General features: G+C 37.8%; 1 protein-coding gene across 1 annotated transcript; it reads left to right on the top strand.

The window, feature by feature from the left end:
- Window positions 1-29,414: 29,414 nt before the first annotated feature.
- LOC145983626 (uncharacterized) lies at window positions 29,415-59,177 on the top strand. Its single transcript, XM_083116689.1, has 5 exons — window positions 29,415-29,830; window positions 38,504-38,605; window positions 47,570-47,765; window positions 55,581-55,811; window positions 59,061-59,177. The coding sequence occupies exons 1-5, from the start codon at window positions 29,415-29,417 to the stop codon at window positions 59,175-59,177; spliced, it is 1,062 nt and encodes a 353-aa protein (XP_082972815.1).
- Window positions 59,178-72,089: the final 12,912 nt, after the last annotated feature.

Below are 72,089 nucleotides of genomic sequence, written 5' to 3'. Positions count from 1 at the left end.
ATTCAACTTTTACATTGAATACATGTCAGTAATATTTTCCTGTTTGATGTCTCGTTTTAATGCTACAAATCTCCAAGGAGAACCCAGTTTATGTGCAACAGAGCTCCAGTTGCCGCTAATTTATTTATCCACTTGCGAAAAGCAAATTATACGTGGTTATCATAATAAGAGTAAGTTCTATCTGTTAGTCTCAACGCAAATAATTCCTTGTACAACAGCGCTATGATAGTGAGCATGGCTCAGTGTTCATGGATCCTAACGCGGTATTCGAACCTAGGATTCCGTATCCTAGAACAATTTTCATGTGAACGGAACCCCGTTCTAGCAATTTATATCGCTCTCTTTCTATCTATCAATATCTATCTCTATATCTATACTATCTTTATATCAATATCTATATCTATTTCTCTCTCCCCCCTTCCTCTACGTGAATTTTGGGTTGAAGAGGAAAGGGAAAGTTGGGTTAAAAATGTTTATTTTAAAAGTTTAAATATAATACTGTATAAAATTAAGTACATCTATGCTTTTTTGAAACGGACAATAACTTCTTTAAAAAGACCTCAATATTTGGTCCCCAGCATGTTGATTGATATACGGAAATATAATGGAAATGAGAGGATACGAAAGAGGACGGCGTTCTCCTAGTTCCTGAGATTTATCGAAGTACGAAAGGCAACTAAATTGAATATCCATAGAGAAGGTTATATTTCATAATGCAGAATCAAACAAACTGGAGGAAATGCAACTAACCTAAGGAACTTGTCGTCTTTATGCGTATACTACACACAGAGTGAACTAATGTGAGGGGTCCCCGGGGTTCAGATAATAGCCTGAGATCATTTGGTAAAGTAAATATAATAAAAAAAAATACTTACACGGAACTTTCAATGTCCGTATCTTTCAAGTTGCTTTCTGTAGAACAGGAACCATTTTCCGACAATATCGTCTGTTCCGCTTTAGCTGACTCCCGAAGCTTGAGAATTCTAGAAATACGTATAAGGAAATCATCAAACATTAAAATAATAATAGTACAAAACAACTATTGCAAGTATGTAAGTATGTTCGGGTTCATTTTCAAGACCTCAAATTATTACCAGCTTTCCTGTCAGGGAGCAGGATGAGTTTGCGACCAACCAATTCTATGCATTACAACAAAATAACATTCCCGACAAATTTCATCCTTCCTGATATGTATATAAAATCATGCCTTTTATATTACAGTAATTAAATTCTACGTAGAGAAACAAAATTTAAACACTCCTTTGACAAACCTTTTCAATGTTTTTTTAGAGACATTCAGAAAATTATCAATTTATATGTCCATTTAATGTAAATAATTTACAGATCATTTAATGTTCCTGATGAACGTGTATGTTGGTATCTGAATGAATGTGAGCATTAAAATTATACCATGGAAGGAGAGATAAATTGTGAAATAAAAGACCACAAGTTTCTGCAACTTACTTTGTGAACAGCCATAAAGAAAGGAAACTAACACACGAAAAGTACCACGATGATTTATGCAACGACCGTTGCAGATGCTTCTTTGGATTGATTCCTTGTATGCAAGTTTCTTTTTCTTCAATCAATTTTTAATCAAGGTGAATATGTCATGATAAGTAAAATAATTGTTTTTTTATGTAAATTACCGAGAAGCTGAACACATAGTTTTCTCATACTTGCTATCTATTCTTCTTGATTTATAAAGCGCATTTTTTTGCACAGATAGGCTAATCGGAACTGGACCTATAGTTTAAAGTGGGTGGGATTAGAACCGCTATATGCCTTCACCCGAGAAACCTTGATTGCAAGACGATGACGTTGTCACTACGCCATTGGGAAGGCCAGATTTCGATTAAAAGTAACTCACGAACACAATATTTTTAACAAATAAATTTAACCTTCGTGCTTCGTTCAATTTTTTAATGTTTCTTCCTTTATTGGCTCTGCGTTTGGTTGAAAGATTCAAATCATTCTTCTTCTTCCCTTTCCTATATTCACATTTACTTCTGCCCATTTTTTAAATATCCTTCTGGTGTACAACATATACGCACTCACGCCACGATGAAACAGAAAAGGAAAGCCTGCTTTCACGTCTTCTGCCCAGGGGTCCGTTGACTTGACATGTGCTTGCCGCATGCTTCGGAAAGTCTGTTCCTAACACCCCTTTTTGTCAAACCGAGGTGGTTGTAAAACTGTGACGTCATTGAGAAAGTTCAGCATCCGCCAGTTTTAGCAATGGAAACTCGTTTCCAGTGCCGGATCTACAAATCTTGCCCCCTACCCCCGCAAAATGTTACCAAAGGCTCCCCTCTACCAACCTAAAACACACAAACATAAACACAAACATACCCTCTACGCTCTATATATAATATGTGTGTGTGTGTGTGTGTGTCTGTATGTATATTATAATGCATGTGTGTGTGTGAAGTTCTTGATCTCATGTTGACAAAGTCACATCTAAGAGCCTAGAGGGTGATTCAAAAGTCCCTCAACAACTCATATATAAACACATTGGTGTGTTCCAAGTGGACGTCATGGCACGGTGCTATATGCACAGGGAACTTTAACTTTACCTTTACCCAGTGGCGGCGATTGGGTTCCAAAACCGAGGGGGGGGGGGACAGTATATTTCCCATTGTAGATACTGTACGGTTTAACATAGTGCGGGGACAAAAGTGGCGAAAAGCAGGGGTCGACTGTCCCCCTCGCCACCACTGCCTTTACCTGTATATCTTGTATTCGTTTCTGAACCCCTGAGTAATTAAGTTTAGTTTTTAAATACGCATATACGAACCCTATACTATGTCAATCACTGAGGGCTTTCTAGAGACTTACTTGTCTCTGCCCCCACCCCCGCACTGCGGGGTCTTGCGGCTTGTAGATCCGGCAGTGTTCGTTTCTGTGTTCTTTCACTGTTCTTGTATTCGTGTATTTAAATTATTTTTGTATGAGATCCATATCTCAGTGCCAGTGATGATGATGTATTATTGTCCTGTAAACACCTTTCCAAATTCTCTCATGAAAACTGAAAATTCTGATTTTTTTACCATGCATTTCCATCCGAAGTTAAAAAAAAAAAAGGAGCAAATGCTGTCGAAAAGACAACTTTGAGGTTACTAACTCGAGAATTTGTTCTGCACATTTTTCTACCAGAATGTTATGAAGTCTGAATTACTAGGAATTATCACACCGATAATTCCACTTACACATCAGCAGGTCAGTGTTCACGCAAGACGTGTGAAGTAGGGATGACCAAATCCAGATTTTTTTTTTTACTATTCGGGAATCCGATGGGAAAATGAGAGAATCCGGATTTCGGAGGTAATCTCCCCATTTCGGAGACAATCCGGATTTCGCTACAACCATAACTTATGTAGAATTTTCAGTGAAAAATGCAGGCTCAACGAGGACTCGAACCCGGGGATGAAAGGATGGAGAGAACATCGCTGACAATTATACGATTTCCAGCAGGCAGGGTTTCGGAGCTCGGTCGCGGTGGTACTAAAGGAGCCCTCCGGAGCGGAGTGATTCAGTTCTTTTTCACATGCATGCTCGGATCAGGAGAGATAGTTCGCAACTATGAATAAGAGGAGTGTACAGTTAATAGAATCAAGCATATCTGGAAACTAGTAAGCTGCGTGAAAACTGACATACGTGTATTTCAGGATAACTATGATAGATATGAACAAGAAACTGTATTAGCCTTATCTGCGAATGTTTGAAAAGTCCTGTAGTAAATTCACAAATTCGTCGTTCCGGTTCAATATGAGTAATATGCATTGGCTGTAAATAGTTTTAATTGTATCAAAAATGCTAAAAGTACACATTTTACTAACTACATGACTTTCCCAATGATTCCAAATGGCTAACTTGGATTGATATTCATGTGCATTAGCACTGGCCTCCATGATGATGTGGTTAGCACATCCGGGAGTTCGAATCCCGGCATGGATGCTCTTTGTGAGTGTCCGTTCATCAGTTTCATCATACAATTCATCCTCAGGCGGAGCACAAAGCACGACGCCTTAGGTTGTAAGACACGTTTTTATTACGTTAAGAAAAGAAAGAACATCAAAATCATCTCACCTAGGATAATCCACCAACTGCAGAAAAGACAAAAGAATGTCTTCCGCCTGTTCTGCACATGTGTCGCAACAGGGTGAATAGCTATGCACTACTACAAAACATCGTCATTATTTCCCTAGTTTACAGCACCATACAGGAGAGATATCCTGCTACTCGATGTTATAAACTATTCCATATATGTTGGTCAGAGGCATGTGCACGGGCGGGGGGATTGCCCCCTAATCACGGACGTTTGCAGATTTTTCCACAAAGGGACAAGAAAGGTATTTTTTTCATGGGGCATATTACCCTGATACTAGTGCTGTCCCCTCAAAAAACCACCACTTGAATTTGAAATTATCGCATTCCTGCGTCCCCATTACATAATAATTAATGTAAATTACTATGACTGAAATCTAATTATACTTGTGAAATATATACTTTTAGGTTTTCGTTTTCGAGGTGTGGTCATCCTTGCCCCCCTTCCAGACGTTCCATGCCCCTATATTATTATACTTTCACCTAGAAATTTAGTGGAGAGCAATATTGTCGCTGTTATTAAACAATATTATACTCTAGAAGGAAATGGCGCAACCACAATGGGACAGGGGGGCATTGCTTATGCCTTTTTCCAACCTTGGACGGAAATCATTGAATTAAAAGAAAGCAAGACTAGCAGAATCTACTAGTAGCAGGACAAAAGGATACTCAAGACGGAATTAGTTTTCACGTCCATCTTGCATTATTTCTTCCAGACGGTCAGGATCACTTGCAGGGGGTTACAGAGGGACAACTGTCCCCTCAACTTTAAATTTTATACAAATAAAAAAACATTTCGTAAAATTTGCTTTCTCGCTTCGCTCGCGGTACCTGCTTTTCTTGCAGTCTTGTCAACTTCCGAGCCGTAGCTAGGAAGTAGTGGGAGTTGGCCCTGGGCGCCGAACAATCTGATTGAGAAAAATTGTAAAAGAGAATACCATGCCGTCCCATGAAATTTTTTGCACCCTATTAAATCAATACTGTTTTCAACTTTCAAAAATTTGGATCGAAAAATTTTCTTGCTCGCTTCGCTCGCAGTTTCTTTTCTCCAATACATTGTAAATTACCAGAAAGAAAGTAAGAACGAATAAGTAATTCAGACAGTTGCTGCTATAACAGTTTGGTTTGGAGGAAAACGAGCACTCACATTTCAGAGACAATCTATATAATGTTTGCTGTTGGTTTGTTAAGGGGTGGATGAATAGATTACGTAATGTATTTAAATAATATGTTAATACCTAGGTATATATATATATATATATATATATATATATATATATATATATAATATACACACTCGCGCACGCGAACACACACACATATATATATCACATCAATGCAAAAAACTAAAACAGTGAGATAAAATGAGGTTTTTCTTTGCCGATCTGACGTAATTTTCAAGGTTTTTGCCCCCCCCCCCTTATCAGAGGGTCTGCGGACGCCTATGATGTTGGTACCTTCTTCTAATAATAAAAACAAGTTAAAATAACAGTAATATTAAATTAATAATATTAAAATATTAATTAATATTGTTATCACATGAATGGGAAAAGATGGCATAAGAATAGGAATATAACAGCATGTATTCATTATCTAGCTCATGAATAGTCAAGATCGCCCTGACCTGGCAAGGTGATTGTGAAACAGATAAGGAATTGAATATTTATTGAATAACGAAAAAGGATGTTAGATCCATTTGACGAAAAGTAAAGCTCTTAATTTAATATTTAAGCATATTACTTAGGTAGTGGTGTGTATAAATCTTCTTTGATACAGTCATCCAAAGTTGTATGACCAAAATGTAATCTTTCCCTACAATAAGTTTGACGGAAATACACCTCTCTCGATTATACGACAGATGCTAAACAAAACAAGCATATTTACGTAATTTAATTTTAGTACTTCGTAAGTCTCTCATGGAAGATTCGGACTCCCTGCACACCCCGCCTCCCCTAAATAGTCCTTCGCTCTATTACATGTAAGTTGTATTGCGATGTTCGTCAATGTGTGTTTTTCTTCTTTCAGACACTCGAAAAAATTGTTGTCCTGTCACAGAAACCTTCCAGGTGGGGGGGGGGGGGGTGAGTAGCAGACAGGGAACCTTGTCTTCTGTTTCTTTCGACAGAGCAACTCTCCCACCAGTAAAGTCTCAATAGGTCTCCCATGCAATGGATTTGCGTTCGAAGGGGGAAATGGAATCAATATTGGTAAGACTAGGAAGAAAATTTGACATCTGTCCGGTGTTTTTTTCGAGTGACGCTGATACGGGCTCTTAATTCTTTAATAATACACTTTTGGTTATGTGACTTTAACCTCAGTATGTGTATGGATAAAGTACACACATGGATACACTTTTCAATGACACAGCTGTGGCCAGGATTGGGCAAAGGGGTTGCCTGATCTGCAAAGTCTGAAGACTGAGTTTGAACAATGGACAGTCCTGATTGGTAGAGTCAGTACACCAAGACAGCACTAATGAAAACCCTGATCCACACTATGAAGCTAGGATTTGGTAAAGTATATCCTGACCCACAGCCTGGAGCCTGGGATGGGAAGATGGACATTCCTGACCTGCACAGCCCATAGACAAGGATTGGGTTTGGTAAGTTAAAGGTTCTAATTTTTATATATCTTCATCACTGTGAGTTCTGCATCTCTAGGGATCATCTTTCCTAGGAGAATCTTTCAGGTTGGTGACCTGGTGAAAACTTAAGCTCTGATCTGATCACACTTATCATATACTCTTTGCCTGATAGGTAAGGTAAAGTTTGTGCACACAGCACTATGCCATGGAGACATATTTAGGGGATGTGGAAGTAGGGCCCCACACATTCTCGATCCCAGCCATTTTGGAGGTCATGTGATCAGCACCATGCTCCAGCCATCTAACCCCTCCCCCCCCCCCCGGGTTGCCCCTGGTTGCCCATTTATAAGAGGATGGGTGAGCCCCAGAAACACTTTATGCGGGGACAAGGCCAGAAGAATTCTGACCACAGATCACTGTTCAGTGAGTTATGCAATTGGAGCCAAGGTGGCTGCCATAAGACTTACAGGACTAAAGTGACTAATATAAAGCGAGTTAGGAGCAGTGTGAGAATTAAAGGGGGGAAAGCTGAGGATTTCCCACCCACAAAATCTTTTATCACTGGCAGAATATCATTTTTCTTTTTTTTTACCTTTTTACCTGCCAGGGATGTTTTTATCCCCTCCAAAGAAACAGAATTGAAAGTATATAGTATAACATTTCTTAACTATGGAACAAACACCACTGAAAAATCATGTTGAAAAACAGTTTATTAATATTTTAAACAATTGCATCCTACTGCATGTCTGAAGTTCAATTATTAAATAGTTTATTGTCATCGGGTGCAGAGATATCAGAAAAAGCTCTCAGACTAACGCCTTTGTTCTGTCCATTGTCAAATGAATTAGAAAAGCCTGCCGCATAGCAAGAAGAATGAAGTTCATAATTTCCATTCTTTGGAGTTAGTAGATCACATTTCTCACAGCACGTGGTCAGTGCGTTGAATGGACAACAAATATTTGGTCACGTTTTCTCAGTGTTACTAATTCAATAGATCTTTATGGGTTTAGGTTTTCCTAGAATGTAAATATACTGTTTCTATTCTACGGGGTGGTCCAAAAGTGTGGTGACACTTGAATAAAAGTTGAATGACATATTGTTCCGCAAAATTAACATTGTAGGTTTAAAATAGGGATGGGGGAAAAATGTTATAGAACATATAACAATGATGGCCACCATCTTGGAACCACATCTTTAATTCAAATTCAAAATTGTAAATGGGAATGGGGTGATATGATTCAAAAGAGTTCCTGGATATTGCCTGATATGTATTTCATTCTCGTAGCAAGAATTGTGCACTTACTGATGATACTTAACTTTCATCTTATTGAACCCTCACGTCCTGGCGTTACCTACGTGGGGGCCCGATGAAATTGAAATTTTGTAATGAAAAAATAAGATTATTAACTTTCATCTTCTTCTATTTGGTTAGTGCAAATTGGATTATTTCAACAATAGGTGTGTAGCTGAGACTGTACTGAAAGAAACAAGCTATAATTTGTAACTGCAGTGTTTGTAGTTACAGAGATATAAATCTTCATTTAAAACCTTGTGCAATTTTAAACGTCCCACTGAAAATGCACTTGTTGTTTAAGGGTTTACCTTTACTGTGCACTAGTACCTTGCAATAACAAGTTGAAATTTTGACACACATTAGAGGAAGGTCTAGTTATGTACTGTATGCAACTTGGCTTGGATATCTCTTGTCCCTTTTGTGCTACACCATTTCCAAAATCCACCATTTCCCGGTGATTTTTCAATTTCTTGCATATTCAACCACATATAATATGGATTGGGTGATATATAAGGAGACAACATATAGTGTGCATACTGAGCTCACATCAGGGTTACTAGAAAAATTAATGCCACCTTCCTGGTTGGATTACAGTTGTAACAGCAGGCACACAAAAAATGCATTTTTTGACGAGTAATGCTTTTTGAGGCATATCTTGGGGTATTTTATTTGCTAACGAAAACAGGCTGAGGGTATTTTGATGCAATACACATGTTCCTTGGAGAGGTTTGTTTTGTGTTTAAATATCACTAGGCTGTGATAAATAGTTCCAAAGTTATTGAGTCATGAAGTTAGCTCTGAGACTCATTTCCCAGATTTCGGTCACATTTTCTGTTGCACGCCAGCTTCTTCCATAGGTTATAATAACTCTAGAAATATTTCCCAGAGGAACCTAATATTTGGAATACAAGCCTTCCAGATATGATTGAACCATCATGCAAAATTTCATCCAAATCAAAGAACCGTGACCTTGAAACTTTCCTGAAATTGGTCAATTTGATATGGAATGACCCGAATGTCTGTTGGACTGAGCTGAGTATGTCTAATTTTGCATGGTGCACACAAAAGAAAATGAGCTTACTTACTGAACGTCTCATTTAGTACAAACCCTTTCCTCTTGAGTGGAGGACCATTGGGCTGATTCATCTCAGATGTTTGCGGAATGACATTCACTGATAAGAAACGATGATATATTGATTAAATCAAAGATTACATGTTTATACAAGTTTGCTGTAATTTTAAGTGATGGATGGAATGAAGTACTGTTTATGCTACACCATCTTTTCTCTGCACACTGATTGAGCTTCACTCTCCTGGGTTCAAGAGTATTCATAAGAATGCAATACTGAATTCCCCTGACATCTATTGACAAAAATGACATACATATCAATTGTGATCTGAGACATATTCTCCGCTCTTGGTCAAACAACGTTTGACCAACTAAATTCACTTATCTCAGTCTTTATTGCACTGAGGGAGTGGAACTAGTCTGTGAATTGATCTCTTAAGGATCACTGTGGCCACTAATACCAAGCCGTCTCTTCCTGGTTGAACGCTGATGACTCTTCCCAATTTCCATGATAGGGGAGGTAAATGGTCATTCTTGATGAGGACTATCAAACTTGGTTTGAATTTTTCTTGTACACTGGTCCACTTGGAACATTGCTGAAGACTGTTTAAATACTTCTTGGACCATCGCTGCCAAATGTTTTGATGAAAGCTTTGCAGTCTCTGCCATCTAGACAGTAAATTTCCAGGGAGGTCAGTGAGGTCCGGCATGGGAAAGTAAGGACTGAACCAAAGAGAAAATGTCCAGGAGTGAGAGCAATCTTCTGCATCCTCAGATAAAACAGTCAAAGGCCTTGAAGGCATGCTTCAATTTGGGTGAGCAAAGTTGCAAATTCCTGAAAATTCAGTATTGAAATTCCTACTACCTTCACTAAATGCAGCATATTCCACTCTCCCATTTTCCTCCAAAATGTGGTGAGCTAGGTGGAATGAAATGCCACTGTAAGGATTCAGCACTCGCATACTCATGAATATTTTGTGTGAATTCCTGTGACGAAAATAAGCTATGTACAGGCAGCTCTTTCAGTTCGTTCCTTGCTCCGATGAAATTCTTGTCATTGGCACATTTGCATCTATGAGCTGTAAATCTTCGTAGGGTTGCAATAAATGCATCTGTGGTGAGATCGGAGACAAGTTCTAAATGTATGGAATTGGTGGTTAGACAAATGAATAAAGCTACGTATGATTTGTGATGAACCTTGCTGTGTGGTGAATCCGATTTCAATATAAAAGGTCCACAATAGTGTACACCAGAGTTCAGAAATGGTCTAGACTGTGTGACTCTAGGTGACGGAAGTTGACCCATGAGTTGCTTGGCCGTGGTTGCCTTCAACTTGTAACACACGAGGCAATTGTGAATTACTTGCCTGATTGTACACCTTGCTTTTACAATCCAGTACTGTTGACGAAGTGACGACAACAAAACTGTGGTCCTGCATGAAGCAAGTGTTCCGCTTCTATTATGAGCTGTGCCAGGTGACCTTTCAAAGGTAGAATAATTTGATGTTTTGTTTCCTAAGTCAAAGTGCTATTCTTGAGTCTTTCTCCAACACTAAGAAGGTTGTTGTCATCCAAAAATTGATGCAGGCTCTTCAATTTGTCGGTGCCTTCGAAGATCTTGAATTTCAGACTTGTAACTTGATAGCTGAACAGTCTTGATGCATGTATGCAATGCTGATTGTGTATATCAAATGCCTTAAGTAACCTGCACTCCCATTGGCTAATTCATTCTGAGCATGGTGTCTAGTTGCCGCCATCTTAGCGCGGTAGTTACTTCCAGTCAGTGTGCATAGAGAAGCCACTCGAGACACAGCCAGAGACCGTCGCGAACAATTATGGATACCGTAAGCCTAACGTGGCTATGTTTCATTAGTGGCACGTTGTTGTAACACCAGCTGCAACTTATTGTAAACAGTTTTCCCTAGACAGGAGTGCATGGTAAGTGTAATCAAGTATTATGTATATATACCTTATAATACATAGTTATAGTTACCAGTGTGTGTGTCTGTGTTTTCTTTACAACTCCCAAGAGGATCGCGGTGAACTTTGCCCTGTAGCGACACAATCCATACCAGAGAGATGTAAGTGGTAACCTACAATTTCACTTACATTTAGATCCTACCGGTTCGGATCATCATTCATTTCTGGTCCTTCACAGCCGGACAGGTTCTACACTCAGTTTTGGTCCTTTACGGTCCGGAAAGCAAACATTGATACTGCTGTTATGCTTATTCCCTCTAGAATTTCTGCTTTCCTTGGCTGCTGTGTAAGTGGCCAATGTTCTTCTGTATCTGTTAACTGATGTGACCCATGCCACCATAAGTGGTTATGTTGTAACAAGGTGGATTCAATACCTCTTGAAACTATATCTGCAGGGTTATCTGCTGAAGGAAGATGTTTTCAATTGCTGCTTTGCATAATGTCTTGAATCTCTGCTACCCGGTTGGCTACAAAGGTTTTTCGTCTGTTGTATGGTGCTGCTAACCATGCCAATTCAATTTGTAAGGTCAACCAGAGATGTATCTCATCTACCATCACATGTAAAACTGGTAGTACCCTGTGAACTAATCTTGCTAGGAGTAATGCTGCACATAATTCAAGATGAGGTAATGTCACCTTCTTGACTGGCACTACTCATGATTTGGTGCAAAGTAGATTTACTGCTGTTTCACCTTTGTGGTTAGTTGAATGCACATACAAACATGTGCCGTAAGCATTTGAGCTGCTTCTAAGAATCCATGTATATGGATATTTCTAACTGTTCCATGAATTAGAACTAAACAATTGACTTCAATATGTTTAATTGCAGGGAGTTGTCTGTGCAACTGTTGCCATTTCTGATTCAAGTCTTGTGGAAGCTATTCATCCCATTGAACATTGTTTATCTACAATTGTTGAAGAAATGATTTGTATGTAATAGCAATTGGTGTGATAAGACCTAAAGGGTCAAATATTGATGCAACGACTGATGCTACCTGTCGTTTAGTGATTCATGTTTCTATACTATTTGCTACTTCATAAGATTTGTTGTTGATCAGTAATTTATCTGGAATAGGATCCCAAAATAAGCCTAAAGTCTTCCCATCTGAATCGTGAAATTCGACTGTAAGCTTCTTTTCATGCACGACTGGTGGAACTGCTTCTAGCACTGTCGTGCTGTTTGAACACCATTTAAGCAACGTAAATCTTCCATGCTGTATAATGTCAATTAATTCTGCCTGAATGTGTAATGCTTCAGCTACGTCTTGTACTCCACTTACTACAACATCAACTAACATGTCTTCCTTGATGATACTACTGATGCAAGGATGCTTGCTGATTTCGCTGTTTGCCAGTTGCTATAACCATTTAGTAACTAAGAATGATGCTGAAGCTGTGCCATATGTAAGTGTTTGTAGTTCAAAAATCTTAAATGGATATTTGTTGGAGCTTCTCCACAATACTCGCTGCAATGGACTGTCATCTTGTTGCACCTTCACCATTCTATAAATTTTTTCTACATAACCTGTGAATGTTATAGGATGGGTGCAAAATCTCGTCAGGATAGATCTTGTTCTATCATGGGTTTGACCATCAATATGTCATTGAGGGTCTTACTGCTTGTGGTTTTTGCAGTTTAAAAAAGCACACAATTACACTGACAAATAAAAATTACACAAATGTATCACCCAGAGACAATGGTCTCAACAAGGGTTGAGGGTTCGAACCCCGACAACCAGAAATGAAATAAATTTGTCCGCGCAGAGACCCTCAACAAGTGTCAGGGCGAAAACGAGTTGTGTAAAGAACCAAGAGGGCCGTAGGGTGTATTGCACCCCACACTAGTCCTCCACATGAACCTCACCCCAAGGAACACTAAGTAATCTCGGGACAAAACACATAATAAATTTCTACATTTAAATAATCACACAAAATGGCAAATCAGCAAAAGTACAACTTCTCAAGTGGCAGGGCGCAACAAGTTGTGTATAGCAAGAGGGCCGTAACGTGTATTGCACCCTACACAGGTCCCCCACATGAACCACACCCCAACGAGCACCAACGAGAATCTAAGCAAAGCACATTACACATTTATACACTTCAAAAGGCAAATGAAAAATGATTCAGAATCTGTGCCGACTGGCTCATATTTATACTTTTTTGTCGCCACAGATGACTAGTATCAGAATAGAAACTATATACGCAAAAGCGTGTAAAAACATTATTACATAACAAAATGCACAAAAGACACAGAAACATTACAAAATTATAGAGTTATTGATTAATTGATTTGGTGTTATAAGTCCACTTTATGCACAGTAAGGCTAATTGGGACTGGACCTACAGTTTAAAGTGGGATCCGAACCACTATGTTCCTCCACCAGGTATTGAACCCAGGAGCCCTTGATTACAAGGTGACGATGCTACCACAGCGCCATCGTGGAGGTCCCAAAATTATAGAGTGCAATTTGCAATTAAAATATTCTTTAGATAACTCAAAACTTTACCAGAAAACTATAAAAACTAATAATGTGACGTCAGCAACAAGATTAATATATACAATAAAGGACTGTGTACTTCAACAGTCTGAAGTCACTCAAAGATTTTGGAAGTAAATAAAGTATATAAATAAATCGAAATCTGTAGCACAATCTGTAAATTATACAAAAACAATAGCATAAATTAAAAGTGTTCACAGGAAATTTCCTTTCATTCCCACCACCGAAAAACATACACATGATTCCATGGTGAAACAAACACGTCACATCAAACTTCTTACATAGAGTTCTGTGTTCATGTTAATCACACACAGATACGGCACCAACACAACAGTTCGGCACAATCACAACGTGCAAGGGCAAACATCTCCCAACTATAAAGAACACTGTTCATAAGTCTGTAGTGGTAACATGAACTTGCTCTTGATCTCGGGGCAACCCAGGAAGGACATGTGAAGTCTTTTCTCTAGTTGTAGAAATCTCTTACTGGCATGCTGAAGTGAATCGCCCAATACGTCTTAGCTTTCTTTGAGTGGAAGTTGAACAAAGAATTTGCCTGTTTCATCCCTCACCGTGTTTTGACAATAGTGAGAGTCAGAGCTGGTTTCCTCCTTTGTTATAGGCCTGGTGTGTATCTCCTCCAGATCCCAAAATTGCTGTAGCTGTAGCTGAAGACTTTCTTCCATTCAGAGGAAGCATGATATCACTGAATTGTTGGCACTGCATTGTTGTGGAATGCATGCTGCGACTATCCATCCGAATTCAGTGTTCTGTAGGACTGGCAAACCAACTGAACGTGTTATACAATCAGGCTTGAGAATATCAAAGAAGATCTGGGTGCCTATTAAAAGATCTATTTTAGCTGGGATATCAAACGTTGGATCTGCCAATGTTACACGTCTCGGAATTTTGAATGATGGTCGATTCAATGTGAAGGTAAATTGCTTGTGAGCCGCGGCAATACTGAGCATTCAATGTTGGTACACCATGTGCTTATTCTAGATTGTAACTCAATATCCACCTTGAAATTTGCTTGTGACTCGCAAAGCCTTCAATCGGTAAAGGCTGAGGATATTTCATCAATTTGATGCGCTGAACCAACTCTTCAGATGCAAAGTGGCTCTGGGAACCACTATCTTGCAAGGCTCTACACTAGATCCATTGCCCTGCATGATTTTTAACCTTTACCACTTGTGTTTGAATGAACATTGTTTACAAATGCCTGCCTTGTAAGTCGAACTATGCGATTTGGCGATAAACAGTTCATGCGGAGTTTATTTCTTCTAACAAAATCATACTTCTATTTACAGAATATACAGGAGCTCGCATTGAGGGTACTAATGAAAGATTTTGAAAAACCCTTGTTTGATCTTACATTGTAATGCTGAATTTTGATTGACTGTATTTTTACATCACTTTGTGCGGGCTGAATGCTCTCCAGCACCTGACATTTTCTTTCTAAAAATGAAAAGAAAAGATCCATGCTGATGCAATCTGCTTCACTATTTTGCAGATCCAATGCTTTCCTAATCTCTGAATCTAGTTTAGACACAAAATGCTGAGTGAGTAACATATCAGCCAAAGGTACATCTGTGTCGAGCGCATTTACTGCATTTAAGTTGCTTGTCACACATCCCACAAAGGAACGGAATTCCTGAGCACATGCCTTGCTAACTACCTTGATGTGCAATATTTCATGAATGAATGATGATGTGATTAGCTTCTTGTTTGAATATTTACTCACTAACAACTTCCAGGCAACTGAGTAGTTAGTCTCTGTGATGGGTAAATTCTGAATGAGCTTGTACGCTTCGCCCTTGAGTGACAAACGTAGATACTGAAACATCTGTCTTTCTTATTGTGTATTAAAAAGGTGAAAGTGTCTTCATAGGACAACCAGTGCCGATAATCACCCTTAAACGTTGGCAATTCAATTGTAGGAAGTTTGAGTTGGGTTGCTGTGGCATGCGATGTGTTGACAGCATCATGCTCCACTTGAACTTTATCGTCCTGTGCTAGCAAACCTTGAATCCAGTCACTCAGTGTGTAGTACGCCGTTTCAAATTCGCCTCTGATGTCATCCTGCGATGTACCAATTTCAGCTTGTAACTGATCTTGCACTTGCTCAATGTTTACCCAAATGTGAAACAATGCATTGAAAATGGGTACACACTTCTTCAATGCTCCCCTCACTTTCACTGAATCGATTGACGAAAGATTACATTCAGGTGATTTTTCGGATCTCCCCGATAGCTCAGTGGTAGAGTCGTCATTTTGTAATCAGAGGGTCCCAGGTTTGGTTGATACCTGGTGAAAGCACTTAGTGGTTTGGATCCCACTTTAAACTGTAGTTCCAGTGCCAATTAACCTTACTGTGCATAAAACTGACTTAAAACATGAACTCAACTAAACTCAACCCAACTCAGCTACAGTGATTTTTCCTTTTAAAGTCCCTCCTTGCCTAATGAAACACTGTTGCACTTCACTATCATTCATTATTACAGCAGAGCATGAAAGGGAAAAGGAAACAACTGCAAAGGAATGAGCCAGACAAATAAAATCTACTTACCGACATCCTGTGCAGTTGTTGTGTAGAGACTGATGCGTGAAAAGAATCATCCAGTTGTTTACATTCCTTTTCTGCGCTGACAAAAATGGAGCTGCATTTTTGGCAATATGGCTGCTGTAAGAAACTGTTGTTACTGCACTGCACTAGCACTTGAACTCTAACAGAATGTTACGTAGCAGTGCAGGTAGGAACAAACTATGTTTTGGCACTGTGTATGTGTGTTGGACTGAGCTGAGTATGTCTAATTTTGCATGGTGCACATGAAAGAAAATGAGATTACTTACTGCACATCGCGTTTAGTACAAACCCTTGCCTCTAAAGTGGAGGACCATATGTTGTGTTCCATTGGGTTGATTCAACTCAGATGTTTGCGTAAATGACACTCACTGATAAGAAACGATGATTAAAACAAAGATTACATGTTTATACAAATTTGCTGTAATGCAAAGTGATGGATGGAATGAAGCACTGTATATGTTCCGCTATCTTGTTTCTACATACTGACTGAGCTTCACTCTCCTGTGTTCGAGAGTATGCATAGAAATGCAAAACTGAATTCCCCTGACATCTATTGATAAAAATTACAAACACATCAATTGTGATCTGAGACAGCTTCCATTGAATGAAACGTCCTTCACAGTGACGAGTGTGGAGCATGGTGACATTTTTACATAGTCATCACTAGTTGCCAAATGTCAGGGTCAATCTTTGAACTAGGATAGGGGCAATTTTTCTCCATGGTAAACACCAAGGTCACTGCCTATTCATTGTAAAAGCTCACTATTAAAGACAATTTATGCTCTTTCATATGATGTGAATTATGATATCTAATTACCATTAATTGATATTCTTCCTGTTATTAAATATATAACAAATTGACATGGAGGAATAACAAAATAAATATAAAGGCTACAGTGTAGCATGTTTTTGAATTTTATTTTCTGGTTGATATTGCTTTTGTAAATTGTCAGTTTATATAGTGTTAATAACTTTAAAAATACTGCTAACCAACACTAAAAATGATAAACCTGGAGGAAATACTTTGGAGACCACACTACTCACATTGATCAATACGAAAAAGCAACAATTCTCATTTTCTTATCTTTCTCCCAGTGTTTGAAAATTTCCATATTTAAAGGTAAGTGCCAATTGTTGAGAAATAAGAACATCATTGAGACTTTCACATGGAACATAATCGATAATAAGAAATCTCAAACCATGTTAAGTCAAGATTTTATGTTGGTTTTGATAATGAAAGGCAGATTTCATATCATTCAATATGTCTTTATCCTCTTAAAAACAGTTTCATATAACCTGATCACTAAGATTCATCTTGGGGATTAGCCAAAATTGGCAGAAGATTGAAGTGAAATAAAGAAAATCCTAATCAATAGTTATGGGTATGATATGTACTCAAGGTCTACAGGTTTGATCGCTAGTGAGAGCACAAATTTTGTGATGTAGACACTCAGCTTTTTGTGTGTGTGTGTGAGTGTGAGTGTGTGTGTGTGTGTGTGTGTGTGTGTGTGTGCATAGAAGTGAACCACTCACAAAAACACCAATGCCCAGGCTGGAATTCAAAACGAGTACCCCCGGCATCATTACATGCTGGCCTCCCCAATGGAACAGTGGTAGCATCGTTGCCTTGTAATCAAGAGGTGTAGGGTTCAACTCCCGGTGGTTCGGATCCCACTTTAAACTATAGGTTCAGTCCCAATTAGCCTTAATGTACACAAAGTAGACTTAAAACACCAACTCAATCAATTATTGTGTACTGTGATAACCACTCTGCCATGGAGGTCAGCAAAACACATTCTGTTATCAACATCTGATGGGTGCAAATAATATGACCTAATTCATGGTCTATCTCTATCAGCACCTGAACATCCTACACAAATTTATTAACATTTATGCATTTGCTAACTCATTACATACAATGATATTAGCCATTCAAGTGTCAGAAGCCAGAATGTAAGTGCTAAATGAACAAACACCAGACAACTTCCCAGTGACAAGAGGTCGCCACAAGAGTCAGAAGTAAGTGGCATGTTTTTAATTTCATTTTTCATTTTTTCTTTACAAATATAACTGAAGAGAATAAAAGAGTGGGAACCCCTGAAGTAAGCCTGCCTCTACCTTCATACATTCTAGAGTATCCAGTTAGTGTCCTGGTACATTATTTTAATCATTTAATTGTATTGATTGATTTGTTGTTTTAAGTCCACTTTATGCACAGTAAGGCTAATCGGGACTGGCCATACAGTTTAAAGTAGGATCTGAACCACTATGTGCCTCCACCAGGTATCGAACCTGGGACCCCTTGATTAGAAGGCGACGATGCTACCACTGCGCCACTGGAGAGGCCTACTTTCTGGCCAGTTATATGTTGTGGCATTGTTCTCTGTCTGCACAGACATGTCATTTTCATGGCAGTCTGTGTTTTGTGAGTGCCGCTCTCACAAGTACACCAACCATGTAACCATTGTTTTCACACATACTTTTTTTATGTGTGCACTGAATTCATGTTGTATCACTGTTTTCTCTTTTTGATTCTTTGGTAATTATTTTATTTGACTTAATTTACTTATTACTGTCATTATATCTGGCTAAATTAACTTTGATACCTGATTTTCATTATGAATGAACAACAGCAGTTCCGAGCATTGCTTGCCGAACTGAGTGATGACAAAAAGAGACAACCTGGGCAGGGTGTTTGATTCACAGAGAAAAGACGATAATGATGTTGAGGAGTTATTAAAAGACGGAAATGATAGCAACGCAGATGAAACTCCTTGTGAAGAAGAGTCTATTTTTCCATGTTCCTTTCCATCAATATATTGGGTGAGATGAAACTACGAAGTAGATTGAACATCTCTCTCAACACAAAATAAATTATTGAATATATTACTAATGTTGTACAAATTAGTTAACATTAAAAGTAAATTCCAAATAAAGTCATAAACATTGTTGTGCGCTCCATAATAATTTGTCTCTGCCATTAGGTAATCAGTAATATTGCAATAAAAGGATATAATTTTGTTATTATGTAATAAATAAGATAAATTTTAACATGCAAGTGATATATGTTAGGCAATATCTATTATAAACTATTTTTAATGTCATAAATGTAAAATGATATTCGAAAAAATGGCAAAGAACATGTAATTGATATGTGAGTGCCACACTCACACGTATACTAACTGTGTTACTCCAAAACATGTATACCAATGGAGGGTTAAACAAGTAGCATCCCCAACCTAAACAGTCCCTTCAAGGGCTCATAGGATGAAATTAATGAATATCACACTTTTATCTCATTCTTATTTGCACAACAGGTTACAGTAAATTCTGATGATAAGTTATATATATTTTTTTTTAATTAGTCAGTAACCATTTTAAAATAAATAATGTTCATATGACTTAAGAGACACATGTGTAAAACTCATTTCATTTATCCTCTTGCACATGAGGAGCAGAAATATCTCAAAGAAGAATGATCATTACAAAGCATAACCTTCCTTCCCACTACTGCTCCTTCTTAAATTATTTCTATATTTTAAACTTTACAGATGATAAAACTATTGCAGACAAAACATTTGAATTGATATGTCTCTATGTAGGCATGTCACTTTCTCAAATACTAAGTTACCGAGGTAAAAAAATACTACTATCAAAATGTATTGAGTGATGGATATCATGAAAATACACACCTAAGTATAATTACTAAGGGCTTCTCTTGAATATCCAGGCCTCTCGGATGGTACAGTGGTAGCACCGTCACCTTCTAATCAAGGGGTGAAAGGTTCGATTTCCAATGGAGGCACATAGTGGTTCGGATCACACTTTAAACTGTATGTCCAGTCCTGATTAGCCTTGTTGTGCATAAAGTGGACTTAAACACAAACTCAGTTAATCAATCAATATTATTATTTGTGGGGGGGGGTCGATTCCAAACATCCATGCCCAAGCTGGGATTCGAACCCAGGACCCCTAGCATCGTAGTGCAATGTGTTAATCACTTCGACATGGGGGCTGTGGTGTTTCTCATGAAATTTTGCAGAAATTTCAAGATAACAGCCCCAGTGAACTTGACATGTCATTGGATTTCATGGACCTTCTCTTAGACGTTTTCGTGAAAGAAACAAACAAATATGCAAGCAAGAATATGAGCAATGCAGCTAAAAGAAACAATGTGACAAAGTGGTTTGATGTGAATGAAGATGAAATAAAAGCATATTTCTTACTTCCTACCTCATAAATAAAAAAAATTCACACCAATGGAAAGAGTATATTTGTTTAATATTTATTATTTCAGTAAATTAATATATTAAAAGGAGTTCAAAAAATGGCAAGCAGCAGCCATATAAATCCAGATTCAGGACAAATTTCAATTTTGTAAATTTGTAGGTGAATGGGTTAGTATAGAAGGATGGGGTTGATAGATGATCCATGTTTCTTATACATAAGCTTATGTGCATACAACTTATTTAATGTGCTTCTTAGCAATCATAGTGTTGTCTGACATGTGTACACTTGAAGTACATTTTTTAAAATTTGATTCCAGCTGTCAGGTAGATTATCTCACATTTTCAGCCACATATTAGGAGAGGAGGATACTAAATCATATATCACTGATACCAGTGGTATCATGTCACACAGCATGCCGATAATGTAGTGGCTTGTTTTTACTGCAAAAGGCAGAGAATAGTAAACAGCAGAGCATAACAGAATCAGCAAATTAGCATTATTTTAATAATTGTATTTGTACATATTTTCAACTTGCTATTCTTTGGCTCCAAGGTAACTGAAATGACAAGGAACAGTGTTCTTAGTTTTAAGATGTAGAATTTCATTCTTTCTTTGTTTCATTTTATATTTTTACATCTTTGTCAAATATTACGTTCTATGATGTATAATATTTATAAATTTGCAATCATTCGTGTATGAGAAAATACAGGACAGAAACTGCACCATGAAACAACAAGAAACAATTTTCATTCAAAGGAAAAAAAACACTCTCTTTTCCTCAAAGACCACATGTTAACACTAGAACAACGGAAGAGGTCAGTTTGACCGCTGTTGAATTTTAAATTGCTGTTAAGACGTTAATATATCTTTGAATCATCTGAAATTCCTTGACTTTTGTTCTTTTTACTTTGAGAATATATTTTTCATTTAATTTTTTTTAAAAAAATATTATGTAGTTGTTCATCGAAATACCTCCAACCACGGGAGCGGCCAAAATAACGCTGTGCATTACCCTCCATTTTTTATGCAAAGGTAAACAGAAAAATGCAAACCTCCTTTCGGGAGATGTATTGCAAAATTCGCCTTCAAGCTACTGCCACCTGGTGTATCATTTATTAGATTTATCACTAGGTGGCAGCAGCTTGCAGGTGAATGTTCAATCTCTTTGTTTAAGCCGAATAGGGAGTTGTGAAACTTTGCAAGCACTGCCTTTGTCGTCTGTTCTTGATATTTGTTTCTCCCACATGTGAGTGATTATTGTGCTCTAGAAATGGCTGAACATGGACTATCAGCTGAAGATATATCAAAGTATTTAGACTCAATTCAGGACATAGATGCTGACAATTTTGATGGAGGTGAAAGTGAAGAGGATCCTGATTTTGTTCCACTAGGACAATACATTGAATTGAACCATTCATCAGAAGATGAAGAAAACGAAGCAGCACCAGTTTCTACAGTTCAACGGGGAGCAAAAAGAAAAATCACAATGTCTCCAGGTGAGTCCCCTTTTCTATCTGGAATGAAATACAGTGCTAAAGATGGAAGCGAATGGACTGTAATTGATGCCGATGTAAATGTTCCTGGTAGGCATCCAGCACATAATGTTTTACAAGAAATGCCTTGCCCATCAGTATTTGCTAAACGAAATATCCTTGAAGGAAAGATTTCAAGTGCATGGCATCTTTTTGTGAATGAGATGAATCAAGCATGTGTATTGGTGGTGGTGTAAAGAAACTCAATGAAACTGTCAGCTTTTACAACAGCACAAAGTTTGGTGTGAATGTAGCAGATCAGATGGCTCATAAATTTTCCGTAAAAGCAGCATCTTCCATAAAACCAGCATCGCGAAGATGGCCAGTTCATGTATTCTACAACATTTTGGACCTAGCCGCTCTCAATGCATATATTTTGTACAAGAGTACAACTGGCGAAAATTTTGGTCATCACTTGTTCCTGATGAAACTTTCTGAAGAACTCGGAGAAGGAAGCAACAGAGTCCCACAGCCCAATATAAAGATTGTCTCCTATGAGCCTCCAGGAAAACGACAGCATCGACAGTGCCAAACATCCAAATGCAGAAACAAGACAGGATACTTATGTAAGCAGTGTGGAAAAGCTGTATGTGTAAAATGTGTAAAAATTATTAAAAAATACTGCACCAATTGCATTGCAGATGATGCCAAATAAGTAAATTTATTGTTATTGCATGAAAAAATTTTAAATTTTATTTGTAATAATGTTCGTGAAAACAAGAATGGGGTCATGTATTCATTTCTGTGAAATTAAAGATGTGTACTCAAACAATTAAAAAAATATTAACAAACAAAACTATAAATATAACCCACATTTTCCATGGCTGTCAATTTGACTGCTGTCGCGGTTCTAGTTATAAAAAAAAGCCCACGGTTCTAATGTTAAGTGAAGTGGTGTCATGTGAGGTTTACATACGGATGATCACAATAAAATTTTTATACTGAAAGCAGATTTACTCCTCTCCCTTGTAACTTCATCTTCAATTGAAAAACTGAGAACAACAGTTCAACTTATTTTCAACAAGTTCCCCCCAAAAATAACGCTATATTTGAAGTAATGCAAGTTTTTTTATTCAACTAACACCCCTTTAATTATGTTATTTATAATTAGTAATGGCTAGTCCAAAGTAATTAGTATAACATTCAATCTCAGGTATGTACAATGCAAGACTACTATACTTTGCAATCTACTTCTTATTACACGGACCATATGATAACCAACGGCATTCATTCAGCATTGAAAGCACATGCATTGTTTGCGGGACGCTTCCTCCCACGAGTCCAGAAAAAATGTATTATGTGTATGTAAGCAGTCGTCATTAACATATTTACCATCCTTGATCTTGTACATTGCACAAAATGAATTGTTCCAGAGGCAGTCTTTTGGAAGCAAGTCCCTTGTATATGTTCAAATGGTAACCAACGCCCAGGATGTGTCCTTTGCCCATCCATGCATGCAGGTGAATTGATCAATTGAAGGGCTCGGGTGTACTTGTAAAACATGGTAAGCAAAATTTTGGTAAATCTTGAGTTACAAAGTAAAATGTGCCATCCTTCAATTTTCAAGTGAAATTGCCATGTCATACAATTTGCATTGGACTCAGTGAAGCCTTGTGAAATTGGTAAACACAACACAAAAACAATTTATCTATAGTATAGCTTCTTATAACATTCTTCTCTCAATGAACTCAGAAATGATGAAAATGTCACTTACCATGTTTTCTTACACCTGAGCCCTTCAATTACTACAAGTTGGAGGTACATAGTGGTTCGGATTCCACTTTAAGCTCTAGATCTCCCACTCAATCAATCAATCAATTACTACAAGTACTGTGGGACGAAAGAAGATTGACTGTAAAAATTCTCTTTTAGATATACAGGGCTAGCATAAATGATTCATTCGTTTTGAAAAGGCTGTATTTTCAAAAGTATTACACGTACACACATGAAAGATATATGAAAAGAACCACAAACTCACCAAGTTTATACACCCTCTACAAATGTTCGATATGTGCCCGTTTGGTTACACGACACACGTCCAGACGATACTCGAGCTCATTCCATACATTTTGTAGCATAGTCCTGTCAATGGTCTGCACTGCAGAACTGATGTGTTCTTTGAGCTCGACTAAGGATTGTGGTAGTGGGGGTACGTAAACAAGGTCCTTAACATACCCCCACAGGAAGAAGTCGCAGGGCGTTAAATCAGGAGATCTGGGAGGCCAGGGGAACAAAGCTAGGTCATCCTCACAAATACGCCCAATCCAGCGATGGGGATGTTCATCGTATAGGTAGTCACGAAGTGGGATGTTCCAATGAGGGGATGCCCCGTCTTGTTGGAAGACAAAATCCCTGAAGTCAGCACTGAATTGCGGGAACAACCACAACTGCAACATATCCAGGTAACATTTACCAGCCACAGTTTGCTGAGCGAAGAAAATAAACGGCCGATACATCTTTGTTTGTGACACTGCACAGAAAACATTCACCTTTGGCAAATCTCTTTCAACTGTCACGACTGGACGTGGGTTTTCCGTGCCCCAGAATCGCACATAATGGCGATTCACGTTCCCGGATAAGTGGAACGTTGCTCCATCGCTGAATATCAACTTGGCAGCGAAATAATAGATAATAGAAAAAGATAATGATCTCGTGCTGCCACCTGGAATACACAATACAAACTTGGTGAGTTTGTGGTTCTTTTCATCTATCTTTCATGTGCGTACGTGTAATACTTTTGAAAATATAGCCTTTTCAAAACGAATGAATCATATATGCTAGCCCTGTATTTATATATATTTTTTAAATGTATCTATTCTGAACAAGACTACTTGCTGATTTGCCCGAATAAATAACTAAAGAACACACACTAGACATGTGCTTTCATTTGCTCAAAATCTGCCAGATTTAGAGACTTCTCGCTAAAGTTTGCATCTATGTAGCGCAGACCTTTGCAAGTCCCCCTAGACATGTTTGCATATGCTACACTCTGGTGCCGAATAAAAGAATTATTGCCACTTGCGTCAGGGTTTGTACAGTGAAGTGAACATCTAAGGGGTATAATGGCCAACAGTCCCTTTTTTTTGCAACACGCACAGCAATTGTGTTCAAAGCCCTCCGTTGAGCACCGTGGGAGTCAGTGGAACCAACTATCTAGAAAAGTTATCAGACGTGAAAGTCGTCATGTTGTGTCAGAGTAAATTGTGTGTATATACTCGTACATCAAACAAAGTATGTTTTCAAATAAATATATCTGTGTGTGCATTTATTATGTTCGTAATTTAAAATGTGCATGATTTTTCATGTGCTCATGAAAACATTATCAGGCTACATGCCTGGTTAAGTGTACACACAAAATAATTTCACTGAAAAAACATGTCCCACATTTCTGACCATGAAACACAATTCTTACTACTTTTGTGAAAAAAAAAGACTGAAATACACAGGAAGCCACTAAAATTACAGAACACAAACATGAAAAAAGTACTGGGTAACAGTTCTGAATGTTTAATGATATTTTTTTTCAGTTTCATAAGAGAAAGACGAAGTATTGCAGAATTGTACAAAGCATTGTTACAGTAAAGTCAAACCTTGGTGAAAGTAATTACCTCTCCTTGGAGTTTCATAAAAGTGCAACTTATCAGTGGAAAAAAGATGTACGCAAGCATCCATGCATCCCATGGACAATGCATTTTTTGTTCATAAAGGAAAGAGAAAGTATTGCAGAAATTATTTTGAAAATAAATTGAAAGCTTTCTGAAAGTAATTAGGGCCCAAGTTCCTTTCGTTTTATTGTGATTTCATCATGCTACGAATGCAATTTTTAAATGGTTCGATTTCGATTTACTTCTGTTAACACATACTGCGTTGTATTAGCGATAATTTACTGGGTGTTATGTTGACACAGGTTTTCCACTTCCATATACTCCTATGTAATCCTACCATTGACAACAGCCATTTATTTACTATAGTCTTTCGGATGAACTTCCGCTTCTCTCTGGGTCACATCTGTGAGGACACATCGGCATCGGTTCACTTACTTTAGTCGTTTATGTGCAGTGTTTGAATGTGTACTTTCGTCTGGCAGGGAAAATGTTCGGAGATACATGGAACCGCTACAGGCTTCACGAAACATTTTCAAACAACTCTACAGCTTTTCAGTGGTGTGTCGAAAATGGTTTCCTGCACAAATGTCATTCATGTCCACACCACAAACACCGATGAAGTTATACGGCAACATATCGAATCGAGGATTCAGAAAATTTGTATGCCAAAGGAAACATCCAGGTGGAGGCTACAGATATTTTTCCAGGGCCAAGGGAACATGGCTCGAAAATGTGATTTAACAACTGTGTTTAGTCTGATGTATAGTTTCGCGAATGATGAGTGCTACGAAACTCCTATTCGGGAAGCCTGAAGACCTGGTTCTAACATGCCTTTAAAGGGAATCTACAGAAAAAGGCAGGGGCATGGTAGTGGTAGGTGAATTAATCCAGGGGTGCAGCCCGGAACTGGTGGGCAATTTGGGTCAATTTTTATATTTTGTTTTTGTTTAGCCCTGAAAAAAAGGCTGCTATATATACATCGGTACAGGTGGGGGTGGATGCTGGGAAATTTTCAACATTTCCCGCCTTGAAAATTTCCTGGCTTTATCGGGAAACTGTGAATTTTTCCCGTTCCGAATGTTGGCATTATACAAATTTCCTATCCCGCACACCCATAATTACTAGTAGATGTTGCTACTGGTTCCCTCAAACACGAAACCTTTTCGGAGCTCCTGCGAACATCCGGGGAGAGAGGATCATGTAGTCTGTGTCATGCGTGAAGTTTGCAAAATGGTGAGTTTTTGGTACCTCAGCAGTACTTCACGATGCTTCCTTTTGCTTCCATGAACGTAGAATCCCTTGCATTTCGGGAGGAGATATTGTTGTGTAAAGTGTTTTTAAAGTATTTTTTTCAACACTAACAAGTACTTTTCCGAAATCAAAACACTGCTAAATACTTTAAGAAAGGTTCAAATTTCGTGTCACAATGATTGCCAAAGTCCTACGATAGTTAATGTTTCTGCTACAAGATTTTGAAAAAGAGCATAACACAATCGGAACCGTTACAGTAATTAGCTTTGTTTGCATGTCTGAAAAGTTCCTACTTATTGGCGAAGAGAAGATGGAAAAGGTGCCCACTTACAATCAACAAGGCTACTGCCAAAAAGAGGCTCCGAGAGGTCTAAGTGCTTGAGACTGGCACTAACAACATGATGTGTTGAATGCATTTCAGTCTTTATTGTAAGGTAAGAGGCATATACTTGGCCCACCTAACTTAACCACAAAAGTATTTACAGAAGTTATTTGAATACTAGGAGCTCTAAACATGACTTGCTTAACCCAAATATAAAACCATTTTACACCACACAAATGTTACCTAGATGGCAACAGCAGTCCATAACTAAGACAATAGTAAACAAATGGCTGGTTGCAAGAGAAGTATAGAGCAAATGTCTGTTACATTGGAGACACATTTAAATCGGATATTTTGTGTTTCGGATGGTTCGTACATACCAATTGTGTATTGCTGAACATAGTTGAAGGTGGCATTATGCTATAAACACAAAAATAACTTCGATTTTTTACATTACGAGTAATTCTTTTGGTTCCGTTGTGGAACATACAATATGGTACGCACAGCATTGTATCATCGCGCGTCGTGCTTGTGTTTTGTCAATTTGGAGTGGGTATGAGGTGTTTCATTCTACTTTCGTGTTCATTATGTCATCACAAACCATTGACCGATAGCCCCAAAAATCATTCACGATAGCCCCACAAACCATTGATGGATAGCCCCTAAAACCATTCATGATAGCCCCATGAACCACTGGCAGATAGCCCCATAAGCAATTCATGATAGCCCCACGAACCATTGATGGATAGCCCCAAAAACCATTCACAATAGCCTCACAAACCATTGACAGATAGCCCCAAAAACCATTGACGGATAGCCCAAAAAAACATTCACGATAGCCCCATGTATCATTTCCGGCAAGGTTAGGTTAGGTTAGGTAAGCATAGATAAAAAAAATTCTCGTAAAAAAAGCCACGTTTGGAAACACTGGTGAGACCGCGTGAATTTCGATGCTCACGCCATCTGCAGGTACATAATGGAAACAACGGCATAATGTTGTCGCTCTGCACAAAATGCAAGTTTATTATATCCAAAGTGCTCATTTCTTGTTGTGCAGCATTCTATGGTGAGAAAATACCTCTACGAACTTTCATAATGCTACAAAAGCTCATTTCCGTAAGTAGTTTCTTCTGTAAAAATGAAGAAATGTGTCTCCGATATAACAGACATTTTCCAAGAATAGTATAGGAGTATATGGAAGTATAAAAACATTCTCAAGGAAATACACAGTAAGTAATCGCTAATATTTCGAAGTATGTGTAAACAGACATAATTAGAAATCGAACCATGAAAAAAATGCCTGCCTACCATGATGAAATCGGAATTAAACAATCGGAACTTGGGCCGTCTTTGGATGCCAAAAGGTGGACTAGGCAGTAATTTACATTTGTGTGTATGCAATGATAGGCACCTTCCCATCTGCCATTCTTTGGATTGTCATTCAGCTGCTATATTTACTTGTGTAAAGCTTTCTGGCCGGGTTGCATCATGCTAAGTTAACAGTAGAATATCAAGTGGACTCAGAACAAGCTTTCTCACACTAAACTGATGTAACCTACCCACGATAACATTGGGATGAGCCATAACAATAACAAATTAAATACCCTTTACAAACACCATAAAATCATTCAAAGTTTAGATCATGGCGATACGAACCCGAGGTTCCTTGTGATCATAAGGTGGACTAGAAGCATTTTTTTTAATGTAATGAATTCTCTAAATACAGATACTACGGACACAAATTCAAACCTCGATCACCTTGCGCCTTGAATCTCTTCATCGACGGTCCCATGTTCGAGTCTTAGCTTCACATTTTCAGCATTTATAATTCATTCTCAGAACACAATTCATGACAAACACAAGCACAAATCACTCGACCAGAGACACACCCAGGTTGGTAACAGCCATAAATCTGTCTTCCTAATCTAACAACGTAGGCATTACTAGAATTGTAATTGTGTAAATAATGCATGAATGATGGTTACGAATTTTAAGTTTGATTTTCTCAAACACGCACAATTCAGATGTTATTACGTCACTTCCGTTTGGTTCACCAAACAGAAACAACAGTCTGCAAATTATTTTCAAGAAATTTTTAAGACAAGTTAATTTAATTAAAATTGTGCTACTGCGTGTTCTGATAATATTTAAGGAACCTGCAAAATTATATATTTCTGATTTATTTGGACTCGATCAACACGGAAACATCCGTCATAAATGCTTATCGATATATCGTTTCCATGGTAACAGTGGAATATCGAAATCAATAAACTCTTCCTCGGTGATTGACAAGGAGCCATATCTAAATTTTTTTGATCAACTTCAGAAAAAGGGAAATTTGTAATTTTCAACAAGAATGCCTTCAAAAAGGAAGTGTGCAAAATGTGCAAAAGGAAAGTGTCCAAAATGTTCAAAAAGGAAGTGTCGACAATCGCCAGAAAGAAAGCTTCCAGAATCTCCAGAAAAAAAGTGTCCAAATTCGCCAGAAAGAATTTGTCAAAAATGTTCAGAAACAGAGAGATCAAAATCGCCAGAAATAAAGCGTCCAAAATCGCCAGAAAGAAAGTGCCCAAAATGTTTGAAAACAAAGAGCCCAAAATCTCCAGAAAGAAAGTGTCCAAAATGTTTAAAAAGAAAGAGTCCAAAATCGGCAGAAAGAAAGTGTCCAAAATCTCCAAAAAAGAAGTGTCCAAAATGTTCAATAAGGAAGTCTTCAAAGAAAACGTCTTCAGAAGTAACGTCTCCAAAAAGCTCACTTCCTCCATTACCTTAGTAAGTATGTTAGAAAGTGTTTGAACATTTGAGGGGATAGGGAGTAAAACTTGATAACCCACATTCGGTTCAAATGTGAGTTAACAGGATTCAGTTGATGACTAGTCTAAAGTTACTGTACGATAGTGAATGAAGTTCCTTCACTAGCAAGTTATGGCCAGATACACATGAGAACATCTGGGTAACCCATAAGTTAAATGTAATGAAGGCACTTTCACCTGATTTTTTCTGTTTCATGCTTTTGTCTTTGTCAAATTTCACTCCTGAACCACTCAATTATCCTCCTTGAATCTGTCTTTATTTTTTTAAATAGTTGTAGCCTTATTAAAATCACATCATATAAATGCATTTTCCAAGACCAGCCTGAAATTATTTTTATTTTTTATTTTTTGTAAGAACGTGTGAGTAAACAGATCTTGGTTCTGCAAAATATGATATTCAAGGTAGGGTGTCGGAGTGAATTTATAATTTTTAATTGAGTCTAAATTCTACTTATTTTCACATTAGAGAAACATGTTTGTTACCAAGAAAATTAGTGGTGAAATGTGGCTTGTTGAAGGTAGCAAATGACCACACAAGAGTTTGTAGTGCAAATAAGGTTGTAAGATAACATACTAATAATAGAAAACATAAAGTTTGGTAACAGTTTCATACATCGGAGACACATTTCTTCAATTTTACACAAGAAACTACTTACGGAAATGAGTTTCTCCAAGGTTTACAACGTTCGTCGAGGTATTTTCTTTCATCGTGGAATATATTTGACCGGGAAATCATGTATTTTTCAAAAAAATATCTCACCGATGCACAATTGCCATTGCTTTAATTTACTTGCCTACGACAACCGGATGCTGCGTATGTTTGATGATGTAAGCCCCTGTTAGTGTTTCAACCCCCCTTTTTTTTTTACTATGCTTGCCTAACGTAACCAAACCTAACCTTATCAGAAATGGTTTGTGGGGCTATCGGTCAGCTACCGTGCATAATGGTTCATGGAGCTATCTGTGAATGGTTCGTGGGGCTATCCGTGAATGGTTTGTGGGGCTATCCATGTATGGTTCATGGGGCTATCCATCATCTACCCGTGCATAATGTATAATTTCCACCGGTGACAAACACAATAGTAGGTATTTTTCGGTGAAGAAGGTTGAAACATTGCGTACCCACAACTTGAGTCAAGATGTGCCCGCCATATTGTGTGTTCCAGAAGCAAAGAAAGAAATTTAAAAAAAGCATTCAGAATGTGAAAAATTGAGTTTTTTTTCGTGTAAAAAGCATACTGGCACCTTCAACTATGTTCCGCAATACACAATTGGTAAGTACAAACCATGTGAAACACAAAATATAGGATTTTAATGTGTCTCCAATCTATGAAACTGGTACCTAAAGTTTAAATAGAAGAAAGTCATGAATGCAAATTGGATTCACACACTGTACGCTAATGAATTGCTAGTTGTGTTATTATAAAATATGTGTGCCTTCAACATGGCTGACCATGCTTACAAATGTTTTAATGTTTTTTTATTTAATTATGAGATCCCTCAAACTTGGCCATTTAATGAAAACACCAGATAACATGTTGAAACCTCTTGTGAGTCATAGAACATGCAGTCGGTTCTCAAGGTTAACAGTTTCATTTCATATATCATTTTATGCTGTAATAATAGACTAATACTGCAGCTGCCTACACTTCATCATCATGTAAGTTGAGAGTCGACATTTTAGTGCTTAGCTTTAAAATATAAAGATAAAACAGTAGCTACATGTGTGCATTGTGTTATACAATTTTTACATTGAGATACTAGTGCTGTTTTCATTTTTCAAACGGCATCGGTCGATAGTTTTTATGATATGCAATGATGTACTTAAATATGAATTATTTCATATTGTGGTATTATTATTGTTCTTAGTGACTTATGTGTTAAAATGAATATCAAATACTATAACCCTGCTAAAAAGTTTGAAAAATTGTGTGCAATACATGAACAAAAAGAGTATGAAATACTTCCAAAAGCATTTGAGGTTGCTTTTGGAACAAACATATCACATTCAGAGTTTTGGAAGAAAACAGTGCATGCATGCATGCTTTGCAATTGTGTCACATATACGAAATGTAAATGTTTGGAAAAGCCATTTCATGTGACACTTTAATGTTCTTGATTTTGCAATGGGCATAGATGAATATAAAGGTAACTGTTCATTATATCAGAGACACATTAAAATTGGATATTTTGCATTTCATATGGTTCGTATTTACCAATTGTGTATTGCGGAACATAGTTCAAGGTGCCATTATGCTTTATACACAAAAAACAAGTACAATTTTTCACATCGAAGTAGTTTTTGTTATTCCTTTTTTCGCATCTGAAACAAACAATATGGCATGCACAGGTTGACTACCATTGTAGGTATGCAATGTTTCCAACCTTCTTCACCGAAAAATATATACTATTGTGTTCGTCACGTGTGCAAATTGTACATTATGCACGGGTAGCTGATGGATAGCCCCACGAACCATTCACTGATAGCCCCACGAACCATTTCCGATAAGGTTTGGTTAGGTTAGGCAAGCATAGTTAAAAAAGAAGTGGTTTTACAAAGTATTTTTTCATGTATATGGATAATATTATGATTTGTTGGGTGGTTGTAGGAAGAACCATACACCTGAGTTCTGGTATGTGTCTCTGCCATTCACTGAATTTTTGTGATCATGGCAAAGTTCAGTTTATCTCTCCTTTACATGAAATACATATCTATATGTAGCATATGTATAGTTAGATGGTGATACCGAGTACCAGACATAACACTGGGGACAAAGTGTACCTCTGTGAAAATTACATTGATTTACTTTTTAATACATAGATTTAGATTTTTAATGTAGTATCCTGTTTGTTTCAATGGGTAGATGAAACGATTGGCTCTGAAAAATAGCTGCAACCATGAGATGGTTCACATCCTGGATTAGTTTCTGTCATCATTAGATACCATTGTATGCACACACACAAGTCCAAAAATTACGAAGACATTAAAAGCCTTAAACCAAACCTCTCTAATGTAGCAAAAATAATCACCTCTTAAAGTAAACCTTCTTTCAAAAATGTTGGGCAGGCCACTGACCAAAGATGTGGCAGTTTGTCATGATGGACACATTTGATATATCTGTTTTTTTTTTTGTTTTTTTTTTATGCTACATAACACTGAAGAAGATCCCAGTCATTTCTTGGTGCTTGCACAGGAAGGGGTGCTTTGAACCAATTTATTATTCTATCACAATGAAAATACAGATGTTACTAAACCTTTACTTTATCATGCTGTAAGCTTGAACTTGTTGCGAAACATCCACATTTTTTAGCTGTAAAGAACCTTCGACATCCATCTGGCATGATGGATAGCTCCTGGAGCACCAAAGCTTACACCACAAGGAAGTGTTCCTCGGAGAATAATTACAGAAAGTTCCAGTGTCTCTGTAATTCTCTCATTCATGGAGCATCAGAAGTTGACTTGTACAAATTCCATTACTAGTCACATGTTGCTCTGAATGGCTTCCAGCACCTCAGGATTCCTCACTCCGAGTTCAAAATTAGAGTGGTCAATCTTTGGCCATGAATGTCGACATAATTCAAAAAATAGTATATTAGGCACACCAGGTGTAGAAGGTCCCAATACCATGCATTGCATGAATATGGCAGATAGCATAATTTCCACGCGGTGCCAGTAAATACAAAAGTTGTTTGCCTAGGTTTTGTTCCATTGTCAAACATGCAAAGGTAAGATAAAAGTGTTCCCCTGTGCTTAGCACCATTCCATGAAAGCGTATAGTGGGTGCGGGTGTAACGCCCCACACTTTCTTGATCTGGTCGTGAGTGGGGGTGATATGATCAGCACCATGCCCCTGACCGCCTTTACCCCCCAGGGTTTCCCCCAGGTACCCATGTTATTCAATGCTGGGTGGGCACCGGGGCCCCTTCCAATGTTAGAAAAGTTCCCGGATTTGAAATGGCCGGGGATCGAACCCGGGACTTTCATCATGGTAGTCAATGTCGTGTCAAGGCACATACTCCATTCAGATTCAGCCCGTTTATCTAAGATTTCTGCAACAGATATTTAATACTAAGAATGTATAATACTGATGTTGGTAATACTAACTTGGCAATATCTAAAACAGATTTCCATTGCATTTTCTTGTCTATGACAGTAATACCACATAGTTGATAATCAAAGTTTGATCCTGATATTATTATTGGCAAGGTGATCTTCCTTTTCTTTTCCATATACATCTTGCATCAGTTTTCAGTACCAGTGCACTATCAAGGAGGCTTTAGTTTTACATGGAAAGTTTTCTTGTATGTTAGTGGCTGGTTTGGAGGGGATAGTTTGCTTTGCCTTCTTATGGATGAATGACTAAGTGTAAAATCTTCAAGATTTTGATCAACACTTTACATTAACAATGCAGCAGTTACTACCAAGGTTGCTTTTCTGTCACTTATATTTTCCCTACATAGAGAGTTGGTGTGAAAACCAGAGGCATACTTCTTCTTATGTCACTTCTTGCACTTTTCTGTGTCTTGCTGATTTCAGAAGAGCTTTGATAATGAATATAATCTTCACTATCATCATCAGCTTGGTTGACTAGAAGGTGAGCTCTGCCTTGCTGCGCTAGTGACTGAACTCCGGAAAACCTTATTTCCTTAACTAACCAAACACTGTTTAACTTGTAGAGATGTTAAACTTTTGACAAGTATTAATATTAGGATAATGGCATAATCCTTCTTATCGTTCATATGTCTATTCTGCTAACTTGCAATAGAAATTCGATGGTGTTGCGTGACCCCTAAATATTATTCAAAAAAGCTGAAATTTTGGATAAATCATGTTTATGTATATTGTAAAAAAATGAGAGGGTGAGAAGAGAGAAATTGATTTTTTTTTTTTTGAAGCACCTTAATATACATTCATATACCAGATGTTTCATAAATACTTGAGGCGTCTCAAATATTGATTGCATGTAAAGTATTGAACTTATGTTAATGAAACCAGTCCAGAACGAACGAGGCACTCAAACAGTTTTTGTAACACCTACAAATGTTCAACGTTTGCACCACGAGTGACGTGGCACCCATCAACATGATAGTGTACTTATTGCAACACTCGCATCAACATGGGCCTCTCAATAGTGTCTATGGTTGTGATGCACTCCCTTAGGGCTGCAATAGCACACAGCATCAGTGAGAAGAATACCCTGTCTTTGATGAAACCCCACAAAAAGAAGTCACACGGTATTAATTATTTATGAAACGCCCGGTATAATGGATCTGATTATGCAACGCAAATATAAATAAGAAAAAATACCTGATTATTTAATTATTGGGGAGACACAGAGTGTAATAATAAGTGTAATATGTATGCAACACTTAATACATTTTTTCTGAATTATTTCAAGAGATACTCCAAATCTGACACTTGCCTTTGATTTATGCATACTTGCAACTAGATAGAACTTAAGGTGCAGTGCAGTGTACACTTTAAATTTTATATTGTGAACCCATGGCAGCTGGTAACAACACAAATGACACCAAGATTAGTGTTATTTATGCATAGACATATGCCATTTAGTCCATTTGAGCTACACTGCCATTACACTTTAACATATTATTAATTCTTTTGAGTCCATGATGCAACAGTCCGTCGGTTCCAAGGCCTACCTACTGACTGCCGGCCTCATTCCCACATGCCACAGCCATGGACGTCCACAGGATTTTTTCCAGGGAGGGGCAAGGAAGGTATTTTTCCAGGGGGGCAAACGAAGACAATTTTTTCCCAAAAATAGTGTTGTTCCCTAAAAACCTTTGCTTAAATTTGAATTTATGGTGTTCATGCAATAATTAACACATATTATTGTGGCTAAAATGAAATTATATGTGTGAAATACATATTTTTTGGTTGACTTTCATTTTCAAGGGGGGGGCATGGCACCCCCTTCCAGACGCCCATGGCCACAGCATAGGTGGGGATCATCTAATCAGTTACAGGTTGACCTGTAGTCAGGACGATAAATCCCCAGTTGTTGTAGGTTTTCATGACCAGGTTTCACTACTCATTTATAGCTCCTCAGTTTCCTCGTGATGGTGAGTGGTCACCACTCCCATACACTGGCCAAAATCTCTGGAGAAAATTTGTGGTGCTATTGCCCAAGCCCAATGCCTGACACCTTAGATTGCACAGCCACAGTGTGGGACAATATATTAATTATTAGCTACACAAAACTGCTATTTTCAGAAACTTATGATTTATTATGTTATCTGGAAGTTTTATGAAACATAGTTTTAAATGGGATTGATTTGGTCTATTTTACTTACCTGCCACTTTTGGCTAATTGCAAAGGTGAGGATGAATTATGATATGATGAAATTGATGAAGGAACACTCACAAAGAACACCCATGCCTGGTCCAGGATCCAAACATTGGACCCCTGGCAACGTAACATGCTGGGCTAACCACTTTTCCATGGAGATCAGCAGTTTTAATAGGGATTTAAATCAGAAACTCTTAACGTTTGTGAAAGTAAGGTTTGAATACCCACTCAATCTTGGTCCAGAGTAAAGCTTAGGGCTACAAAATGACAAACTAATTTCTCTAAGGATACAAATATGCTGGCACTGCCACCGGAAAATTTTGGCTGTGAACAGCTCCATTGACAATATGCATTGAAGATTTCATAGATTTAAAAAATATCAGAACAATGCAAGAACTTCATGGTCACTCACATCTCCCATGTCCAAATTCTCAACTTCAAGCATACATTGTTTCACCTGCTGGAATAATGGCACCAGCAGCATAATTTGTTCCAATACAGAATTGCTAGGGTCAACAGCATTTCCACTGTTAAAACCCAATGCTTGTGATAATACTTTTATAATATTAACTAATATGATATAAACTGAAGAATAACTTACATACAACTTGATTTTAGATAAATTTCTGATTCCTTATTAACACTGCAGTGGTCACACAGAGAAAACACTCATCATTGATCAAAGCCCAACATGCTCTTACCCACATCTTCTTACAGCATTGATGCCAGAAATTATCAAATACATTTGATCTTGGAGCTGAAATCTGTTGAGTTTTCTTCGATCCAATCTATCCATATTATGTGAGCATCTGGCCATACTCCAATTATATCAAACAAACCATAAGAAATAAATGCAACCTTTCATACTGGAGTGACATAAGCTACACCTGTCACTTAAACTTGGCAGCTTCCTTAATAGTGGGATTTGAGTCATCTAGTTATGTCAGTCACACATATGCAGTGAATGCTTTTTTATAGACTGGAAGGATAGTACCAATTACTGAGCATGCAATTGGTGGTTTTGCCACTTGTCACTTTGCTTTAAAACAGCCACGTCTTGTATCGCTTATTACTAGAGGCATGAATATATAGTTTTTGATGAAAATGTGAAATGACACATTGCAATATTCATTTTCATGTTTTTGAAATGTGTGAGGTGCATTTTCCTACCATATATTGTCACGAAATAATGCAAAATGAGCTGCAAAATGCGAAATAAACTCTTAAACATCAAATTTACAGTTTATTTACTGACAGGACGCTTTCTGAAGTCTGAGTTATCCTTTGAGTTATGAGAATCCCAGAAAATTAATTAATTCTGCTGTAAATATTTGAGAAGTGAAAATGGACTCCTTTGCACTGGAATGAACTTAATTATCTGATTACTACATAAATATACTACTAGAAGGGAAATGTTTGTTTTGTGTAATAAGTATAGTTTTTAAATCAAATTTAGGAGTTTATTCATAATTTTAACACCAAAATGCCATTATTTATAATGCTTTTACTCCTGAAATGTGCCCAGTTTTTATACCAAAATTTTGACATTTTGTTTGCCATAAATACTTATTACTTGTCACTTTGGTCTGAAACATCCTTTTATTTGAAAAATCTGTATCAAATGCAGGAGTTTTGAAGGAATATTTTGTGGATATGCTCTTTGGAAGGCAATTCAAGGACTGAGACTCTGCAAGTATATGGCTTTGGGCATTCAATATGGCATTAAAGGCTTTACAGTAGAAATTAATTAAAAGGCAGATCCCAGATCCTGGATGGGCATGGAACCAAAGAAAATTAAAAAAATGTATTGCAATTGTGGTGTTTTACGACAGATATGGTTTGATGTAAAAAACAGTAATAATCCTCCACACAGGAATACAATTTCCCAACCTTTCCACACTCCCTTGAGGTAGAGGAAATGAGAGAAGAGCAGAGGAGAGGGGAAAGCAGAAGATGTGGTTCTATGTTGCTCAGGTAGTTTTACTTCCCATTTGAAGCAGGAAATCTGGACACTACTGATAGGACCTTTGACTTGTCTTATCAGTCTGACTTTTATTGTGGGGCCAGAATGATTCTGTTTTCTCTTTTTACCCATTTTGAACAATTTTAATATTTTGATGTCTTAATTCCTGCACATCCCTGAAGAAGGAACTGGAAACATTGGAAGGAAAATCTATAATTCTACCACCTACAAGTACTCTTTTTCATTTTTATGGACATGTTCTATTTTCTTGCTTTAATATATATATATATATTTCATGTGTGTGTATTAATTGAATTCTGCTAGAAGAATTTGTGAACAGTGATACTTTTATTTTCAGCTATGGTGAAGAATGGGTAGGAGGATACGTCTTTACAGAGTTGAAGCCGAAAGAACCAAAGATCACTTACCTTACAGAGTACTACGAGGATTATGATTCATGGTTAGTAATTCTAATCCTTTTGTAATTTGGCTCACTATTGTAGTCGCTAAATGCATCAGTGTAGCAGTAGAAGGAGCTATATATTTCTGTTGCAATTGAGTAGGAGGTAATGCTGTCTCATTTTTCATATATGTTCCTTATGCTTAAATTATGTACTGTTATCATGGGATTTCTCATACTGCAGTGTCCTCTACTCTTCCTCTGAGCCCCTCTATTTGAGATATATTATTGCTATACTTGCATTCTTGTTCAAAAAAATGAACTACAAGAATGACTGGCTTAGAAATGACATGCATATTCTATCTTGAACACTTGTGCTTTGTGATGTGCGGTGACATAGGTACTTGAGGTAGCAACTGATTATGGGTAATCTTTAAATCATCATGCACCCCCTTCCCCTCTGCTCACACACCCAAATGCATAGATTGCAGTAAACAAAAATACGTTAGAGTATTCAAATTGGTCTACTTACGCAAGTGAGTATGTATTCTTACGTGGACGACGTTTCGGAAGCTTTACTGCTTCCTTCCTCAGGTTGTCGTTTTCAGCTCGGAATATCAAGCCATGTCAGAGAAGTGTCATGTAAGGATACTGGGTGAAAGGTTCGGGTTAAAAACACTTCATAGTGCTTGACCTATACAGAATTAAAACCACTTTGCTAAAAAACCCTTAAAACTCACAATAAAACATGTAAAAACCACCGCTACGGTAAACTGGAGTGGCCGTTGAGAGCCTAAACTCCCTGTCAAGGTGAAGCGAGCGGGCAGATGGCGCCGCGCAGCGGAGTGGTACTTCCCCTCCCACGAGAGATCCCTCCCCTCTCTTTTTCTTCCCCTCGTCACCAATCCAAGGAGAATTCCCGTTCCACCTCGGCTGCTTTCCTTACTTCCGATGTGACATGGAAGCCCATCGGGGCCCTTTTATTATTCAAATTGTCCCACTTTTTAAAAAAGCTAATCCATACGTCATCTAAATTGCCCTCGTCCCGGTTCAGTTTATTTCTGTGTCCCGCGCATATCAATGCCGTTTCGTACACGTTCCTATCCAATTTACTATTACTTTTTTTTGATAACCTCTCTTTTTATTATTCTATGCCCACTGTTTATTATATGCTCTGCAAGCCCCGTTATCGGATCCCTTTCTTTGATGTTCTTATCATGTTCGCCCCATCTAATACGCATGCTCCGGCCGGTTTGTCCAATATATTCCATCCCGCAATTGCATTCAATCCTATACACCCCTTTTTGTTCATCAGGGTTATCTCGAATTTTTACCCCCCCCCCTCTTATAATCCGTGAAATGCTTTTCAATATTTCTAGGTGCTCTCGTCCCGCATTTCACACCATACTTTTTCACTGACAAAGAAAATAAGATGGTAGTAATAGAAAAAGGCGTATATCAAAGTAAGTTAGAAGAATGCTTTCTAAATAATGATTTCGAAATGGTTAATGGGAACCCAATTAGTAAAATTAGAAATGAGATTAGACGTGGGATAGAAACCAGCATAACCTTAGGCAGCGGGGAAAAGTAAAAGCTCATTAATGAAGTGAAGGAGGGGAATATCCCCTCAGCATTCGGCATTCCAAAAACGCACAAGGCACTGATCCCACTTAGACCAATAATCCCCACCTATGAACACCCAGGGTATGGGTTGGCAAAGGAATTAATTAAAAGAATGAAGAAGATTAATGTTAACACCCAGTATAGCGTTAAAAACTCCTTTGAGTTAAAAAAGTCAATTGAAAATTTAGAAATCGGGAGGGATGACCAAATTAGCAGCTTTGATGTAACAAATTTGTACCCTAGTGTACCGAGAGAGAAAGCCGGTGACTGCCTTCAAAGATGGCTACTAGACCATGGCGTGGATATATTAGTAGCATGGGAATATGTCAGGTGGTTTTTTCTTGTAACCGGGTACAATTATTTCCGCGTAAACGATAAGATTTTTCGACAGAAAGAAGGGTTAGCGATGGGCAACCCGATATCGGGTTTTGCGGCAAACATTTTCTTGCATTACTTAGAAAAAGCGGTTATGGAAAGGGTGGGAGTAGACATAAAATATTACTGTAGGTATGTGGACGATATCCTTGTAGTTGGAAAAGAAAAAGATCTTAACACTGTTTTTGTGGAGTTAGGAAAACAAGAGGACAGAATAAGCTTCACTAGGGAGAATTCGGTGGAAGGTAAAATCAACTACCTGGACCTAAGTATTACCAAAACTGAAAAGGGGATAAAGACAGGGGTGTTTCACAAACCCCTGGCAGGCAGTCTTTATATTAATAAGGCATCGGAACATTCAAGTAGGGTCAAATCGAATGTTTATTTAAACTTTTTCATAAGGGCTGAGAGGTTATGCAATAATGCCGTAGAAAAAGAAAAGGAAATATCGTGGATAATAGAGGTAGGAATGAAGAATGGATTTTCCGAATATGAAATGAACGTGTTAGCTAGGAGAGCAAGGAAGAATATTTCAAAGGGGAACCCCGATTCTGATAGCAGATTAGAAAAGGAGGAAAAAGAGGAGGGAGGGTTGGATAATAAAGTTAACTATGTTGGGATACCGTACTGTAAAGGGCTCACTGAGAAAATTGAAAAAACAGTGAAAAAGTATGGTGTGAAATGCGGGACGAGAGCACCTAGAAATATTGAAAAGCATTTCACGGATTATAAGAGGGGGGTAAAAATTCGAGATAACCCTGATGAACAAAAAGGAGTGTATAGGATTGAATGCAATTGCGGGATGGAATATATTGGACAAACCGGCCGGAGCATGCGTATTAGATGGGGCGAACATGATAAGAACATCAAAGAAAGGGATCCAAAAACGGGGCTTGCAGAGCATATAATAAACAGTGGGCATAGAATAATAAAAAGAGAGGTTATCAAAAAAAGTAATAGTAAATTGGATAGGAACGTGTACGAAACGGCATTGATATGCGCGGGACACAGAAATAAACTGAACCGGGACGAGGGCAATTTAGATGACGTATGGATTAGCTTTTTTAAAAAGTGGGACAATTTGAATAATAAAAGGGCCCCGATGGGCTTCCATGTCACATCGGAAGTAAGGAAAGCAGCCGAGGTGGAACGGGAATTCTCCTTGGATTGGTGACGAGGGGAAGAAAAAGAGAGGGGAGGGATCTCTCGTGGGAGGGGAAGTACCACTCCGCTGCGCGGCGCCATCTGCCCGCTCGCTTCACCTTGACAGGGAGTTTAGGCTCTCAACGGCCACTCCAGTTTACCGTAGCGGTGGTTTTTACATGTTTTATTGTGAGTTTTAAGGGTTTTTTAGCAAAGTGGTTTTAATTCTGTATAGGTCAAGCACTATGAAGTGTTTTTAACCCGAACCTTTCACCCAGTATCCTTACATGACACTTCTCTGACATGGCTTGATATTCCGAACTGAAAACGACAACCTGAGGAAGGAAGCAGTAAAGCTTCCGAAACGTCGTCCACGTAAGAATACATACTCACTTGCGTAAGTAGACCATTTTGAATACTCTAACGTATTTTTGTTTATAGATAGTGAGTAACACGCACGTAACCAATATGTTATAGATTGCAGTGTTGTTTAGATGCAAAAGAAAGAATTTAGCTATTTCGAGGAAGTGATAATTTAGCACGAAATCTGAATTTGATGTATCTTCAAATATGTGAATCCCCTATGAAGTTTCATGTATTAATTAATTATGAGAGTTAAACATGCTTTGCATCTAATGTTGTAGCAGATAAGACCTTACTGTCACAATTAAATATATGTAACAGAGATGCTAAATAAACAAACAAACTGGAAAGGGGTGTTATGGTGGTTATAAATTCTCCTTTGGACTTAATTTTCTTACAAAAGAAAACTAATTGTAATTATTTTGCCCCATTTTCTACTAATGTTGACATTCAAAATACTTATTCAGCAGCCTGACCTTCTTTAAAAACTTTCTGGTTGAGCCTATGCATGGAAGCCCACAGACAGAAAGAGACAAGAAAGTAATTTTCAGAAAGTGCTCTTTGAAAACAATGAGCACATTGAAGAAAGACCTTGAGTTCAAATTCCATGTTAATGACTGCCCCTCATCACTACCATGAGTTTGTTAGCCATTTTTATTCTCACATTGCATTTGAAATTCAAAAACCAGAAATCTGATGTAAAATGGCAAAAATGTAAATTAGCACAGCAAGAAAACAGAGGAGGTTTTGTGAAATTTGCTTTTTTTGCAGTTTTTCACTGGAAATGTATTCCATTATTTACCACAGACCATGTACAATACACCATCCCCTCACTACTACAAATACCCATATTTCAGATTCTTAGGCTTATCAAAATGTATTTATTAGCTCTCGTACTTGTGGGCAAGAAATTTGTGTATTTAAAGATAATACAACTAAAATGAACAATAGAGGTTTTTGTCACTTTTTACTTTTTATAATTACATTTCTATTGGAAAAAAAGGAACTGTTTCCAGTAATTTGTTTGCACACCAAATACTTACTATCTCATTTCATGAAAATAACACTTGAAACCATGTGCTATTATGCATATACACAATGTGTAAAATTTGTGGTGTAAATATTGGAAGTACTCTCCTGAGTTTATCGGATGAAATGAAAGGGAATTGAGGGAAAGCAATAGATGGTGATAGATTGGTTTAGTTGAAACCATGAGCTTTCAACCATTGAACTGCCTGGCCAGTTGGAGGCAAGGGAGAGGGGGAATTAAAACAGAAATCTTCCCCTTTTCTTTCCACCGCAGCTTCTACCTGAAACTGGTGAGGCAGTCAAAAAACCTGCTGGAGTAGCTCCTTCCAGCCTGCCTGCTGATTGTATACTCAAAATCAAATGAAAGGCCTCACCTCTTATTACACCCAAAGAAGAAAGGAACATGATATTTAATTGGAAACACTGCACCGTAAATACTCAAAGTGGGGGAGAGAGCTGCACAGCCCTCAAGGTCATCAGCAACCAGAGAGAACAAGCAATGTTAGCCACGAGTCTTCAAAGAAGTAACACAGTGTTTCGTTCTGAGGACATTTGGTCATAGGAATATTTTTATTTCTTTTTGTCATTTTGAGCTCAAAAGAAACCAGCTTCTGAGCTGACAATTTATTCCAAAGATATATATTTACGTACTCCGTTGATGTATATTGGCTGTTTGTTTCTTCGTTATTTTGTTATTGTGGTTGTCATTAGCTCTAAAACAAGTATAGAAACAGCAAAGAATGTCATTGTATTCAGCAAGTGATAGTGATGTATTATCTTTATTTTATGACCATTCTCTACCTTTCTTGGTTAATTTCAATTACGAATATGAACAATAGAATGATGAAATAGATGAATAACACAATAAGATCTTTAAGTATTACCCAAGGTTCGAACATAGGGTCCCTGTGTGTCCATCAAGCAGTGTGTCAATCACTCTGTCATGGAGGCCAGCAATAGTGAAATAATGATTTGAACAGATAACCTGAGATTAGAACATTTTAAGAGTTTAGGCAGATTAACAATCCACGTCAATCAACAACAATTCCACCTGTATTGTATGACACATGGTTCTGACCTGACAATTGAATGTGTTCTTGGCCTCATTAATATATCTTGTCATCATAGTTCCACATAGCCATGTGTAATGTGACGCTCGTTGTGCAGTCGATTTTTAATATTGCCATTAAAGTTCCAGAGTTTGATTCGTGACCTAGGCATGGGTGTTCCATATGAGCATCCCTTCATCAGTTTCATTCATTCTTCACTCACCCCCTCATTGTTGTGACTAGCCAAAAGTTTTGTAAATAACAAAAAAATCCAAATACAATTGAGATGCAACTACCATATTTCTTACATATTTATTTTATATTTTTTACACAAAAAATCTTTCCTCCCCGATGTCATAGTGGTAACTTCATCATCTTGTAATCAAGGGGTCCTAGGTTCTATACCCGGTGGAGGCACATTGCACAGTGGTTTGGATCCCACCTTAAACTGTAGGTCCAATCCTGATCAGAATATCTGTGCATGAAGTGGACTTAAATCAACAAGTCAAACAAGGAAACACAGGAAATCTTAAGTTTGTTTGCTTAGGAAAAAAAAAACTATTGATACATTTTTAATGAGATGCAATATCCAAAGAATATATGTGCAGTGACAAGAGTAAAGAAGCTAGTCATATCTGGAATTTTGAAATTTTTAATGTTTCTTTCATATATTCATTGTTGACCTGGTTCATTCCGATGACTGCATTTAATTGATGGGAGCAATAAAAATACATCCAATTTAAAAACAGCCCATGTGCACACACATAAACACACACACAGACACATAGGGAGTAACACATAAAATTCTTCCGTAATTACCCAGTTAATGTCTGACAAGATTCCAAGAGAACTCACAGAAACAAGTTTGCATGTATTGCCTGCCTACACCTAAGGCTCCATGTTTCAGGATAGTGATGGCCTTGTCTGAAACAACCTTCCTTCCCTCAAGCTTTAATCACAATACTGGAGTAATGAAGTATTTCTAACTCCCTTCTGTAAGAGGAGAGGCCTCTCTTCTGGTTTCATCTGTACTGAGGGTTAAAAAGCACTTGAGGTTGAGTTGAGTTAAGTTAGTGTTTTAAGTCCACTTTATGCACAGTAAGGCTAATTGGGACTGGACCTACAGTTTAAAGTGGGATCCAAACCACTATGTGCCTCTAGTGGGTATCAAACCCAGAACCCCTTGATTATAAGGTGACAGTGCAACCACTAGGCCATCGGGGAGGCCCTAAAAAGCACTTGAAAAATAGTGTTGCATATGAACTGTGGCTTCGAGAAGACAGTAAGTATTGTGATTTGAAAATAATTAGACATATGAAATTGATTGATCTATCACTGCTAAACTTGCTACTCCTCAGTGCATGTCGCTGCTTGTGCTCTTTTGGAGGTGATACAGCAAGTGGTAAAACCGTATAAAAATATTTCACTTTAGTAGCATATTAAAAGTTGAAATGAAATTGTGAGATTTAGTAGCATGATTAACATGAATAAAACATGATGTAATTTGGTGTGTATGTATATGTGTGTGGATATCAAATGTGTATTCAGTTTTTTTCATTATATGTCAGCCACGAATGTCTGAGAGTACATTGGAGTGTATTTGAAACATAAAATTCTCTCTAGAATGTTTTCCTGTGGAAACCATAAAATTGTATTCTCAGTTATTCATTAATATACATACAGTATGTGCGTTAGGATTATTGATGGTTTTGTAGTGGAACCAAAATTAGTTCTTTCATAAATCAAAGTTCATATAGACATTTATATAATTTCATCTTCTGTGTAAGGATGAAAATATCTCATTTCTAAATAGGGTGTAATTGCTTGTATTCACATGCATACACCCCCCCCCCCACACACACACATGCGTGGTAGAAATGAAACAATGCCTTATATTTTAAGGATAGATTGTTACAAGTTGTAACATTGAAATAAATGTCACTTTCACAAAAGATACATTTTGACAGAGCTGTGAGTATTATCAGTGGTGAACATGCCATATTCTCAGGGGATGTGAATGTTACCCCTGTCCAGAGGGTGGGTTTTAGGTGATGTTGAACATTTTGGTCAAGATGTAGGATGTGAAAAGGATAATAAAGTGTTATGAGTGACAGTACCAAATATGTGTTTACATTGCAGTTAATTTGAATTGAATTGAATTGAAAAGTCTGTTTATTTACTACAGAGCGAGATTCAGCCTTTACTGTGTGCCGTGCAAATAGATGTTGATCAGCAGGGGTTCCATGTCAATGTCTGCCTGTTGCACCATAGTGCATTGCTGTCACCTTGAATTTGCTTCCAAAGTAAAAGTGCATTAGCATTGATGATCATTCACTACACATATGATGCTAGTAATGCATGTGTGTGTGTGTGTGTGTGTGTGTGTGTGTGTGTAGAAACCATGCAAATATTCAATTTTCACTGAAAACTGAATATATCATATCCTCCAAAAAACACAAACATTCAATATAACATATTTATGTACAGTGGTCAGACGCAAGAAAATGTCCTGTGGTGAGGCTTCTCTAGTTTGTCTGTTGCTTTTCTATATGTTTTGGTACCATTACACAGCTTTTGCACTGATTTATTTATGAGCCCCCCCTTTTATCTCTAAATTTGGCCCTTTCCAATAGCATAGTAGTAAAGCTGTCATCTGTATCATTAAATTGACTTTTAACCTCAACCCTGTTTTTTTTGGCGTTTTTTTCATGCAGCCTGATATATCTCCATTTTGATGTATTGGCATCAGCCAATTTACAGAAATTTACCTTAATAGAACACTTCACAAGTTGGGTTTGAATTTTTTTATGTCCACTTTATGCACAGGTAGGCCATGGAATTCCGGAAGAGGGCAAGGGGAGCCATGCCCCCTCCCCGTGGAAAATGAATGTCCACCTCAAAATTATATATTTCACAAATAATTTAATTTCAGCCACACTAATTTATGTTAAGTATTATAAATACATTGAAGGAACATGATAATTTCAGACTGAAATAGTGTTGTTTTTTATGGGCATCACCATTATGGGTAAAAATATGCCTCCTTTGCCCCCCTCCCAGAAAAAAATTACCTTTGCTTGCCCCACCCTGGAAAAATCCTGCACATGTCCATGAAGTAGGCTAATTGGGATTAGACCTGCAGTTTAAAGTGAGATGTGCCTCCATTGTGCATTGAACTTGGGACTCTTTGTTGATAAGGAAACTATCTTACCACTTTCACAAGGTGATATTCAGAAAATTTGATGTAATGCATTTTCCATCACTGCAGTGCAGTCTTGTGAGTGCCATTCAATATGAAGTAATAATAATCATTTAACATGTGTGTTTTAAAGTTTTATAGCATAGTAATCCTCTGGGTAGCATTGTGGAGCAATAGAGTGAATGTGGAGAAGATAGAAAAGTGTGTGTATGTTTTAATACAAATAGTTGTTTTCTGTTTCAGGGCCAAAAATAGATTTGTTGAAGGTTTTGAAAATAGACATACTCTGTATGCAGATGTTCAGGAAGACTTACAGCAACCTTCAGTGGAGCATGTGAAGTACAGCATGAAAGGCCCCTTCAATTTTGGTTTGAAATCAAAGCGCAAGAATGACAGGCCTTTGAGGTACATTGATATTGAATTTGACAGCCAATGCCAGGTATGTGTTTTTTCTACTTTTAATACTACTACTACTACTACTAATAATAATAATAGTAATGTAAATGTAAGAAATTCATTACATTGTTCATGCCATAAAATGTTGCAGACACTGAAAGAAGTAACTTGGAGGTGGATTAAGCAGTTTTTCAGTTGTTTTCTCACACATTTTTAATTGAGCAATGAAATATTATATAATTGGCAGTATTATTGCACTTATTACTAATTAATTATAAATTGTTATTATTTTTTACCTCAGTAGACATAAATAGTAAATGGTGTTTTAATATATTCTTACCAATTGGAAGGTGTGTGTGGTAGGAGGGGCAGGGGGGGGGGGGCAGAAATTCAAGTTTTTATCTTCGCTTCTTGCTTTGCATCACAGATTAATAAATATTATATGTTCATGATTATCCAAAATTGTGAGGAAATTGAAGTAAAATAAACCAAATTAATCAATCAATTGATATTTGATATTATAAACTTCTGTTGAAAGTGTTCCACATATATCCAGTCTTACCGTAATTACTGTCACAAGGTTTTGAATAAAAAACAGCAGGTACTTTAAGATATTGTAATATACCATGCATATGTGTTACATTGATATATTGTGTAAACAAAACACTAATCATTGTTCAAAAAGACCACTATTGACCTGCACCCATGCTATAAAACTCTGTTGACACTCATCGATTGAATTACTCACTGAATCCACAAGGTAATCTCCCATCACCTTCACGAGATATTGCTTCAAATAAGCAATACTGGGGTGTCTCTTTGTGCAAGCCATGTCTTGAACCATGGACCACACAATTTTAAGTCCATATATTTCAGGTATGGACTGTCAGGTGGCCAATGTGAGTGGGAAATGAAATTGGGCACATTTGTCTCAAGCCACTCCTGGGTAGCTCAAGCCTTATAAGCTGATGTAGAAAGAATACTACTGAAAGATTCAATCATGATCATAAAAGAGATCCTTAACCATTGTCTCCAGGACTGTCTCCTGGTACACTCTGGCTGATGTCCACCCCCCTTTCATGCAGAAATGCAGGTCAGTGATGTCATCATAACTCACCCCAACCACATCATGATTAAAGCATGCTGGCTCATCACGATTAGCCGAAAATAGCAGAAATGCGACACTAAATAACAAAAAATCAAATCAAATAGAAGCACTATGGTGACCCCTCACACTAGCTTATTGTGAACTTGTGGCATAGGCTAGACCTTGTCATTCTGCAAGTTCCTCTCAACAGTAAAAATGTTTTCATATTTGAACTTACGTGCCCACTGTTGGCATAAAGCTTGAGTAAGCGCTTTGCTTTTATTGCCCTCTGACACTAACTCAGCTGGGAGAAAGTGACCTATACATTGTTTGTAAGCTTTCAGTCCTAGGTCCCTTCATATCACATGAGACATTGACATTTTGGAGATGTTCAGGTCACAAGCCATCACTGATTGATTCTGTACAGGATTTCTTCACTGATTTCACCAATGGAACAGTCCTTAAGGTGCATGGCTGTTCCAGCCTGGGCCTGTAAGTCACTGTTCCAGTATCAATGGAACACTGTGTGTTATGATAGAACAACCTTTTGGAGATTCAAAGCTTCTGGGAAGTCTTGAAAATTTCACCCACTGGCTTCCCCATTTCATGGAGTGCTGTAACAGCCACATGATTTTCATAATTGCCCCGTTCCATCATGGAAGCTTAACATGAACATTCTTTCACTTCTGTAACGCAACTAGCAATTACTTAGGACTTAAGTGTTCATTCTCGCTGGGGTAAGTTGATGACTTTGCATATCATATTCCAAAGTTGTACCAGTATTGATAGTAAGACTGCTGATATGATGTGTTTCGAATTCATTTTGTTCCTTGTAATACAGTGTGAAACTCCCACAAAAACCTTAGTCCTTAATTATGTGCCGAAAGATGTTGTTTTATTCTTTTTGATAAACTACTGTAGAAAATTTATTTATTGGCCTATTGATAATCAATATTCTACTGATCCAACATAAAATTGCAAGTCTTCTTTGAATGCTCCATGAATAAATTCATTCACCTCCTTAATTAATGTATATAGCCAAGTATTTGGAATGGGTTTTGACATTGAAAAGGAGCTGCATATTTAGGCATTTACTTTACAAAACCATGACATGAATTATACGTTTTTATACATAAAAATAACAACAAAATGAAGGAATATTGCACTACTGCTACTACTATTGGACAGACTATTTATAAATATATTGGTAATATTACTGATACAACAGTTACACCATTTACCTATGCCTATTGGCCAATACCTAGTACCAAATAATCTGTACCATCACTAAACCATGTTCGTTTGAACCTTTCACCTTGCCTGTGCTAAGGATCACTCGACAATTCCTGTACCAATCGGAAACCAGGGAAAATGTCATGAGCTAGATAAGGAGTGAATGGTAAGCAGAGAAGCCGTGCCTATGCATGTGATGTTGCCAGTTCTTAGTTTATTCCTCACAATTATTGTGGTAGTGGTTAATGCATTCCTGTATAGCTTATTCACTTTCTCCAACAGAAGTCATTGACATTAAACAGTGACAACATCATGTGGCTTCTGCTAGGAAGGTTAATGTTCAGCAAGCGTGGGAACAGTGATAGCTTATGTAAAACACAGTTTAATCATAATAAAGAAGGGGAGGATGGTATGACTATGAGGAAAAATGGAGGATCACTGTGAAATTTATTTAAAATAACATTGTGTATTGAGCAAAATGGAAAAAATGTGAGGATTCTGGAAAACTCGTGTAAATCTCAGGGAAAATACATTTAGAGTTCATTTGGGAACACTGAAGGTGTTTCTGAGTTGACAGCTGAGTTCTTGACATGGTGCTCAAATTGTCCAACTAGAGGTTGGAGCAGGGATGTGAAACATTTTGCAGGGTAGTAGGCTGGACTGTCTGGCTATAGCACTGACAATGGGTGTTAATGGGACCCTTGTTTTGTGTATTTGTGTATTGATAGACACATGATAAGAGGAAGAAGAAGAATATGTATTCTATAGCATGTTATTGATTGGTTGTTATAGTAACCGTGTGTAAGATGTACGTGAATGGCTTCCATGTATTAAAGTTATATTGTTTAATTTGAACCTACGTATTTTGTATGTCTTGTGCATGTATACATAAGAAAACACACACACAACAAAACAAGGCTTACATCTATGGCGCAGTCGTACAGGATATTCTTGGTGATTCTTCGTAAGAAGAAGTATGGATGAAGACGTCACGAAGAGTACGCGACGATCATCATTCCAGCATAGGTTTATGCAAGCAGAAATTGTGTCGGCTTGATCAATTTCTACGGTAAGAACCAAGATTACACGGTTTGTGTATTGATTACAATAATTGTACAAGAACAAAGTTTAAATCAGTGTGATACGGATTGAGTTTAAGATATTGTGATATTTAGTTGACCACAATTATGAATATGTTCGGTTTGAATTTATTCTCCGAGTTCCGGCCAGATTCGGAAGAAATAGAAGATTATTTAACGAGATTTGAACAGTCTTGCTAGGCTCATGATGTTAATGAAGCCAGGAAGGTACCCATACTGATTCCAGTTATAGGGTCTGAAGCTTTCAAAGTGCTGAAGAACATCCTTGCACCTGAACCAGTCGATCGTCAAACGTATTCGATCCTCAAGGACAATCTGCTCAAACATTATGGCCAGAGAACAAACAAATATGTGGAACGTTTTAAGTTCAGGCAATGCATTCAGGAAAGCGGCGAGGATGCAACACGATTTATGGTACGTGTTAAACAACAAGCACTAAAATGTAGTTTTGGCCAGTACTTACAGGAAGCCATTGTAGAGCAAATAATTGTAGGCGTTCGGTCTGACGCCATTAGAAAGAAATTACTTTCTGAACCTACATTGACTCCAGCAAAATGTCAAGATATTGTGCTTCAAATGGAATTAATCGAACGGGAAACACAAATGTTCACACATCGTGAAAAGGAACGTAGTCCTAATCTAGTTGCATTTGCTGGGACACAGAAATTTAAACCATGTTTCCAGTCCTCGCAAGCACACAAAAAGAACTTCGTTAATCCTCAGAATAGAAGTTATAAAAGCACCGAAGAATGTGATAGATGTTCCAGAAGACATGATCTTGGACATTGTCCAGCAAAATATTCGATATGTTCATTTTGCAAAAAGAAAGGTCATTGGCATGTAAAATGCAAGTTTAGGAAAAATAATGGTGGAGTTGCGAGTAAGACAATTACAAGTGATCAAATATCTACGTCTAATATTAAACCTTTAGACGCTATTGTTGAACAAAACATACATAACGAATTTCATGGTTTGTCTTTATTGCACGTTGAGGTTAGTGATTCTCATCCGCCAAAAGATAATACTTGCACTATTTCATCAAGCACAGATAATTCACAAGTGGAAGATGCTACGCTCAATCGTTCAAAAGCAAGGAGCGTTAGTTTCAAGCCAAAGACAAAAGTTGTAGATGGCACTAATGTTCTTATGTCAGCGGAACCGTGCGTAGTTAATCTGTGTATTGATAAGCGAATTGTACAATGTGAAGTAGATACTGGATCTACAGTTACGCTGTTCAATAGCAAGTCTTTCGAAAAAATGTTTCCTCATCGGCGAACACAATTCACTACACTTAAGTTACGAGGTGTGAATAATAATACTTTGAAGTTGAAAGGTCAAGCTTTCATTGATTTATCATTGAATGATGTATTGTATAAATTACCAGTTATATTGTGTGAAGAAGAACTGCGTTATCCGTTGATTGGACGTTCATGGCTCGACAGTATTCATCCAGGTTGGAGGAACTTGTTAGCACAATGTAACACAATGTTCACAAATACGGGGTCCGGACGAAATTACAACACAGATATTAATACAAAAATACCGGTAAGTGAATGTTTGAGAGCGCAGCTGGAGAAGAAACTTACCCAGAAAGATAAGGAATCAAGGGAAAGTGACCAACTGCGATACAAGAGACAAAAATATATGACTGAACGGGAAAGGCGAGTGGATCGCCCACCATTTCTTGAATCACGGCGGGGCCGAGTAGAGAGTAAGAGACTTGACAAAACTTATCTTACATATCTCCCGAATGATACAGTCTGGGTGCAGACCCCGAAGGTAAATTCTCCGAAGCATGTACCAGGGATGGTATTGTCTAGAGTTGGCAACAGCCTGATATATAAAGTGCAGTTGTTCGACGGATCGACACGAACGGTACACGTCAGGTGGCTATGAAAACGTGAGTGTGAACCAAACCCCTCATCAACAGATCTACCTGATCCAAACCATGAATCGATACCAGAAGGACAGCCGGAGGATGCAGAGGGAAGAGATAACCAAAACCAACCATATACAGACGCTTGGCACACACCAATCAGAAGATCGAATAGACTTAGGAGACCTCCTGATAGATACGGTGAGACCAGCACTTAAAACAAAAAAAAGAGACTCCAGGAGGAGATGATAGACGCATGATAAGAGGAAGAAGAAGAATATGTATTCTATAGCATGTTATTGATTGGTTGTTATAGTAACCGTGTGTAAGATGTACGTGAATGGCTTCCATGTATTAAAGTTATATTGTTTAATTCGAACCTACGTATTTTGTATGTCTTGTGCATGTATACATAAGAAATCACACAACAAAACAAGGCTTACATGTATGTTCACCAGAGTCCTGGTGAAAGACACATTTGAACTTCTGGGAAACATCTTTCCACCAGCCATAGTAGATCTCTTCCACCACATGCTCTATTACATACATTTCTCTCTACAATTGCAAATATTATGAACAAACCAATGACCTCACCACTCTCGCTGGCAGTTGCTAACTTCTACATGGGACTTTTTAACAACAAACACTGACAGATGCCCCACACTCACCAACCTGCTTCTACAGATATGTGGATGACACTTTTGTTATTTGGCGACATGGAATACTGGCACTACACAACTTCTGGATTTCATCAACAACCACCACTCCATCATCAAATTTACCATGGAGATAGAAGAAGATGGCTGCCTTCCATTCCTGGACATCCTACTTTGCCACATACCTGATGGCACACTTGGAAATGGTGTGTATAGAAAACACACACATGCCAACCTGTACCTAAATGCCCAGAGTTTTCATCACAAGGCACAAAGTCTTGTCATCCTGAACACTCTGACCCACAGGACAGTAACCATATCAGACCAAGAAAATTTACAATCCGAATTCACCCACCTTAGAACCACACTACAACAGAATGGATACAACATCATAGATATCAACAGGTTACTTACCAAGGCAGTTGCATTCCAGCGGGGACCAGACATGGGTAATGTGGCCCTTAGAAGAGGTGATTTGTCACAACCTCGGACAGCCAAAAGTGGGAATGTGCCAGTTACAAGTAAGGATCCTTCAGTGCACAACACAGGAGAGGAACACCCCATTACAACTGTTATCATTTATTCTACATGCCACCATGAAATTAAGAAGATTTCTTACTAGGCAAGAAAGATGACTTGGAACTCTGTACTCCAGGGGTATATCACATATCCTGTGAATGTGGGACACTATATATATTAGAAAGAGGATGCACCATTAAATGGTGATGCAATGAACATCAATGCACCATCAGACTATTCCAAACAGAAATGTCAGGACTAGCAGAACAAACAATCACTGAAGGCCACAGAATTACATTTTCAGACAACAAAATCATAACCAAATGTACTGACATAAGAGGAAAGGAACCCATAGCCATTGCATGGGAAAACCCGAATGTGAACGGGGACATGGGACTCCAACTCAGCCTGGCATGGAATCCATTTCTCCATAAAACCAAGACATCAGCCAATAGAACACCAGGATTCAGAACAAACCAATCACAAGACAGGACCTAAGCTACCATCTTAATACATGCATATTTAAACTCATCCTTGGTCTCTATTTGATTTTCCCTGAGATGAGGGCAAAGTATGTGCTTGTAATATTGGAAGCTAATGGCGATTTATCCTGGCTGGAAACCCAAGAACAATTGTTCGAATCACATTGTTGGCATCAGAGAGTGTTGAAATTTGAAGAAAAGCTGGTTGTTATCCATCTCAAAGTACAATGTTGACAAATATAATTTATTACATGATATTTATTGAGACTTGCCGTACAAACAAATTCAATAAACTGATGGTTTTTGGATAGAACTTGGAGGTGAAGAAAGCAATGGAACCCTCCTCTGAAATCTGCAAACAGCACAAAAGTTAAGTCCTAAAAGCTTTCAAACTGGAAATACTATTTTTTTATTAATATGATACATGATTAGTAAATGAGCAGGTGCATTTTATTCCTATTGTAATGACCTGTGATGCCAGCTAGATTTGTAAATTTAATTTTAAGCCTTTACTTCCACATGAGCAATAATATGTGCAATGAGGTTGGTATTACTTTCCTGTTAGTTCGAAGCTTTCTGGAATGATCTTCCATTTATAGTTATGAGAAGAATGCACGATTGAAGTGCAAGTTCTCTTTTGTTTGTAGTGTTGTGAATTTACCAATTTGTAAGTAAGCAACACTTCAATGTAAAATAGCTTTGCTTCTTATAAGAGCAGAATATTGACAAGAAAAACATTTCTTTTCCACTCACATTTTTTGTTTGTGCATATTTTGATATCTTCATCCTGTGTCCCTGACATGATATATGATTGTAACAACAACACATATTTGTCATCTGACACACTTGAAGATATCTATTAAATAATATTGGATTTCAAAAATGTGTACATTTTACTCTTACAGCGTATTTCAGAATTTGTCTTTAGGAACAGATTCACACATTGGATAAAGGTGTTTGTGAAAGTGTACGAGCCACAGAAGGTGTATGTGGATCATGAGCTCTATCCTGATGTGAGCTCTATGTATGTATTTCGACCATCCAGATGGAGACTGAGCATTCCAAAGAAAGTCCTCATGGAATCACCATTTTATGAACAGGATGGTTGTCAATGTATCAAAGTTAGTGCATCTGAGGTGAGTTTATGTATACACAGCTTCACTTGTTTTTATTTCATGGCATACTACACACAAAAATTGAAATGTTGTCATTCTGCAGACTTAACAACACATGTTTACATTGTGGGGAGAATCTTCTAGCTGAGTTTGGATTTTAAAAGCCTCTAACAGTTATCTACATTCTCATTAAACCTGACCCAATACCGATGCTGATTAAATGGAATTGGATGATATCAGTGTCATCAGTATCAGAAAGTATTGATTCAATTTTAATCACCCTTACCAGCTATTACTTTTTCGGAGACTGGATATTTTGAGTTTGCAAGAATTTGCATTACACTTTTGCAAAGTTTAATTAACAAACATGTAAATTATGCCAATAACTTTATTAAATTCTTTACCAGTATTATGTGGCAAAGGTGCATTTCATAATTAAATTTTAACTATGAGAAAGAAAAATAATCTTGCAAGCAAGGATCTTAGTGTGAATATAGTATTTAGTCACTTGACTCATATAGTAAAAGTCTCCCAATTGGACAAGTGTTTCAGAGAAATGATGGGCCCAGGACTTGATGTTGTAACATGTTTTTTATTTGCCATCAGAACGAATACTGGGCTGAGATCTTTATATATCCGATGAAAATTAGCTGAAATAGATGAACGACAAGGCATATTTTGACACATATTACCAATTTTGCATTTTTACAACATATTTCTTCAACTTTCTCACAATAAGACATATTTCTGTATAATTTGGTAATTGTCTTGCATATAATCGATTATTTTATAATTTATTCCTTGTACCTTTAATGCAATGACTAATTTATATTATCACTAGTAGGATAAGGAAATTGTGGACAAAAAAAATAAGAGCAGATGCAGTATTTTCTTACTAACTAGTACAGAAAGTAAATTTTACGAAATGTATTTTTATTTGTACAAAATTGTATATCGAGGGTGCAATTGCTCCTATGTGACCCCCTGCAGGTGCTCTTGGCTGTCTGGAAGAAATAATGCAAGAAAGACGTGAAAACAAAGAATACTCCTCTTTTTATCCCACCGACAATTGATAGCCATGCGAACATCATGGAAGAAAAAATGTTTTCAATCAGTTGTGCAGGAACAAGAATCACCAGGCAGGAAATAAAAAAGTTTCAATTGTTCTAATTTGTTTACCTTTTTTTTTCTCCCAACAATCAGTGAAATGTACAGATAACATTTGGTACATTACAGCCCTTACTCTATCTGCAATCGTGTACGAGAATTTCAAGATCACTTGTCGTTTGAGCCAGGCAAGTATCAGTGTGTAACAGTGTGAATGCCCCCTGTAGAGGAATCTGTTGCAGTGAGACTGAGGTGCTATGTTACAGAGTTTGGGAGCATAGGCATGCGCAGACCCTCTGATTAGGGGGGACTTGATGAAAGTTCAGTCAGGAAAGATAAACCTCACTTTATTTTACTGTTTTAGCTTCATTGCATTGATGGGTGTAATGCAGCAACATAGAGGCACCATAACGAATAAATAAATTGTCTCTGTTTGTTTGATTGTTTGATTTGGTGTTTTAAGTCCACATTATGCACATTAAGGCTAATCGGGACTGGACCTGCAGTTTAAAGTGGGATCCGAATCACTATGTGCCTCCACTGGGAATCAAACCCGGGACCCCTTGATTACAAGGCAACGACACTACCAAATTTGTCTCTGAAATGTGCTGCGCTCCTCTTCCTCCAAACAATTGTGTTCATGCATTTAAGACAAAACTGTTTAGCAGCAAGAGTCTGAAGTATTTAGTAGTTATAACTTCTCTCTCTCTCTCTCTCTCTGGTATTTTACAATGTATTACAGAAAACATGAAAATTGCAAACGAAGCGAGCAAGAACATTTTTAGATCCAAATTTTTGCAAACTGAAAGAAATATTAATTTAATATGAAATAAAAATTTCATGGGCTGCCATGGCATTGCTTTCCAATTTTTTCATTCCGGCAGCCAGGGCCAACTCCTACTGTCTCCTAGCTATGGCTCTGAACTTGACAAGACTGTAAGTAAAGCAGATATTGCGAGTGAAGCAAGCAACAAAATTTTACGAAATTTATTTTTATTTGTACAAAATTTTATATCGAGTGGGGAATTGCCTCTATGTGCCCCCTTCAGGTGCTCTTGGCCTTCTGGAAGAAATAATACAAGAAAGATGTGAAAACAAATTCCATCTTGAGTATATTTTTGTCCTGCTATTCTTGCTTTCTTTTACCTCAATATTGCCCCGCCCCCTCACCCGCTAGAATTGATTACCTTCCAAGGTTGGGGAAGGGCAATGCCCATTGTCCCCCTGTGGTTGCACCTCTGCACCCCCTTCCACCGCAGTTACTTTGACCTTTACTTGGTTGAAAATACTTCATTTTTTTTAGAGTATAATATCGTTTAATAATGGGGATAAGATTCCTCTACACTAAATTTCTAGGTGAACGTAAAATATTGTCAGGTCATAGAGGTGTGAAAAGGGGGTGGGGTGGGCAAGGATGGTCACAACTCCCCCTTAGAAATTGAATGTTAACTTAAAAGTATATATTTCACACGTATAATTTGATTTCAATCATAGTAATTTACATTAATGTGATAATTTCAACACTATTATCAGGGTTATATGCCCCATGGAAACTACCTTGCTTATCCCTCAATGGAAAAAATCTGCGAACTCCATGATTAAGGGGGGCAATTGCCCCCCCCCCCCTCTCGGGTGCGCACACCTATGTTTGGGAGTGATATGATCTCCACTGACAACAAGATTCTGTTTTGTAAGTTGTGTGAAACCAGGGTAGGATATTCGAAGAGATTTTCAGTATTGCAACATTTGGACATGGTGAAACAACAAAAGAAACTTGTCAACAGAAATAAAGAAAGTTCAGGCACTACTTCAAAATGTGGAGCTGGGCCAGAGCGATCGACTGTCCTCTTTCTCCAAGGATCTGTGCAAAGCATTTATCGTGTCTGGTATCCCTCTGTGGATGCTGGAAGAATATACTCTTCTTGAGTTCTTACACAAGTATTGTGACAAGGAAATCCCTCATAAGGGCATACTTAGCAAGGCCTATGTGAGAAATAAATACAGAGAAACTACATATAACATTCAAGATAAAGTGAAGACAAAAACGTGTGGTTATCAGTTGATGATATGACAGACTGTTGTGGGCATTACATAGTTAATGATGTGCTGGGTATTCTGGAAGTGGAACAGGCAGGATAAATATTCCTTGTGCATGTTGAACAGATGGAGAATGTAAACCACTCGACAATTGCTGGCTATATTGAAAACTCAATGCAGCTACTATATCCAGAAGATGTTCTGCATGACAGGATTCTTCTACTTGTAACAGATGCTGGCTAGGTTTATGCTGAAGGCAGTAAAAGCCTTAGGTTCTTTATTCGAAAATTGTTCACATCATCTGCCAGGCACATGAACTTCATAGGCTATATGAAGAAATTTGAGCAAGATATCCCAAAGTATATAGATTGCCTTATGTCAAATATGAAAAAAGTGTTTTTGAAGTGTCCATCACTAAGTGATGCCCAAAAAAAAAAGGCTGCACCGGATATTCCATTGCCACCAAAGCCGGTGCTGGCACAGTGGGGGACATGGCTTCAAGCAATTCAGTAATACTCCTCCAATCTTCACATACTTGCTGATGTAGTTGGTAGTTTTGAAACAGAGGGTACCATATCTGTTGGTGTTGTTCAGGAATTAGTTCAAGATACAAAAGTTAAAGAAGATATACAAGGGTCGTTCAAGGTTGACCAGGATTTTCGTACGTAAAAAATCGATGAATAGCCGGATCATGATGAAACGTGCGGGTGACGTAATGTATTCCTTCGCGAGTAACAAGCGCCCGGCATGACATATTTTGCTCATGCGCAGCAGTTGCAGCGAACATGGCGGCAAGCAGTGTGTCTGTGGCTGTGGAGCAGCAGTGTGTAATCAAATTTCTCGTGAAGGAGAAAGTGAAACCAGCTGAGATTTTCAGACGATTGCAAGCACAGTATAGTGAACAAACGATGTTGCGGACAAGAGTGTACGAATGGTGTGAGCAGTTTCGTGAAGGACGGGAGCTGGTGACAAATGAAGCGCATGGACACATTCGCCCGACTGCAGTCACACCAGTGAATATCGCACGTGTTGAGCAAATGATTCTTGAGAACCGACGAGTAACAGTGCGGGATATTGCTGCCGAGGTGAATATCAGTGTTGGGAGTGTTGAGACAATCATTCACGACCACTTACGCTTCCGCAAAATCTGTGCAAGGTGGGTTCCCCACTAGCTGACATTCGATCAGAAGTGGACACACAGGACGGTCTGTGAACAGCTTCTGAATCGGTTTCGAGCAGAAGGTGATGAATTGTTGCAATCCATCATCACGTGTGATGAAACATGGTTGCACAATTCAACCCCAGAGACCAAAAGACGCAGCATGGAGTGGTGGCATAAATGAACATTTCTTTTTTCACTGCCATAGATGCCGAGCTAATCGACCTAACCAAACTGAAAATCACTGACGGCATGTCTGTACATGTGTGTTATATACCATTTTTCATGCTTTGTAAAAAATTTAATTTACACTTCCCATTACATCTTGCAACACTGCATGGACACTAATAAAATCCAATCATTGTTCCAAATTTAAAAATATATGCATGAACAAGGCTTCAATTTGGTATATGGATTATATGTGTACCACTTCTGGTTCAAAATTTGTACTATCCTCAACTCCGGGTTGTGTTGTAAATGGAACACCCTGTATCTTTACCTCCTTATGAAATCCACAGAGTAGTACATTATGCACTACATTTTAGTAGTTCGCGCATGAGGTAGCATGTGAGTTGAAATCAAAGTAGTTTGCAGAATGTCATTAAGTAGGATTTGATTTCATTTAACCCCAATCTCAATGCCACCTATTATGACAGTCTGTGAACAGAAATTTTGTTATTTCAGTGGTGAAGAATTCTTTATGTCCTGCAAGTTTTAGTTCTGTGGAGTCTGTGGCCTCATTTTGATTCTGCTTTTGAGAGTGAAGAATAAGATTCATCCACGTCACTATGATTATTAGAAAATAATATGATAGAACTCCATTAATCATAAACCATTCTTATTAGAAAAAAATCTAAGCTTGATAACAGCATAATGTTTTGTTTTTTTTCTTTTACAATGTAATAATAATATGCAGCCATGTCTGAAATTGCATGTGGTGCTGTTTATTCTGGTATGGAACTCCATGAGTCTGACCCCAAAATGTATATTATAAATATATCTGCTCTCATGGAAGACAGACTTCCAACACAGACTCTAAATGATATGGTGGGAGCAACCTCTTTCAGATTTGAAAGGCTGTGCAGTTATACTAAAACAGAATATTCCTTTTAATATACTAAATGTCAATGAAGTGGTGAGTAATCAAATTAGAAGTATGATATCTTAGTCCCAGTCTCCTTTCCTCATAAGAATATTTGCCATAGAAGAGTACATTCTGCTGCCCTTTAACCCTACGTTGGTATATGTGTTCCAGAGTAACGCAGTTGGTATATGGTGAACGTGGTGCTACACATGAATTTTATTGTTTATTGTCATTTTGTCGAATATCTTTTTACATTAATCACATTGAAGATAGTTTATAAATATGTCAGAGGCGAGACATCCAATCATCGGCAGATGCAGCAATGACTTAGCAATATAAATACTGCATTTTAAATATTTTAGAGAAGAAGTAAAAAATAAGTCAGAATAGTCTCATATTTGTGCGAAATAAGCCAAGCAACACCAAGAAATGGCTAGAAATGTGCAAGGAATTTGCTAAGTTTAGCACATCGGAGTAAGAGCTCAGTACTCTTCCCCACTCGCACTACATTTTCTATTGAAGGCAACGGTGTTTGCTGATCCAGGTCATTGCAGAAAATGTGCAAATCTCTCTACCTGTTTGGAAGACACCCGACGGCCACTTGAAGGTCTGGTCATAAAAGGCCTTTTCTTTTTCAGCGGCCATGTTTATGGCAGGGTTTCTTTGACGTCATCAGGATTAAAATTTTTCAAAGTGCTACTTCCATCATTGTAAAGTATGCAATGCATTGATCTAATACATGCAATGAATGATGTCGTGAGTGAAAAAATGTTTAAATAAACTGAAAAATCAGATTTTCTTTCAATTATGTTAGACAAACCATCTAATGTTAACAGTAGGTCTCAATTGTCAACTGTCTTGAGATCTGTGCATAAGGAGGAGGGCAAGGTCCATCGAAGCCCACTTTTCCCCGCTCTAGAAGGTCTGGTCATGACAAGCCTTTTTGTCAATCCTCGTGTTTACAACCTTGGCAGGGTTGTGTGATGTCATCAGCATGATACTCTCTGCGTGTCTGCTATTTTCAGCACTGTAAAGCATGCAATGCTCTTGTTTTTAAGAGGAAAAACACATACTGAAGAGCATCGCAAAACAACTTACACAGAATACATGAAAGTAATTTTGTATAGAAGAATTATAAGTATGTAAAAGTATAAACTTACCCACGGCTAGTGCTGGAAAGAACGGGAAGAAGAGCAGCTCTGGGTTCATTGATCATGTTTCATTTGCTTTCTATTACTTCCACCTAGATCCGAAACTATTGCGACTATTTTATACCCAGCTACCCCAACCATTGATATAATATCAAACAACAAACCCTTGGTCATAGCGGTATCAAAGTTAGAGTATACTGTCTGTTTCCATTCACCTGTCAATCCTCGATGCATTGCAATCTGAACATTTCTATGGGGACCCAAAACTCTGTCATTTTCACTGTCGTAGCACACTCGTCTGTTAACATTCATTTCATCAAACAATTTGACACTCAGTTTTTCCACTTCAGTCAAACACTGCCCCTGCTGTTTCATAATATTCAAAACTGGTGCAAGAATTCCCAGTGGGAGTCTCAATTTCTACGCCCAGCGACGAAGTGCTGCAATGCTGGGTAATGGAGTTCCGACCTCTGATCTCATGTGGGTAGCTATACAATAGTTCACTGATTGCCCTTCGTGTTAATGCAGGAATTACTGTATATCTTCCTGTTTCCACCTCTGCTTTCTTTTTCCCTTAATTAATATGTTGATTTGCCCTGGAGTAAAAGTTTCGCTCAAAATTTGTCTTACTTTTTTGTTCACGATAGTTTTCACTTTCTTCCGCTCCCTTGTTTTTAAAGCCACTTTTGACTTCAAACCCTTCTTATACCTTGCTTGCCAATTTTGCAAATTGATTTTAAGGTTTTTGATTTCCTCATGACAATTATTTATATCTGTCTTTAGCTTTTCATTTTCCCCACGAAGCACTTGCAGTTGTTTTGTGTTTTCGATTTTTTCACTTTCTATTGAACAAATGAATGACAATACAGATAAAGGCTTTTGTTGTTGAGGTGGCATGCTGCTGTTCACAAATAATTGTTCACTTACCTTAGAGAGAACCCTTTTCCTAGCACATCTTGCCTTTGCACGTCTTGCACGAACGCTGTTGTCGGCACTGACCTGCACATGTGTAACTGGAAGTAACAATGTAGGAATGGCATCTTTCTTCAGTCTCTTCTTTGGTGTAATTCCTAATAATTCCGATTTTAAATCGCGTTCGTAACATTCTGCTGAAAAATGTGAAGAACAAATACTCGAGTTAGAAACCTGAAATTTGTCTTTTCGATAACATTTGCTCTCCCAGATTTTTCGGAACTTCTCGTTTGGAGGAAATTTATGGTAAACAATATCAACATTTTTAGTTTTTAGTTTTTAGTTCCTGAGATAGTTTCGACATGTGCTCACAGCACAGTTAGACATTATTATTATCACTCACACTACAATATGAAAAACACAACAAAATGACTAAAAATACATGTGAATACACAAATACAAGAGCAAGGAAAGAACACAGAAACACGTTTCCCCTGCTAAAACTAGCGGATACTAAACTTTCCCCAGCGATCTGTCATGTGTATGACATCATAGTTTTACAACCACCTCGGCTTGCTCGAATGGCACGTTATGAACAGACCTTCCAAAGCGAGCGGCAAACACAGGTCAACGGACCTTGGGGGGAGGGTTTATTGGTTTTACTGATGTGAGTATCGATAGTATATCTGATGGGTTATTTGTTCATTTAAAAATTGTCAATAAGTAGAATCTGGAGGATAAATTTATTATTGCTCAAACCTATGATGGGTCGACAGTCCAAAAGAAGGCCCAGGATGAGTACCCGAAGGCATTACTTACACATTGCTATGCTCAAGTATAGATTTAGTGCTGTCCCAGGGAATGTTGGTGGCACCAGTAATTCCTGTGAGGCTCGTTGAATTGACTTCTGGGGGCTGCATTGAAATGCAGTTTGGATTTTGTCGACAGTTTGATCAGATACACTTGGTCATCCACTTTGAGGAAAGTCCTTAATACTACCAGTCTCTCTGATGTTCTGCAGCCATCTCATAATGCTTCATTCAGAAGGAGGATCTCTTCCGCATCGACGACAAAATTCTCGCTGAACAGTTACTGGTGATTTGTACTCAGCATAGCAGAGCACGCATTGTGTTTTCTCTTGTAGTGTTGTCATTTTGGTCAATCACACCTGCAACAAAAGTAAACAAACAAACCATCATTATCAGTGTTATAATACACATTTTGCAATCAATATCATTATTCTATTGCATGTATTTGGTCTCCTCGATGGTAGCTTCATCGCTTTGTAATCAAGGGGTCCCGGGTTCGATTCCCGGTGGAGGCAAATAGTGGTTCGGATCCCACTTTAAACTGTAGGTCCAGTCCTGATTAGCCTTACTGTGCATAAAGTGGACTTAAAACAACAAATCAATCCAATCCAATCTATTGCATGTATTTTCTTAGCTGTTTCTTTGTAATGGTACCGGGACTTTATAAACAACCTGTATGGTACTTATAAATAAAATTTGTCTTATTTATTCTATAATAGCTAACAAAATTATATTTTTGTATTGCAAAGTTACTAATTACCTATTATAATACCATGCTCGGAAATGCTGCTCTTCATTCATGACGAATATCATATTCCAAAGTTGATTGAGCACGAATTAGTAGCTGTAATAAGTGATTGGAGTCAAATAACATAACCTTGAAGAATAAAACCAGAAACCAGTGACACAACACAAATTTAGTGTGCACAGAAATAAAATATGTTTCAGAAAATGGTTATGAGATTGGTATACGTGTGAGCGCAGCACTCACTAAACACGTACTGTCATCAAAATGAAGTGTCTACGCAGACTGAGAGTAATGCCGCAACATATAACTGGTATCAGCTGGCCAGAGACATTCCAAGTCACATCTACACAAGACCAGAAAGTGATATCATTAGTTGGTCCTAAGAAACTTATAATTATATCCCTGGGTGAGCCCTGTGCTCATACGTATACTAACAGAATGTTAAATTTCACCCCTTTCTTTATATGTTCTTTTCAATTTGGACGAGAGATTTTGAATTTTCGACTTTTGATTATTCACAATATTTAGTGTTCATTTCTATTATATGCTCTTTTTCTATTTTTTTGTACCTATCCTAAAAATCCAGGCTGTAATAATAATAATTCTAATTTGATCCATTGATTTGAATAACACTTTGCTAGATATGTAAAATATTTGAGAAGTTGAATAGTCTTATGTTGAGTTTGACTTATATATTCCTTTCAGAATGTAAATCCTAAAGCTGACTGGAATCGGCTCAGCAAGATTCGGATCATATTGTTTCATCCATGTCCAGGATATATGAAGAGAAGACTCGATGACATCTATTTCTTCAAAGATCCCCTACCAGCTAATGTTGAAAATAACCCTTTTGTTGGTCTCTATAAACCAACTGACATCACTGACGTAAGTAGTGATTGTAGAAACCTATAATGAAATTGTAAATATGACACTTGCAGCCATGTGCACTCCATTAAGTGTAGGGTTACTCTAAACATTTCTTATTAGAAGATTGTAATTATTTTAGTGAAAAGAGGTACAAAATGAAACTGCGTTTCAAGTTTCCACAGGTAATACTACACATGCCATGATAGTCAACTTCAGATCGTTCTTTCTCCATTATCTACTTGTATGATAGCTTCAGCTCTACATCCTCTAAGGTAGCACTGAAGGGTGGTACAAATATCAAATCATTCACAAAGGCAAGAAATGATTGGTATGAAGTCTGGAGATCTTGGCTGAAATATGATCGATCCAACGACATGGAACATTCTCACTGAGAAAAACTTTCACCTCTTGCACTTTGCAAACCTGGCAACATTACATTGAGTCAGAGTGCTTGTTTGCACCATCTGTCATGTGTACTGTCCAAGTGAGAGTCACTTCTGAGAATACACCAAATTGTCGACTGGGGAAATATAATCACCCTACATGCTGTGTTTGCTGATTTGCTTGGTCACCTGATTCATTCTTTGTACACTAATATCAATGTTACTTCATCATTTCTTGGACATACACTTGCAAATGTATCATTGTTTTCAAGGCACTATACCTTCAAGTGGTAGCACAAAAACCTTCTAGAGTTCACTTAGTTTTGACCTTTCATCTTTCATGGAATTTAGTCTGTACATAACATTGCTTAACCACCTTCACAATAATACCTGTAAGAATGTTCTTGTTCTACTACAGCAAAAGAGACAAACAATAAGCAATTCCCAACACACATTTCATCCATGGCAGCTGCAATGGACTGGTGAGTGACTGCAAGTTACAAATAGCTTCAACTTTCATTAAAAATATATTATATTTCCAGTATGTGCTGTGACTGTAATATTCGAAAACAAACACTGTTACATGTCACTTATTTTACAGTCTAGAATTTTCAGCGTTCTCCTGAAAGTTGTCTTAGCATTAAAATGTTGTTTCTAAAACTGATTTTGACTCACGTTTCCATGGTTGGAGAAACGTTGGCAACCACCATTGGCCCAACGTAAGACGAACGTCAATTTGCCAACCAACGTAAAGCCAACCTTTTCCACGTAAAAACTGATGTTGGCACAACGGTGGTGGTTACTTGGGAGTGCAGAACAAAATAAAAGTCTTTAATACGTATTTGCATGAATGACCCATCCTTTCTGTAGTCTGTGCTAAGGAAGCAGATTTTTTATAGTCTTATATGGCAAAAATATCATTCCTCCAGTATTTGTCAATAATAGAGGATATTTTAGAAGTAATGAAGACATTTAAATAGATTATGTTATTCTGCTTTGTAATTTATAATGCCAAGAACATAACTGTACATGTAACATAACATTTGTTTTTCATTTATATATGCATTTTCAAAGCTGTTAATTCATGTTATATGAGTCACATCATCTATATGTGTTCATACATTATTTCATTAACTTGCTGCATTTCTGAGATTACACATTTTGCAATTTCGTTCTTCAGTAAAGTGCAAACAATTTACTAAATGAGTATTCACTATGTTCAATATTTGCTATGCATTATCTAGTGTTCAGGTAAAAGGTAAAAAGGTAAAGTGCTCCCCTGTGCTTAGCACCACACCATTAAGGCATTTAGGGGGCGTGGGGGTAACACGTGATCCGGTCGTGAGTGGGGGTGATGTGATCAGCATCACGCCCCTGACTGCCTTTACCCCCCAGGGTAAAGTGTTCAGTATTTTTCATATTAATACTATGCATAAGTCATGATGTTCTGATTGGTAAATTTACTTTGCAAAAGATTAGTATACCTGACCATGAAGACAGAATTGTCCTGCACTGTGGCCATGAAGTCTAAAGCGTTAGGTATCGGGCTTGGACTATGCGACAAAATCTGGTTCAAGTCTCCTGGGAAGTGGCATATGCTAGTTTTAACTAGTGGGTAATCTCTGACCCTTGATTCATCCACCCACTCCCAAAGTCTGCCTGCAATTTTTTCTCAGCATCTGTACAGCATTTATGAATATTGTGTGGAAAATGTTTTCTTATTGTTGTGACCACTATCAATTAACTCTTCTGATTGCAGTTATTCTCTGTGTAGAATTTCATATAATAAAACAAGAAAGTATGACAAAGCTATGAAAATATAAAATTTAATATGAAATGCATGTATTAGTAAAATGAAATCCCTCATTAAGTTACCCAAATACCCAGTGAGTTGAGCATTGCCGATTTTTGTTTTAATTGATTGATTTGGTGTTTTAAGTCCACTTTATGCACAGTAAGGCTAATCGGGACTAGTCCTACAGTTTACAGTGGGATCTGAACCACTATGTGCCTCCACCGGATATTGAACCTGGGACCCCTTGATTACAAGGTGATGACGCAACCACTGCACCATCGGAAAGGCCGATTTTTGTTTTTAGACACGGAAATATAAGTTCAAGACCTGTTGCAATTCCTCTGGTAAATATCTCGTTCCAAATTGTTTCACATACAAATCTTCTATTATATCCATTGTCTGCAAATTCAGTAAACACAGCACTAGCGTGACTACTAAACCACTAACATCTAAACAAATAATGAATTTTCGAATCGCCACACCACCTACCACATGCATTCAATTCCTCGCTAAAATCTTTTATTGTGTTCCTGCCTTTCTGAGAATGAAATTCTCTGTGGATGCTAAAAAAATTCCTCTCCCATAATTCCCATTCCTGAGAAATTTCCCTGCTGTAAACAACAGAGCTTCTACAATACAAAGGCCATCGGGGAAAAATGGAAGAATGGTCGCCAGCCGAGGGAATCACAAGGGCTCTGGGGTGGAGAGTGCGACTGGTGGATTCTCACCAGAAGGAGGTTACCCTGGCCATGGAATCACCGGACCTAAGAAGCAGTGTTTCCTCTCCCTCTCCCCTCCCGTATGCTGGAAGCAAATAAATATGTGAATCGAAAATTGGTTCGAAAGAATATCAAGAAGAAATTAAGCACTTTTATTTTTTAAATACTTGTGTCATCTCCGATTACCTAGATGACCCAGAATATACACTGCTGCTCTTGGGGAAAGCATAATAACTTTATTCCTGAGATTTCAGCCAGCATGTGGGACCAGTGGCCACCTACTATTGTCAGGAATTTGGGGCGCTACGAATTAGTAGCGTAATCCAGTCATGAAAACCTACAAGAATGACTGGGGGTTTATCATGTTGACATAAATGGTTGGATGATTGCATTCCTCTGCTGAGGCATGTGGGAGTAAGGCTGGTGATCGTTAGACAGGCCCTGGCCCTCGAGGGCTGTTTGATATAGTTTATTATGAAGACAGAAGTTTCTGTACTGATCCTATGACTGTCGTTATATTCTATGGTACATTAAGAGCCACACACAGATGAGAATGTTGTGGTGATGTGGAATTATTAGACTGTACTTCTTGGTTCTCCACCGACTGTGGGAGCTATGTTGAGAAATTTGAAAACTTTGTAGTTCCAAAAATGTAGACCTAGCAGCTGGTTTCAGTCACACACTAGTTGCACCCTTCTTCAAGATTGGTTTCCCATATGCCAGCTCCCCTGACTTCATTGATTTCACCTGGCCTTCATGCTCCCCAAATTTAACAGCTCCAGACTGCTACATTAGGGACAGAAGTTTTGCTCATCAATTGTGCACTATTGAAAAGTTGAAGACAGGTGTTGACCATGAAACACACTTTCCACAGGACATTCGCGTGCTTCCTCCAAACAATATTGATACATACAGGATACATTTGATACTGTTTTCAAGAAGTGCTGTTATGTGATGCCACACATGTACTGTTCATAAAGGTACATGTGCACTTATGCATTTCATAACCAGGCAAAGTGCATTGATCCTTATTTTCAATGTGCCGTTACTCAACTCTGAAGTCAATTGTGCAAATAGTCCATTGAGGGCCAAGGCCGTATAAGTAGCTGTACATTGGGTGATGCCTGATCAGCATATTGTGTCCCATTACCACTATTTTTGAGCTTACGAGAGCAGTGTCCACTACCATTGTTTTCAAGTAGCTTCCTATTGTCTTCAATATTCTGGGCTAACACCAAATCTTGGAGTTCCCCCCAGGAATAGAACCTGGAACTGCTTGCACAAAATACAACAGTGCTAACCATTATGTTCAGCAGGAGCTCATTGTTATTCTACATGTCATAAAATTCAATGATATCACTTATAGTCTGACAAAATTCAGCTGTTCAATCTGTTCATGCAACTGTTGTTTTGCATTTTACAAAATAAAGCTGTATTGTGATTAAATCGTTGATGCAAATTCCAGAATATTTAGAGAAAATATATTGTTTTGCTAACTTTTCAGTGATTTTGATAATAAAAGTAGTGTACTGATATGCAATTATTAGATAATAATATTGTGTATACTTATTAATAAATGTATTTTTTTTTCTTCCTTTCTATCAGACTGAATTGCATGTACTGCTTGTGAGACAACTGACAATAACTGCTCTAGACTGGAAACCTTTCTCAATTTGGTATGAGCCCAGATTCAGTGTAAGTATTAATCATAAATGATGTAATTTATCCTAATAATCTTTTCATGTATGATATGTATTGGGTGGGGATATTCTTTTTCTTCCTCCTTGTATTGCTAAAAAATTAGTTGAATGGACTGTTCTATAAATGCTAATTGTCTACGTTCTGTACAAATCACGTACTCATCTATTGTATGACAGCCATACTTTAGAAATACTTTATTTCACAGTATAAGTGTAGTGCTCTAATAAATATGAATTTCCTTATTTTCTTTTAGAAAGTGTAATGTTTTCTTTTAAAATGCATCTCCTAACCACAAGTGTGCATTGAGGTTTTAAGCTTGTAAGACATGCATTATTTACAGAACCCCCTGACTAGGAGTGTTCCTGAATAATTTAGCTGGTGTGATACAAGAGTTCAATCCTTTATTTTTTTAAAAAAAAAATTTAAAGATAGTAAAATCCAAAATGTAATTCAGACATGATAAGACAAATATAGAATTCAGAAACTCCAATCACATTGTTTTCAAAGTGTATTAAAGATTAACAACAAACTTTCAGGATTTATGTAGAGTCACACTGACCAGTGCTAACTCCAACTAAAATTTAGAATGATTAATTTTGTGTATTTAAATTCACATTTTTCATCAACTATTTGCAAGCATTCGTTAACCAACACTATGGACTGCACTGACCGGCACTAGCCCATCAGTGTTGGCCCTCCTGAAATAGCGCACAGTGGGAGGACAGGACTGACCAGCTGCTCTCCTCCTACAATGCTTTCAATTTCCTAAAGCCTGGAAAACAGCATGCAGTGTGACTCTTAATAAGGTTACTAATTAAATTGTTTTCTTTACACGTTGATTCATTTGATTTATTCTCCTTCCTGTTTCTGCCAGTTTGGGCTAATTGCAAAGATGAAGATGAAAGGTGATGAGATAAAGTAGATGAAGTGACGATCACAAACACATGTGGATGGCACACAACAAAAGTCTCATATATTTTCTTGTAGAAACTACATAGTCAAACTTGAATTAATTTCTAATGATTATAACACATGTTGAACAAAAGTCTGTTGTAATCCAATTTTCCCCAGAGATATGGGGTAAATTTGATCAGTGCTGGAGCAAATAAAGTCTAAAGTCACAAAGTTATTTTTTTTTTGTTTGCACTAACATATTCCACACACAAACTATTTGCATCCTAAGACATTAAAACGTTCATGATACACATAGTCAGCGAACTCAGTAGTCTGCAGAGAGTGTGAGACAGGAGTATGGGATGGTCTGAGGAACTCACAGACTTTCAACGTGGTCAGTTGGTTGGGTGCCACTTGTGTAGGAAGTCTGTGTGAGATTTCCACCCTCCTAAACATCCCTCTGTCCACTGTTTCCGATGTTATAGTGAAGGGATGTGTATAACCCAAAAGCGTGCAGGCCAACCTCCCATGTTGACCTCCAGAGACCATCGAGTGTTGAAGAGAGTCGTACAGCATTATCGTCAAGAAAGTGATGGTTGAGGCACCATGTCAGGTGTCTGAAAACATCGTTTCAACCTGAAGAAGGAGACAGTATAACCATCGAAACGTAGTTCGAATAATCTCCTGCTCACACACGTAAGTTACTGATTTTTAATCTTTTAACTTTTAGTTGATATTTAATTGTGAGCAATTAGCACATTACCAGTATGTAATCATGCAGTCATAACCTTTTCCCTGATTAAAGAGAGGTAGAAGAAACCTTCACCACTACATTTCTCATGAATTTCTAGCCTGATTTGATTTTAGTCTGACTGCCCGGGGGGGGGGGGGGGACCTGTGGTGGCCTATCTAAGGTTGGAATTTATCCTGCTT

The sequence above is a fragment of the Lepisma saccharinum genome, chromosome 2 (genome assembly GCF_977018435.1).
Source record: "Lepisma saccharinum chromosome 2, izLepSacc3.1, whole genome shotgun sequence".
Taxonomy (NCBI): Eukaryota; Metazoa; Arthropoda; class Insecta; order Zygentoma; family Lepismatidae; genus Lepisma; species Lepisma saccharinum.
Note: the sequence above shows the minus strand (reverse complement) of the source record. Positions and strands in the feature narration are given on the sequence as shown.

Excerpts from the sequence above, each read along its gene's own strand:
- LOC145983626 (XM_083116689.1), top strand. The coding sequence starts at position 29,415 with ATGCCTTCAAAAAGGAAGTGTGCAAAATGTGCAAAAGGAAAGTGTCCA. Across the intron at positions 29,831-38,503 it reads TCACTTCCTCCATTACCTTA|CTATGGTGAAGAATGGGTAG; the intron begins GTAAGTATGTTA and ends TTTTATTTTCAG. Across the intron at positions 55,812-59,060 it reads TCAAAGTTAGTGCATCTGAG|ATGGAGAATGTAAACCACTC; the intron begins GTGAGTTTATGT and ends CATGTTGAACAG.